The 72089-nt window shown below is 31.9% G+C and overlaps 1 long non-coding RNA gene across 2 annotated transcripts; it reads right to left on the bottom strand.

The window, feature by feature from the left end:
* Positions 1–36533: 36533 nt before the first annotated feature.
* On the bottom strand, positions 36534–51088 carry LOC133186639 (uncharacterized). Of its 2 annotated transcripts, none has more exons than XR_009721079.1 (4): positions 50959–51088; positions 49492–49591; positions 42523–42607; positions 36534–37630 (listed from the first exon to the last, which is right to left on the bottom strand). It is a non-coding gene; the product is annotated as an uncharacterized LOC133186639 (long non-coding RNA). The 2 variants fall into 2 exon arrangements; XR_009721080.1 differs by lacking the exon at positions 36534–37630 and adding an exon at positions 41549–41663.
* Positions 51089–72089: the final 21001 nt, after the last annotated feature.

Here is a 72089-nt window from a genome sequence, read left to right as displayed (position 1 = left end):
GTCATATGATGTCATTTGATGTTTAAATCACATCAGAGTCGTATGGAAACCAATTTACCCAAATAATTGTCAGTATATGTATAACATCTGATTCTCATAAGCACGAATATTTATTTGAGATAATTGTGATATTCACGTAATCTTTGATAGTTGAGCAATATATTGAATCCTCAAAATTGATTTTAGAAATCTGTACAACAACAAGATATCCTCAATTCCGAACAATGTATTTATTGCATTGCACAATTTGAAGACACTGTAAGTATATGTTTTGAGTTCCCTTCATATTTCCATCGCATTTCTGAAAGATGATCTCTGTTTTGTTTAATACGTCAATTACTTTTCCAAAAATTCCTTAATGAGACCCTTATAATATTAATATAATATTTCCTTGTTAATAATCGTCCAATAAGTCAGGTAGAAAGTCTAGATGCTTACTGTCTTTTCTAATTGTTACTACATACTGTTTATTTCACCCTTCTCCAGTTTTGTATAAACAATGTATCGAGTCAACTCAACAACTCGTTCGTTTTGCTGAAAACTAATTTTGAAAAATATAGTTCTTTGTGACATATCTTATTTAAAGTAAATGTAGTATATGTTTCACAGCTGGATGTTTAACTGACTATAGACCATAATAACCAGCTACTGAAAAATAAATTGATGTTACAGTGATTTCAACAATGTCGTTTATTGTCAGCATTTCGTAAATTCTATGATCGTTATAATGACCTTGTTAGCAAATACAACCTATCACTGGATCGTATTTTGAATGACGTTTCATAACAATTCTTAGGCCTTCCTTTTTATGCTAAATTTGACTACGGAGCACTCCGTCTAGCTAGATCAATACTTACGACGGGCGTGAATGGTCAACAGGGGATGCTTACTCCTCCTAGGCACTTGATCCCATCTCTGGTATTTCAAGGGGTCCGTGTTTTTGGCTTATCCACGGTTCGTTCTGCTTACTTAATTTATGAGATAAGCTTAATATTTCCGAAATGCAATTCGAATGATATAAAATTCGGAAATAAAATATAAAATGTAAATATGCAAGCAATATTTCCTTTCGATATCAAAAATTTCCGTGTATGAATTGTAAAACCTGAATTATAACAATGTGAAATTCATAGTCGTTCTTTGTCAAAATACTTTGTTTTACTATATAGTAAACACTTCTGATTCACTAGTAAAAACTTTACTTTAGTTAATTATAGTATTTTCTGTTAGGGATATTTGAGATATCTGAGGTATTGAGTCACTAATTCACCGTCAGACCTTAAAATCAATTAGCAATGATTTTTGTAGGGAAAAATCCGCATTTCTTCATTATTTAAATACCTGAGTATGCATTTGCATCAGATTTGAGTATTTTTCAAATGCAATATTGGGCATCGTTCAGGTTCCATCTTGTTCCGTTAAGATTTGTAATTTTTGGAGATAGGTGTTTATACTGAAAACCGTACTGGTTTTGGATACATACTGTACGTACTTTGCTTTAATTGACGAATTGAGTGTCTCATTGCAAAATTTTCATTCACATAGAATCGCCACCTGCTTTTGGTGAAGTGTGGCAAATATTATTCTATGCATGACGCTTACGGCAGTAGCAATGATGGTTCTTTTAATTCCTGAAGCCTATCGTGAGACAGTTTTTCGGGCCTAATCTGAAAGAACTTTTCATTTCAAATGCTGAGCGCTTAGCGAAAGAGCAGTCACTATATTTGTATATTAAACACGGGGAAACACAATACTATCTTTCACTCTTTAGATACAATTTAATTTATACATTATCTGAATTATCATACTTTTTTAATAGAAATTAAGGTAATTTGCTTTATATTTTGCACAACATGTCAAGCAGTGTAATGATTTCGTTTTATTGATATATTTTTATTTTTTTTAATTCGATGTACAATATTCTCTGAAGTGTAATTTATTCCTGATATTTCCTCTTTTTAGCACACGAGTCAACTATCTCTTGGTCAAAAATTGTAATTATCATGATCGTGGTACATAATATTTAAATCTAGACTGTCTCCCAAATGGCATAGTTAATATGAAATATACAAAGTATCTATAAAGTGTTACATTTCCTTGGAAAATCAACAGTAATAGGAACTATAGTGCCCATCTCTATCACTTACACTCACTGATATATTATTTTTTTTCATTAAACAATATGTAATGGTTATACTGCAAAAGTTTGAAATAGTCAAACCTTAAGAAGATAAATGCACACTTTTTGACAAAAATATTTTTTCATGCAGGTGTAAAAAAAGGTTTCAAATGTAAAAAAAAAATACTAGTGGAAAAAAATGTACAAGTATAGTGTAAAAGGACAAAATTGAAGGATCACAAAAATATGCCTCCCATCAAGCAGGAGATATTAAAGTTTTGTAGCATTTTTATGGACGGCATACTTATGCCCAAAATATTTTACTAATGTATATACATTATATCCTTTGCACATCTGTTGCTTAAAATGGATAATGGCAAAAATAGAAATTGTTTCCCCTGCGAAAGGCTTCGATGGGGAATAAATACCATATTACATTTCTAAAAAGGGTCGTTTTTTTTATTATTTGTTAAAATTACAAAGCTCTGTATTTTCTTATGTCCAAGTTAGTTGGCAATGAAAGCATTTTTTCCAGATTTTAAACCTTTCAAATTTGGTTGATGTAGATTTCGGTTCTTAGGTATGCACACATTCTAACCGTCATAATTGAAATGTCAAGAAAAATTTCAAGGAAGGATGAAAGAGAAAATACCCCGAAACGAGTATACTTTTACGGCAGGTTAACCCCTGCGCCATGACCTGGAAGCACTGGAGGACAAGGTCCAATACTCTTTCTATAGATATTAACGATATTCTTCCTGCTACAGAAAGTTTATCGATGAGGTTTGTCATTTTAAAGAATTATTTTAAAATTGCCCCCCTTCCTTTACTTTAATTTTAGGAACATTAAAAATTTCCTTCAAACGGATATCTTGTATACTTTATTTTTAGGGCAATTTGAGGGCGAAAAATGACATTAAGTGAAGTAACTTAATTCAGATTTCAAAGTCAACTCCTTTTTAGGATGGGGTGTGCCATAATAAAAAAGAATAAATTATTTCAGCATTTTTTTTTCTTTTGAATTTTATTATATTCATACAACATTGAAAAATGTATGTTAGTGCTTATATATTTAAAGTCTGCATTTATAACATTTTGGATGGGAATTTTTGTAAGACTAGTCAAAACACTGGATTTTCAGTCTTCGAATTCTTTTTATATAGGGATCTATCCTACAACAAAATTACCGGAATGCAAGACAATACGTTTCACAATTTACAAAGTTTACGTACCTTGTAAGTATATGTTAACATCACTATGATACTCTATGGATGTACGATATCTTGGAGGATTATATATTCTCCTTGTGTGTGCACTAATTCATATATGCCACCTTCATACAAGTATCTTTTTACAATATGCTAAGAAATTTGTATACAGTGAGTTTCATGATTGCACGATTGCATGATTACTACATGACTTTTAATAACTGCATTTAATAACTTCTAAATACAGATCTTTAGGTACATGTACATGTACTTAATAGATTCTGTCAGGGAGTCTGAATGTGAAGAACTATATCCTGCAGCATAAAATTTTGGTGATATTCATTTATTTTTCCATATACTCCCTTTAAAAGATGAATATTTTTCAATCCATCAAAATAGCGTTTGTCCGTTATCTGAAAATATGAATATTTATAATGATTTTTTTTTTCTTTTCAAATCTGAGTAATAGCTGAGTCTGTTGTTCTCTTGGAATCTGATAATTCAAGAGCGAATACAAAGAAACAGTTAAGATATCGTTGATTTTTTCCATTTTTGCAGTCTTTTACATTCATTACAGTTATTTTTCAGTATTCATTTCATTTATGGTATTCGTGTAATGAGATAAATATTCTTTTCATTCGTAAATGTTATAAAAAAAATGAAATGCATATAAAATATAATGTAATCCATGTTAACATTACATGGATTACATGGGATATAAAGGATTACATGGAATGTGATGGATTACAAATAATGCAATCCATATAAACATATAGAAGTTGACATCCTTTAGAAGTGATTACAAAATTAACATAATAATTTATTACTATATATTATACTGAATATCACTATATACCGGTAATATCTTCTGCTTTGAATATCATAAACATTGTATCTAACTGAATTTTTGAAAACCTTAACTAATTAGAAGTCGTGTTTAACGACGAAAATGTCTCTTAACAATCCGAATTTTTAACTCAGAATATCTTAATTTTCTTGTCGCTTTTAGATACGAAGTCGAAGACTTATTAAATTCAGTCTCGTTTAAAGTCATCATTTCGCAAGTTCTATGGTCGATACAATGACCTTGCCAGCAAATACAATCTATCATTAAGTCAAATGACTGACTTTTTTCAAACTGAATCGTCTACGGTCTACGGATTTTCCCGTTTTCCCGATCATGACAAAGAGCACACAGCGGATGTGACCGGGGATGCTTACTTCTAAAATAAAAATGAAAATACAATTAATAGGCTTAATAGGAAAAATAAGAAAACTACTTTTTTGAACGATTTTTTTAAGTTGAAAGAAATATTTTTAGGTCACCTGAGTCACTCAGGTGACCTATTGCTATCCGTTCTTGGCCGTCGGCGTGCGTCGTGCGTCGTGTGCTAACATTTGAACATTTTTAGCTTCTTCTCTGAAACCGCTTAACCAATTTCAATCATATTTGGCATATAGCATCTATGGGTGAAGGGAAACAAAAATTATGAATTACATGATCCCTGCCACCCTGGGGCCTGAAGGGTGGGGCTTAAACCACCAAATATAATTCAATCTTTAAAAATTTTCTTCTTTACTCCTGGACATCAAGCAGTCAAACTATTGGCATCATTGTGATAAGCATTGGGACCTCTACCAAAATTGTGAAATTCATGGCCCAAGGGTCAGGAGTTCTGGCCCCAGGGTGGGACTTTATAGATTATATAGTGAAAGTGAATTATTTCTTTGAAAATCTTCTCTGCTCCTGGGTATTAAATAAAGTAACTAAGTACATAGTTATAAAGAGCAAGAGTGCCTCTTCCAAAATTGTGAAATTCATGGCCCCAGGGTCAGGGGTTCTGCTGTTAGGGCGGGGCTCTATTGATTATATTGTGAAAATGCATTAATTCTTGGAAAATCTTCTCTGCTCCTGGATATTTAATAAAGTAACTAAGTACATAGTTATGATGAGCAAGAGTATCTCTTCCAAAAGAGTGAATTTCATGGCCCCAGGGTCAGGGGTTCTGGTGTTAGGGCGGGGCTCTATCGACTATATAGTGAAAATGCATTAATTCTTTGAAAATCTTCTCCTCTGCTCCTAGGCATTAAGGTGCTAAACTAAGTACATAGTTATGATGAGGAGGTGGGCCTCTTCCAGAATTGTGAAAGCCACGGCCCCTGGGTCAGGGGTTCTGGTGTTAGGGCGGAGCTCTATTGATTATATAGTGAAAATGCATTAATTCTTTGAAAATCTTCTTCTCTGCTCCTGGGTATTATTTAAACAAAGTAAGTGCATGGTTATGATGCATTAGGATGCTTTTTCAAAAATTGTGAATTTCATGGCCCCAGGGTCAGGGGTTCTGGTGATAGGGCGGGGCTCTATTGATTATATAGTGAAAATGCATTGATTCTTTGAAAATCTTCTTCTCTGCTACTGGAGATTATTTAAACAAACTAAGTGCATGGTTATGATCCATAAGGATGTCTTTTCAAAAATTGTGAATTTCATGGCCCCTGGGTCAGGGGATCTGGTGTTAGGGCCGGGCTCTATTGATTATATAGTAAAAATGCATTGATTATTTGAAAATCTTCTTCTCTGCTACTGGAGATTTTTTTTAAACAAACTAAGTGCATGATTATGATAGGCAAGGATGTCTCTTTCAAAAATTTTAAATATATGGCCTCAGTTTTGGGGGTTCTTGAGGAGGGGGGGGGCTCTATTGATTTTATTGTGAAAAAGCATTAAATCTATTAATTAATCATTAAGTAATCCTGTCTGCTCCTTAGTGTTGAGCTGATAAATAAATTGCTTAGCTATGATGAAAATGGGAGCTTTGAACAGAATTTTTAAATCTTCTGGTCCTAGAGTCAGGGGTTCTGGCATAACGGGGGGGGGGGGGGGGCTTTTGATAATACAGTGGAAAAGTGTTAATTCTTTGAAGTCCATAGTTATGATGGTGAGGGTAACTCTTCCACATTTATAAATTTCTTGACCCTTGGTCTTGGGTTCTGGTGTTAGGGTAAGGCTTTCTTGAATCTGTAGTGAAAATGCATTGTACCTGTGAAATTCTTCTCTACTTCTGGGCATATCGGAAGCAAACTGAGTAAAAGTGTAAGTGATATAAGTAAGCGTATTTCTATCAGATTTTTGAACATCTGGACCATTTGTCTAAGCATTCTGGTCCTGGGCAGGGCTCTATTAATTTGTATTCTACTGAGAGAAGTTATTCCCCTTTTCCATTCACCTTTGATAATTAATCACTGTAAATAATGTATTTGAAAGGTTAATAGAAAAAGATAATTACGCAAGAATGTTTATCGTATAATTCAAAAATTACTTTCTTAGTTTTAATAATCAGGTAGACCTGTAAGTAATAGATAAATAAAAATGAGACAAAAATAACTTATCTTATTAAAAGTTCTTCAAAGAGACCATATGAGAGGTCAATGCTAGAGGTCTTAATATGGGTTTAAAAATAGTACAGAAGAACTAATAGTTTGTTAATAGTCTGCATGGTGATAGTGTTAAGTGGGGGACAGATTAGAACTTAATTTATGAGTTGATACTGATAGACTAATTATTTTGTTGATCCTGATCTTCCTACTTCTCTTGCTTTAGGGCATCAACACTTTATCAGTCAGTGTATTTAACTTCTAAATTGTTGTATTATACTCAGGTGACCGTTAAGGCCCTTGGGCCTCTTGTTTATAGATGAACATTAATGATATCAGTTGTCTTAACACTCAAATTGCAAACTGTTTTTTTTTTTTTCTTATTTTTGCAAAACTTTTTTTGGTTGCGCAATGTTCCGCTATTGTACATTTTGACTTTCTATGACTCTGTTTTGAGAAAATGTCAGCATTCCTTTGAAATATGAATGGTCTTCGATTCATCAGATGAAAAGAATGTGAACTTATTACAAATGAACATGTTTATTTCTGCATCTCAAAATATAAATCTGTGTTTATAAAACCACAGTATTTATGTGTATAATAATTAGAATAAACTGATTAATTACTGAAGTATCTACATCTTTCCTCAAAAGGCTAAAGTTTAGTGTCGTCAAATCGGACTATTTCATGTAACCGGTTACTCGCTTACTTTTCCGATCGAGTACCCGATTACTCGAATGGTTTTACACTTCGCCTTTTAGCATCCTTACTTGAGGTACATATTGAATATTAACAGTAAAATATGTAAATTCTACACAATTTCTTTATACATTTACATATCTTATCACTAAAATGCAGGTATGATTAAATAATTGATGAGCAAATGTACCGCATACACATTTTATTTGCAATTTCTTCTATATGAATTTGTTCTTGAATATCGCTGGAAAAAAGGCAGCTTTTTTTCAACAAAATACACCATAAAATGGCTGAATTGTTTGCATATTTGTTATTTCTATTTCACATTTTTTAGACTTCGCGGATTTAAAATTGGCCTTTCCTTAAAAATATTTCCATGATGTTGATGTCTTGGGCGGCTTCTTGTTATCCTGTACTGCTGACTAGTACGGGTTAAAAAAAATAAGGTAATTACATTGTAACAACTCAGGTCTCCACCCTTGGAAGTCCTGGTTAAATTATTAAATAAACTGTGAAAAACCAAGCAAAACATATCGATCTTGTTCGTGAAATTATGACATCTGTAAGGTTACATTAGTAAAAAAAATAAGTAAACATATTTTTTGTACTTAATTACTTTGTAAAATGTCTAGATATCTGAGTAACAGAGTAGCAGTTTTACTAACCGATACTCACATTGCTTTCTTTGGCTGTTCTTTGGTTGTTAGTATGGGGATTAATGTCGCTGCTGTTGCAGAAAAAATATATAACCCGTTATGTTACGCAGGTTATGTAAATTTATTTTTTGCGATAGCTGCGACGTTAATTCCCGTACTTACAAAGAAAGAAAGATAAGTTATTGTTTATATTTATATCAGTATAAAAAAAACACTGAAAATAAATTTAATATGTTAAATATTGTACTATAGACGTGTATGCCATTGTATGCATAATTGATGGAAGAAATCTCTGCAGGTGGCTTGCTTAGTAGCGTTTACTGACGGATGAACGGCAATGGTTTTCATAAGAAATAAAGGAAATAATATTTAGTTGATGTAGATATCAAATAATGAACTGTTAATAGATGAGCCCTGGGATCAAATGTTTAACTGATTAACAGACAGTTGATGACAATATGTTAATGATTCACAAGCTGAAAGTTTCTGTAAACTGATTATGTTCACTCATAAAATGATACCCCAGTTCCTCTGATGATACTGGTGCGAGAAAACTGCGCCACCTGGCGATATGCACATAATTATAGCCTTCTATTTCAGACTACCATCAGTCGGCTGCTGTGAGATGTCTTAATCACGTGACATGATCAAAGGAGATACTGTAAACCAACTTTTATTCGCGTGCGAAAAATATCCGCGAGTTTCACGACCTACTTTTACTCGCGAATATTATTCACAGCGAACCATTTATTTTGCTTAATATTTGCAGAGAATACAGTACCGACCGGACACAACCTAACACCAGAGCGAACCCAAAGCGCACCCCGGGTTCGCTTCCTGGGTTCGCTCGGGGTCCGCTGCGGGTCCGCTTTCAGAAAATTTGGGACCGCTCTGGGTGCGCTTCGGGTTCGCTCTGCGTTCGCTCGGGGTCAGCTCTGGGCCCGCTAGAGCGAACCCGGCGTTCGCTTTCCGGGTTCGCTTTACGCACTCATGCGTGAAGCGAACCCCGCTTTAATCTTGCCGCCAGTAAGCCCCGCCCCTTGTATATTCCAAATACAGTAGTGAAATCGATCATTACTGTTTTTATGGCGATCGAAACATGTTCAAGTAAATGACAATATGGAGAACGTTGATAAATTTTCAAGAATTTCACAGTACATTCGACGTAGAATTATCACTTTTATTTTTTCTTAACTTACAAGCTAAGTATATCTCGAAAGAAAAAGAAGAAAAGGTGTTAAATTTATTTTCGATATATCGGATGGAGTGAAATTGATAAGAGTATCTTAATAAAAAAAAAAAGCTTTCAAATTCATTTGTTTACATTATTCATGCGTTTTAAAATAAGTTGGAACTTCCAATTGTAATTGCAATTGTTAAATCGTAATTTAAATGTTTGAAAGACAACTGAATTACGATGTTATCTATGAAATAGCTGAGACATACTGTGCACGTAAAATGCTAAGTTTTCATATTTAGCAGTTTATATTTAAGCTAGCTTGTCGTCCATTACATGTATATGTAGGTCGTGATAATCACTAAAAATTCTCATACAGTGTAACTTGAGTTTCGTTTTACAGATCATTTATAATTTACTTCCATGCTATAAATCATTGTTTTATAAGGCGAGTTTAACGGAAGACTTATAAAAAAAACAACAACAAAAAAAACAAAACAAACAAACAAACAAAAACTAATAACTGGTCCACTGATAAGTATATATTATTTTTTTAAGTTGTTTTAAATACATGTAAATGATCACTTGAATAGTTTGTGTTCCTTACTGATTCATGACCCCCCCCCCCCCCCCGCCCCATTAAAAAAAAATCTCTGTATTGCTCTTAGCACCCGCAAGATCTTCGAAACAGGTGGATGGTTACCGACACGTGATGACCTTGGCTTCACTTTGAAACTATAATTATTAAAGTGTTAAAATTAAATAATTATAACAATTACAAAGTTCAAATACAGGTACCTATGCAATGAAAAAAATATGTGTACGTTTTCGTATTACGGTATCTTTGCAAGCTCAATTTACTAATGTTGGAATTACGTGTACTTTTCATGCACAAGTACAAAACGTGCCCATCTAGCATTTTTTATAACCATATAAAGTATTTCGAAAATTACATGTAGTACATGTAAGAAGTTTGTGAACATGCATGTAAACCTGTATAATTATATATATCGACGCGAAGGAAAGAGATAAGCTTTTTTGCGTGTTTTTTTTTTTTTTTTTTTTTTTTTTTTTTTTTTTTTGACTGACTTGCAAGTAGTTACAAAAATTCAAAAACATACAATGTAAGGTCTACATGTAGGATAATTAAAATTGACAAAATAATCTTTCCCTATAGACATGTATTTAAATCAAGCTATTTATTAAATTTTGGTAAAAGAATATCATAGTAGTTAAAAAATGAGATTTTTTCTCCAATTTACGTATTGACATAATGCACATTTATACTGTACAATGTACATTTGATTTTCTTTCATGATCAATTATTAAGATCGATAATTTCGATGTTGATCTGGATAAATTATTTAACGTGCACGTAAATTGAAATAATTAATAAAAATCAATTATCAAAGACCTTAATATATTTAAAACAAATGCCTTATTTATTTTATATGTTTTATTCGAGTTGGCAGGTATTGTCCACAGTGGTCTACACAACAGTGGGGCAGCCGGCAAACTGGCACATCCCCCAACATCAACAATTAAGTTGTGCCCTCCCTGACGGGAAAAGTAGCACGCTGGGTTGACCTCAATCGTGCTACGGACACATTTCAACACAAATTATCTTTAATTATATTAATTATAATTAATTATATCAATTATATTACATAATTTTGCTTTAGATTTACTCTATATGAGATATAATTTTCAAAGTCAACATCACATATATCAACATCAACCATCACATATATCAACATCAACATCAAGCACAACAAGTCAAGAATATAAATAGTTCAATGGAAACATAGTAACTAAGTACCGACACTGTATGGGTGGATAACAAAATTCCGACTTTACTCAATCATCAGTTTCTCGCAAAATAAGAGGCGAATGATGACATTAATAACAGGGTAGAGCTTTGATAACGACGCACTAGCGGACCCCAAGCGAACCCGAAGCGAACCCAGAGAGCGAACCCGGGGTGCGCTCTGGGTTCGCTTTCTGTTTGTTTGTGTCTGGTCGGTACTGTATGTCCTCAGTCGTGAAAATTAATCGTCGCGGATTTATTTGAAACTTCCGAATCCCGAATAAAAGATGACGTGAAAAATAATTAGTTAACAGTAATAAGTACGAAAAAAACATGCTGTGTTTGACTCTCAGAAAAACCGATTTAATAAATAACATTAAATCCTATTAAAAAGCTCACAGGTATTACTTACCAAACGTTAATAAACAGGGTTATAAATCTGATTGTCAGTAAAACACTGACAGCGATATATTGTATTTTAATTCAACTTTGGTTTAAGCTGATGAAATTTTAAATTTTTGAAAAATAGTGAAAAAAAGAATGTAAAAAAACTTCAGGGCCCTCTGTGTTGAAAATCTTAAAATAATAACAAACCAGTTTCAACAAAAACTAAACTATATAATAAACTGGATGACGTCAGCTTTTCAACCTCAACCCCCACTTTTTATGCTGTAATATTCCACTATCCCTCGTATATGATCGGATTTTGACTGGTATGATTTATATCAATTGTAAGGCAATTGTGTTTATACTGATTTTTTAATATAAACCACTTTGATTGTCTGATCTTAACAGAAGGCTTACGGCTGTTGTTACTGGTTGACAAGGGATGCTTTCTCCTCCAGGGCATCTAATTCAACCTTTCGTTTTTCCCAAGGTCCATGGTTTTGCCTTGTTCACGATTCGTATAGTTAATAGGGAGTGACTGGTTGACAAGGGAGGCTTTCTCCTCAAGGGCATATAATACCACCTCTCATTTTTCAGAGGTCCGAGTTTTTTCCCCTCTTCACGATTCCTATTGTTAATAGGATATATGAGACTGGTCACTGTTCTTTGTCTTCACCATTTTTATTAAAATATGTATCCATGTACTTGTAAAAGGTAGAGATGTCTGAAAATCTTAAATGTACAACAAAGTTTTGTTAGAGTACAAATTCGAAGGTAATTAATGTAAGTGGACGCAATTCAGTGGTTGTTCTTATAGGTATGAATTTTTTGGGCAATGTTTACTGTACTAATGACAAATTTGTTGAAAATCAGTTCTGAAAAGAATTTAAATCTGAGAGAACTTATAATGATTAGCAATCTTGTTAATACCATACCCTTCAGGTTAAAAGGGAAGGACATAGTTTTGAAGTTTACTTGTCTATTCTTCAAAATCGAAGTTAGAATTTAGATATTTACATGTTTCTAGATCGTTTCAGACCGATATATTATGATACTATAATATATTATTAGTGTTTACAAACAACTTTCATTTGAAAAATAACATTTCAGCGAAATTTGGGTGTATTTGATTGTCATCAGTGTTGTTTGTTGGCGTTTTAGTGATGTGCAGTGTTAGCACATCCAATACACCCCATTAAACATAAACAATAGCAAAGCTTGAAGCCATGTTAACAAACACAGAATTATCCTGTTAGTTCCAATAATTGAACTGAAGCTAATTTTAAAATAGATAGAAAAGTTCAAAATTGCAAGCAAAGAAGGCAATGGAAGTAAGTTTATGTCCCTTACAGTTAGTTGCCCCTTTATAATTATGAAAATTAAAAGTAATTACTGTATAGGGGGAAAATAACTCGCGGTGTTAATATTCGCTATATTCACGGTGTTAATAAATCCGTGAATTCAAGAAACAGTGAATAAGTTTTTAATAACCTTCATGTTATATTTGGAAATTTAAGAATAGACTACGATAGGTATATTTACGTGTAGTACATGGTCTTTCAGTAATTACGAGTCGCACTTGTCATTCAATTATTTTAATTATCACGCTTTACTTTAATTTAGATCAGCAGATAATAACCTGTATTTGTTAAAAAGCTGTTTTAATAGCTAACGCTACATGTTTCATCAATCAAAGCACGTGGGTCATGGGTTTTGATTACCCGTGCATAACTATGTTTCCACGTGTATTTGTTACCTGCACTATCATACGTATTAGTTTTTATCGACATTTAAGTTTTAAAAAATCATTCAAATAATATCGAACTTGCTGAAGATGTGGAAGGATATTAACATTAACACATTTCTTACCGTCCAGCAGATGTCCAGTGGTTTTTCGCCGCGATGTATTATCCCTTCGGAAAGAAGATCATGGGGTGTCGTAATAGCATATAGGAAAGTGACTCGACGTTTATAGTCAAGGACTTTTAAAAACTAATTAATTATTAAATCTAACTATTTTATATAAACATTACCCTGTGAAGTGAATACATAACGCTGATTAAAGTAGTTCTAGCTATGCTATGGATTAAACGGATATAGACAAGGGAGGTAACTTTATTATATACATGTATCGATTCCGCGAATTCAACAAACCGCGATCGTGTCAGAGGAGAGAAAAACGTGAAAATTACAACCCGTGAAATTAATCCCCTATACAGTATATTCGCAGTTTAGCAATTCATGTATATTTCAGTATATATAGTTAAATTTTCCTGGAAATGACTTGTATTATTGTAAGCACAAAATTTTATCTGCCCAACTCTCTTGTGGTGCCTCATTCATTTCCTACAAGTTCTTTCCCCTCTAACTTTGGAGTGAAAACAATAAAAGTGCTGTTAATGCTGATCACCGATTTTCCCTCAAGTGTGATTCGAGACAATTGATGACAAAATCTTCGATAGGTGAATCTAAAATAAAAATCAACCTATCACAAAGATTTTCTTTGAACATAATTTCCTTCAATATGAACCAAGATCATGCATTCTTTTTCTTTTATGCAAGCGGAGTTTATTTTAATTTCATTTAAAAATAATTAACATTCGAAAAAGCGATTTTTGATTCAAGCCAAACATATATCTGAATCTAAGAAGAACCCATAGTCTGTAAAATATTGCTAGGACACTGCAAATAACATCTGCCCTGCATATTTCATTTTTCCCCTGCGTACTGTAAACCAACTTTTATTCGCGACGACTTTATTTCGCAATTTACCGGGGGTAAATTTTCGCGATCAAGCCTTTTTTGGATCTGTTGTTAATAGAAAGAGAGACTTTAAGGACCGGTTCGCGGCGAGAAATATTCGCGATGAGGAGGCTCTCGCGAACCTCGCGAACATTTCTCGCATGCGAATAAAAGCTGGTTTACAGTAATAGGAATGGTGTAAAAGGCCATCCTAAATATCATCATGTGTTATTGAAAAGTAAGAAACTTATGGTCATTTGAACTTTCAGCCATTGGAATTGCTATGCACGTAAATGTATGCATTTTCAAGAAACTTCGTATATGTCATTTATAGAACCTTTTAATATGTACTTATATTTTAATTTTCATAGTATTTTGTCGAAAAACAAGAAAGAGATTGAGATTTTTGTCCCAGCCAATCACAACGAAGCACACGTGTATGTGCGTGCGTTCATGCTTATTGTCTCGAGTATATATATTTGTTTACGCATCAATTTCTTCAGTAGTTCCACGTATCACACATTCAAAAACATGCATGCATTTTAACGAAAAATGATCTTCATTCCACACATATACATATGTCCGCTAACTCTAACAGTGTTTTATCTCAAATGGATGAGTAGCTTCCGAGAACACCCGCAGGCGAAAAAGAACCGGAAAAGAAATAAGAATCAAAGTAAAAACATGTTCCCACATAGGGGAAAATAGCTAAGCATTACTTAGCATGACTTTCTGTTTGTGTGCATATTTTACCTACACCATAGGCATATCTTCGCATTACTCAGTATGATATTCTGTATGATGTACTTTTTTACGTACACTTTAAGTAAATGTAAGCATTGCTCAGTATGACATTTTATATGTATATATTTTACATTCACCATTAGTATATCTAAACATATCTTAGTTTGACATTCTGTGTGTATACTTAACGTACGCACAGTATATCTAAAAATAACTCAAAATGAGATTCTTTATTTGCATATATTTCATATATACGGTTAATACATCTAAGCATAACCCGGTATGACATTCTGTATGCGTCATAAATTACCTTTACTCTAAGTATATCTATAACGTACTTAGTAGAACATTCTGTATGTGCACTTATTTACGTATACTCTAAGTAGAAATCAACGACACGTTCGAAAAAAAGCTTTTAAATTCTAGACATTTTTGAACTTGATTTTTTGACCTTTTTCTTAAAGGAAAGTTAGACACGTTAAAGATTATATATTAAAATTCCTAAGTCTTTAATTCATGGAGCTTTTACAAAACAATTATCACACTTAATATTTTGTATGTCAATCGAATGGTTTTGCTACATTGCTCAAATGTCAGTCATTGTTAAAACTAATATGATCTAGTTGGTTCCACAAAAAATATTTTTTTGATAAGCGTTCTATCTATTTTTGAAATACATGTATACATGTATTACTTCAAGCTTGGATGCAATTTAATGATAACAAGCTAATTTAGAGAATCTGTGCCCCCACTTAGGGAAAAAGAAGAGCATGCACAATTCGGGGGGGGGGGGGGACTCCCCCCCCCCTCTGGATTTCTAGAATTATTAAATGTATACATGTATATTGAAGCAAATAAAAAATGCCAATATGGATATAAAGATTTGATTGCTTATTCTTTAGTATGTGTATAGAAGATTCTGTTTAAATATAATATTTATCACACTGCAATAATGATTTTAGAAGTTTGTACAAGCCAGAGTTTATAACTTTTTCGTTTCACATGCTGAATACTATCATTTATTAAATCCAAAAAAAATCAAAAAAGAAAATCGTGCGGGATTTGAACCCGGGACCTCTCATATGCTAAGCGGAGTCATACCACTAGACCGCGGAGGCACTTGATTATACAGCAAATTAAATGCAAACATTAGGTCACATATAACGTTTATATTCACGTTCGATATTCTCAAAATTTTACACAATACATGGTGTCTAATTTAGCCTTTACTCTATTCTAATAGATGTAATTAGAATATAAAGTCCGCCGACAACTGTATTATACGTAATAACTCTTCCCAAGCCCCTGTGCTAAAAAAAGTGCCTAGCTACTTTAACTGCAATAAATAAAAAAAAAAAAAACGGGGTGGGACACTTTGAGAGGAGCGAGAGAGGCCATAAGGAGTTATGGTATAATATTTCATTGCAAATGCTCAAAAGCTTCTTGAGATATCGCCCGGAAACGAAAGTGTTACACACAGACGGAATGTTTGAATTTACGACCTTGAACTTGAACCTTGAAATTTTGACCTCAAAATCAATAGGGGTCTTCCCTAGGCCACAGGGATTTGCTATGTAAAATTTCATTGCAAAAGCTCAAAGTATTCTCGAGATATCGCGGGTAAACGAAAGTGTTACAGACAGACAGAAATACAGACGGACGGACGGACAGACAGACCCAAATTAATATCCGCCGACAACGGGGGACAAAAAATCAAACTGAAACTTTTATGGAAATTCAATAACAATATTTTTGCTTCTTTTTATCTCACAAAGCCCAATATAATGATTGGAAACTGAATTACATTTTTATGACAATCAAAAATAGAATACTTATTATACAATATGAAAAGGAAAACATAATTATAAAAAAAAGACATATGCATAAAATTATCAAGTAATCTTTTGTAAAGCAATCTGACATTTGTGGAGCAAAAATAAAACAAAACAAAACAAAACAAAAAAAACATTGCTCATGCATTTGTTAAATCACTTTTATTGTTTTATAGTTCCCATTTACATGTAGTTTAGCTAACATGAAGAATAATTACCATTCTACATGTGACAATCAAATTCTTAGATACGTCATGAAAAGATTGTTGAAAGGGTTTTGGGTTGGCAATTGACACATTCAAGAACTTGCCTGTCAAATGTATATTGACGAAACAATGCAATTTGGAAGAATGAGGGCTTGCACTCAAATATCAACGTCTGGTCGACTGATGAAAAGAAAATATCGAGTAACAGGTTTCAGTATTGACCCACAAAAGAACTCAGAGTTGTCCTTTTTGCTTTGTCAAATGTCACATGTATAATAAAGTGATTTTATGCAGATACACTGCCTATAGTTTCGATTTGATCGATTCCCAATTGAAAACTGAAAGAAAATATGAATTAAAAACTGCCATTTATTGCATCTTATCAATGACTAGATAAAATTGATGCATAAACCATACAGAAAAATAACTATATATAAAAGCATATACAGAAAATTAACATTAAATTTGTGTTAAGCAATGTTCCTTAGGTGGGAATATAATTTCATAACAAAGATAAATTACTCTTAGGATGTCAAAAGCCTATGTCCCTGTGATCCAGTATTTTGTTTCCAATGATTATCAAATAAAATCTCAAAAGCAATGGAAATATAACTACAAGAAATAAGTTTCCTGAGCAATTCAATGCTTAAGTGACCTCAGTCTCCTGGCCATTCTTAGATTGATTGATTAAGTATTGCTTTATAACGCCAAGTCGTCTATTCTTACTATCAAACCAAAGAACACTTTTATCTCTAATAAAGGGTTTCAGGAGTTCCCCACCTATCATGCAATATCAATGATCTACCATTAAAACGATTTATGGAAATATACCATGTTTCCAGGTCAGCTCTTGATTCTTTTTTCAATCGTTGCACTTAATTGAAATGGTGTAATTTTCAACCTTTTGTAATGAAATATATGGCGATAACGAACAGTATTCAAGCTCAAAAGTCCATTATACAATACAAAATAGGAGCAGAGCAAACACGGGCCTCTTAAACATCAGAGGTGGGATCAGATGCCATGGAGGAGTGAGAAAGTTAATCCTTGAAAAATTACAGCACAAGCAAACTTCAGCAACCTAATCAAAGATTATAATTCTCTTAGTGATATTCTTCTTTTGCTTAAAAAGAATGTAAATTGTCTCTTAACATATCTAATTTATCATTGGACTGCCAATGAGTCAATATCTAGGCATGAAAAGCTAAGGTTATTGCTATATTAAGAGTCTGTAAAATCAGTAATTTTGTGATGTTCGTATTTCCTTTTTTTTTTTTTTTGTTATGACGGTAGCCACAAGTTCTGTCCATAGTATCATGTTTATCAACCATAACTTTTTCAACCACAAAATCAAATTCAAAAAACTCTATACTTTATTCCTCAAACCTAGAAAATTTGATCCAACGAAAATGTGAAAATGACACCTTTCAGTATTTACAATGGACTGTTTTTAATCCTTGATGGGTACCTCTTTGTCATTGCATACTTTAAGAAGTATTCTAACTTTTTTTTTCAATTGATAGAACTAAATTGTCAAAAACGAAATCTCATAAAAATCATTCACACAGTGTGCCTTGTAAAAGTGTTTAATTACACAATGCTATAAGGAATCACAAGATTATCTTAGAAAGATTAGTAATGTCCTTTCAAAATAAAGCAAGAATCCTAAAGTGGAATATATTAATTTCTGACCAGCGGGTTAGATATTTTAAAAGCAAACAAAGCTTCCCTGTCAATTTGCTTTAATTTTCTACTGGCATCATCTGAACTGAACAAACTTCTGTGGGATTACATCATGATGGAACCTCAAGGTACGAAAAATGATGAATTAACATTCCTGTTTTCTGGATGCGAAACCTACTGCCGAGCACTGGATACTTAAAAATGCGGATTTTTTTTTAACAGTTTCGAAAGCATAATTCAACTCTTTACTTAATTTTCTTGAAGAATGGACAAAATTTTGTTTGTTGATTTTAACATGGATAATTCTGTGAGTACGAACTCCTTCAAAATATGCCCTCTGTACAGCTTACAACTCAAATATGACTGTCACTACGAATGGATTTGATCCCCAATGGTGCAATCCTTGCTATTAAACTGAAAGTAAATGGTGTACATGTAATACTTTTTATAAAACCTGGGTTAGTATGATAGAAATTTGCTTTTTTATTTTGTAAGTAAGACTAATTCCTGTTGTTCCTGGCTTGAGGTTGCTTTTTTGGGTTTTTGTTTGTTGCATTAGAAAGTTTATAATTTCTAGAGAAGGTTTTAGTACTGTATTATTATCCAGAACGTTGACATATCTTGAAAAAGATACAATCTCTCCTTGTACAATTTTTTTGCTCAGAATTGTTGAAAGTGTAGCAGAGATGTTAATTGTCACCACCTTACCTTTGGTACTCTGAAAAGTACATCAGTAAGGCTTTCGTGTTACCCACCTTAAATTTTGCTAGGGAGCCAGAATCTATTGCCACTTGAAAATTTAACTAATAATAGTTATACTGTTTCTGAAGAAATTTTTCTCCTTTGCCTAAATGATTTATCGCACTGAATAGCTAATGTGGAGATATCAGCAAGCTTTTGGACATACATGTCTTTAAATGATGAGAAACATTTATTTGATCAGTGGACAGTTAAGATAGATTCCCATTCTATGTCTTAAATGTACCGCATCATTTTCAAGTGATACTTCGTTGGACTCAGATCATACTACAAGTAGTTTATATGGATTAAGGTGATTTTTAACGATGATGAAGATTATAAATCATTTCATTATACTGAATTAATGTTTCACTTGAAGACTTAAAGTGTAACTGCATAGGCTGAGAATAATATCGAGGAGTGCACCTTTAATGCCTTTCTTATATATTGATTCAAGAACGGTCAGAACTTCAAGCAAAAGACAGATAATTAACCTTGCATGAAAAATAAATTAATTTTGCATACGATATTTTATAACATACTGTAAAATCACATTTTTTCATGGGGTCAAATTTTCGTGGTTTGAGGAAAAAATGTTTGTTCAAGAGGAATTGATTTCGTGGTTGCAGAAATACTGCGTTGTTATTGATTCAAAAAATTAAATTTCGTACATTTTTTTTACTATAGTGAATAAAAGTATTTTTACCATGGATTTCAGATTGTTATTTTTTATGCTTTCAAATTCATACATGCGCATTTTTGATATTAAATGGAAATATTACTTGTATATTCACAATTTATTTCCAAATCTTTTCTCATTTTTGTGAAACCGTTCACGGTAGCTCTGTCGGTAGAGCGCTCGCTTCGTGATCGGGAGGTCGTGAGTTAGAATCTTGGCCGCGACTGACCTAAGTCGATAAAAAGTGAGTAGCAACTGTTCCTTCGCCATGCGCTCAGCAATTTGGAGTGAAAGTTGCGGGTCCTTCGGATGAGACCTTAAAAACCGAGGCCCCGTGTCACGGGCAGGCGTTGGCACGATAAAGATCCCTCACTGCTCAATGGCCCTGAGTGCCGAGTAGAGGTCAAAATTTGAATCCCTTCACCGGTATATGGCGACGTCTCTATATGAGTGAAAAATTCTCGAATGGGACGTAAACAACATATATTCAATCATTTGTATTAAATCATTTGTCCGTGTTTGCTCAGCTCCTATTTTGTATTGTTTAATGGACTTTTGAGCTTGAATACTGTTCGTTATCTCCATATATTTCATTTAAGAGATTTTAAGCATCGAAATCTCAAAAAAAATGTTCTAAAGTAAAGTTTGATAGTAAATCAAAGTTTCAAAGTATTTACTATAGTTAACTATAGTTTTTTAGGGTCTATTCATATCACGAAAACAAGGAAAATTAAACATCCACGAAAATTATTGATTTCACAGTACTCAGAAACATAGGATATCGTCCATGACATTAATAAAAGAATAGTAGTACACAAATGAAAAACATATGCATTTCCAACAAAGTCTACTTCCCTCTAACTTACGCTTTCGATACAAATTTAGGTATTCCATACAAAATATATTCCACTGAAATATGTTGAACGGTTTTTAATGCTTAAAAAGGTACTTATACGTGTGTAAACTTTTTTAAAGTCTGGAGACTAAGTTTATTAGTATTCAACGATTAGACCCATCAAATTTACTTTGAGTGAAATAAACTTATTGCTTGTAGCAGAGATAGCTTGATGGATTTTTTTTTCAAAATTATTGTAGATGGTTATATTCCAACAAGATAACCACAATTCAGAACAAGACGTTTAATGGTTTACCGAATTTACAGAAACTGTAAGTAACTTGTATCCGTACAAAACTTTAATGTGCCAGATTCAAATAAATAAATAAAGAAAGACAAAAAAGAAAAATAAAAAAATAAAATAAATAAAGAAATAAATAAAAAGATAAAATTGGTATGTTTTACATCAGTAAATTTGATGTGAAAGGTAACATGCGTACTTTTTCAAGTGCGAAAGCTTTAGAAATTAGCACAAATTTAAGTACCTAAAGTCATTGATTGGCGTAAAGGGCAATAACTATAATTTAACCGACTCGAGGCATTTCCTTGACAAAATATCATCCGAACCAGTAGATATATTTCACAGAACATTCTGCAATATTTTTCAACCTGGTTTGATTTCATTGTAATAAATGACAACTTCCGATGTCTGAGAAAAGGCCGACTTGGGCTAGAAATTTTCGTTACTAGTCAGAAGTGTCCCTTGAAAGCTGAATCCAACATGGAAGAGAGTTTCATGCTTTGTTATGATAATAGTCTAATAGATATATTTTTTAACATTTAAACTCGGGGGTGCCTTTAGTTGTTTTTCTATTCGTTCAATTTACATGCGTTGGGCGATTTTCATATCACGATTCTGATGTTTAAATCTATTTATCGGCATATAATAGTAAAATATCAGCATTTAATGTCAAAGTATCAACATATAATGATGAAATATCATCACAACAGGAATGTTATCCAATCATTAGGCAGTTGATGCGTTCCATACTGGGCACAGTCATTTTTTCTTTGGTATATAATATTTGAGAAGGGAGTGGTGGGAGTGGTTAGGTTCCTAATTAGACTTTCAAGAATTTATTCGAACCCTAACTTAAATAACTTTTATAAATTAGTGCACTGCTGTTTTGTTTATACCTAAAATATTTGGGATTTATTGAAGAATGCTCTTGAAACAAAGCCGGAGAAGGAATCTCTCTTCAAGCTTATCTGCTGAAATATTTTATTATTTATTTATTTATTTATTTATTTATTCTTTTGTTTATTTATTTATTTATGTATTTCATGTATATTTAAGAATAACATAATAGAATTACTTCTTCATATGTCAGGAATTCCGATGTTTCTCATCATGGATTAAAATCTTTTATAGTAGAATAAACGAATTGATGGATGGGTATATCTGGAATTTAAGTGTTGAAAGGGGACGGGGTGAACAAAAAAAAATTACAGCATTCTTTTGATGTCATTAATAGATTTATTAAAAATGGTACATGTATAGGTTTTAGCTGTCTCATCAGATACTAAATTACGATTTTGCAATGAAATGTATGGAGATAACGAACAGTATTCAAGCTCAAAAGTCCATTAAACAATACAAGGTTTGAAGCAGAAACATCAGAGGTGGGATCAGGTGCCATGGAGGAGTGAGCATCCCCTGCCGACCGGTCACACCCGCCGTGTCTCTTTGTCATGATTGGGTAATAACGGAAAAATCCGTCAACAATTCAGTGTGTAAATAATGGCCAAACAATTAGTATGAAAAACGTCAGTCAGCATTTGACTTAATGATAAATTGGATTTGCTGACAAGGTCATTGTATCGACCATAGAACTTACGAAATGGGAAGTGCAGTGATGAAGCTACTGGGTAAGATTTAGAGATAGCTAGTATTATCTCTGTGATGACACCTGTCAGCTTAATTGTATTTTTTTTTTAGAAATTGTAAATAAATAAATATTCGTCAATCATTTTATGACCATTCAGTCATCTTGCAATAGTCATTCAACAATATTTCATTGATTATAAAATTGCCTTTCAGCGATCTTCCACTGTCCGTTCAGTCACCTTTCAGCAATCTTTCATTGACCATTCAATCACCTTGTAACAATTTATAGTGGTCATTCAGAACCTTTTACTGACTATTCAGCAATCTTTTTGATGGTGATAACTCTAAATTGTAGTGAATTTACACCTTTTATTTTACAAAAAAATCCTGATCAGTCATTAATCAAGTTGCTACTTTACAGCGACCATCAATTTAATTAGTAAAATAGAAAATTGAATTATATATCCAATTTTATCCTTAACAGTGAGAGAATCTGATCCATCACTCTTTTTTTTATCGAATCATCCTTTAAGATATATTTCAAACACGATTTCAATAATCTAATTTTGAATATGTTCATTTATTTAAAAGACATTTAAATTTTATGGAAAAAAGTAATGTGCTTCTATGTTGATGTCATTTGTTCACTTTAATCTGAGAATCATTTTCACAGATACAAAGAAAATTCGCATTATAAATTGTAAGTTTTTAAACCTATTGTATATAAATTAACGCCAATCAGTTCAAAGATTATTTGATATATTCCACTCTCAATAAAGAGATATTTCCATGATCGAAATTTAAGTTTGATTTTAAATTTGTTCTATTTATGTGAAAATGAATTCCATATCGTATTCTATTTGCACTAATTGTGACCTGTTTGTATTTTCCAATGAAGAGAATTTGTTGAAAAACTTCTATATGAGAAGAAAACTTTTGCTGTGGCCTTCAACTCGACATTTTGATATACTGACGACGTTTTATCAATTAACAATAATTACTTTTATATGTCGACTTGATATATCCCAGAGCACTCAAAAGTAAAGACGCTACAGAGTCTGCCACATGTTTACTAATTGGTTGTTTTACTGTTTATGGACGATATGGGCCAACTATTAGCTTAACTGGATGACCTACTGGATGAATTCAGCTTTACCATGGTCAACTTCTCTTATTTATGTAGTATGTTTCCAACATCACCTGCTTATGGTGTTTATGTCTTCCAACTAATTCGATATGCAAGAGCATGAAAGGGCTCAATTCTTATGTCGATTCGATATATCCCGGTGAGCTTGAGATAAAAGATTACACAGAATCTGACACATCTGTTTCATATTTGGATATTTTACTTGAAAAAGACGATAATGGTAATCTAACAACAAAGCTTTATGATAAACGTAATAATTTTAACTTTTTCAATCGTCAACTTCCCTTACTTATGCAGCAATATGCCTTGATCACCTGCATACGGAGTTTATATCTCTCAGTTGATTCGATACGCAAGAGTATGCTCTACGTATGTACAGTTTCTAAAACGAGGTAAATTAATGACAAACAAGTTGATGAAACAAGAATATCAGCAGTCTCGTTTAAAGTCATCATATTGTAAGTTCTATGGTCGATACAATGACCTTGTCAGCAAATACAATTTATCATTGAGTCAAATGCTACCTACGTTTTTCATACTAATTGTTAGGCCATTATTTACACACTGAATTGTCGACGAATTTTTCCGTTATTTCCCGATCATGACAAGGAGCACACGGCGGGTGTGACCGGTCGGCAGGGCTGATATGACATATGATATGGATTTCAGTATGTAGTATTCTCTTTATCATATATTTAAAATACTTAATATTTGAGTTCACATAAAATCATTGAACAATGTTTCGTGCATGTTTATGACCTTTTTCTTTAAAATCTAATAAAGCAAATTTTAGGTCCTTGACAACAAATTAAGTCCACAGATGTTAGTAAAGAATTATTTTACATGTATATTTAATTAAAATCAAGTTAATTAACTTTTAAACTTTAAACAAATGTTACTTTCGGTTTGATATGGATTTTTGCCCCCGGTCCGATACGCGATATGGATTTTCGGACCGGTCCTTGATATTGGGTACTGTGACGTCACCAGTATCGCACAGTGCAGAATCGATATATTTACTACGAAGTATTTGATAATATTTAATATCACACTCATATGTAGTTTTCACCTTGAGATCAATTCTTTTTTTTTTTTTTTTTTTTTTTTTTTTTTTTTTTTTTTTTTTTGCATTTCAAAGCTCTTTAATCGATCTAAGAGCCCTTATCTTGACCCTTATTTTTTATAATTGGTCGGGTTAACGTGAACTGAGCTGCAAAATAGATTTGAAGAAGGAATTACTATGGAAGAGGGTCTTTAAAAATAAACGATGGATACCTTTCCTAATTATCCTTACTTTTATAATTTTTTAGGTCAGGCCGCCATCTATCCTACTTTAGTTAAAGAGCTAGGTTCACTTTATGCATAAAATGACCCTGTCCGTATACAAATCCATTGACTAAAACTCTATGTCCCATTTAACATCAATATAAAGAAGAGAAATGGTGCTTTCATTTTTCTATAAGTTTCCTCTTAGAGTCCAGGTACTGGATAACAGCCTTTGTAAAATTGCAATGTTCTTGAATTTTGCAGAAAACAGGTGCAATTTAGGACCTTCAGCAAAGAATAAAAAGATGAGTCCATAAACATGTATTCATCTAAAAACTAAAAACAATATTACAACCTTCAGAAATAGCCCTCTCATTACTCAGTTGTACATTTATGATCAGATATTGAGCTCTATATGAACTTTGAAAAAAGAACAGCTAAAACTTTTGGCCATCCTTGAAAAATTGACAGGATTTGGTAAAATTATACAATTCTTAACGTCATGATGCATTGAGTCGTGAGCAAATTGTATTATTATTATTATTATTATTATTATTATTATTATTATTATATATATATATATATATATATATATATATATATATATATATATATATATATATATATATATATATATATATATATATATATATATATGCAGTCACGAAGGGTCCAAGCGATATTTAATGCATTGTCAACTTAAACTGATCCATTTTGTCATTTCAGAAATTATCAGAGTCGAAAAAGCCCTAATTTAACTTTGCTCTTTTAAATTTAATAATCGAATTGAATTTATTACAAAAAAGAAAAAAAAATTGTTTATTGTTTAACGTACCTCTCGAGAATTTTTCACTCATATGGAGGTGACACCACTTGCCATTGGAGAGCTGCAAATTTTGATCTATGCTCGACACTCAGGGCCATTGATCAGTGAGGGATCTTTATCGTGCCAGCAATTTCTGCGAAAAGGGACCTCGATTCATACGGTCTCATCCGAAGGACCGGTCTCCACGTCCCACAGTGGGATTCGAACCCGCGACATAAGGATCAACTCCTTACTCCGCGACTGACAATTTTGTAACTCATCGTAAAATTCTGATTTTAAAATGATAGATATAGAACAATCTTTTGCACAAGTGAATTGTTTTATAAAGTTGAGTTTTTGTTAATAATACACTTCATCTCTCTCTCTCTCTCTCTCTCTCTCTCTCTCTCTCTCTCTCTCTCTCTCTCTCTCTCTCGTAGAAAATGATTTTAGGCTAATTATTATAAAGTATCAGCTAGAAGCTAAAGAATACCTACATACATGTAAATTGTATAAAATTTACTAACGCAATTGTTAAATATCCAATGTGCCAAGTTCCTCTATATTTATCTCGTATAGATCATCTCAACACATTTATGTGATGAACATTTTTCGCTAAAAGAAAACTTAAATCTGAATAAAATATTTCTATTTCACTTCTCAAGAGATTCAGAAAATAAAAAAAAATGAAATATGAAGAGAAATAACGAACCGTAATCAAGCTCAAGAGTCCATTGAAACAATACAGATTTGGGGCAGAGCAAACACGGGACTCTTAAATCATCAGATGTGTGATCAGGTGCCAAGGAGGAATAAGCATCAACTATCTAACGGTCACATCCATTGTGTGCTCCTTTTTATGATCGGGTAAACGGAAAAAATCCATTGACATTTCAGTGTGAAAAAAATGGCCTAACAATTTTTTTCAACATTCGACTTAATGATAAATTAATGATAATCCATGGCACCGGATCCTACCTCTAAATTTTGAGGTCCGTGTTTGCCCTGCTTCAAATTTGTATCGTTTCATTGGACATTCGAGATTGAATACTGTTCTTTATCTTCATATTTCATCGCTAACAAGGTCAATGTTTCCAACATAAGATTTTTGCAAAAATGTTGACTTTGAATGACACTGTTGATATTCTTGTTTCATCAACTTATTTTGTCAAAAACATACCTTGTTTTAGAAGTTGTTTGTACGTAGAGCATTTTATTGCTTATCGAATCAACTGGGAGAGAAAAACTCCATATGCAGGTGATAATGATATATTGCTACATAAATAAGGGAAGTTGACGTTAGAAATGTTGACGTCATCACGTTTATAATATAGTTTTGTTGTAAGATTACCATAAAGTCTTTTTTAAATATCCTGATATGAAGCAGATGTGTCAGACTCTGTGTTATCTTTTTATTTCGGGATATATCTAGTCAGCATAAGAATGGAAATGAATATTGTTAATTGACAAAATGTCGTCAATATATCTAAATGTATGTTGAATTGAAGGCCACAGCAATAAACCTTTTTATTCATGTGTATTTTTTTTTTCTTAATAAATTCTGCTTCATATGAATAAAAAATATGTCTGCTAATAACGGGGCGCAATAATGTCGATGGAAATTCCGATTGATTGTTGGAAGACCTGATCTCCAAAAACTGTATAGATATTGTCAATCAGATACTCAAGCATCTTTTTAATATCTACTTCAGAGTACTTAATTGTTCTATCAGAATGTTTTAACAAAACAATTTCGCAGATGATCAAAGATAAGGTACATGTAAGTGAATTTACGGGATCATTTTTTTTTTATTGAAAAAGAAGTTGTCTTTGATATCAATAACCCTGGACTTTAATTTATCCTGAGGAGTGGATGTATAAAGTGATTTTGGTAAAATTTGTGATTTCAGATTTTATTGTAGTTTTTAATTATCAACATCTAAATTGCACCACTTTTCGAATATATTGTTGTGCAGTACTCCTGAAGTTTCTCCTTCACTACTGTTCATATTTTTAGTGAAGAGTAAGGAAAGAGACTTGGTAGGGCATTTACTTGAACCCGCTATGCATCTTTGTTTGTAAGGATTTTTACGTATTTAGGAATCCAGTATAGGAATGGTAATGCAAATTCAATTTGATTGTTGGGAATATTAAAAATATTCAAAACTGACATATGATTTTGAAGAATTTCTTCCATAGAAAGGGATCGGAGCTACGAGTACAAATTCGATTGCCACTTTCAGAATTAAATTCACGTTCCTCTAAAATAAAATTGAAATAGTGAGTCTTACAAAGACAACGTTGTTCCATGCTTTGTCAACTGGGACCAGTACTTATTGTTCGTGTAATCTTATTCTTTTTTCATCTCTGAATTATTGAAGATAGAAGGATACATGGTTTTCATATTGTCCCTCAGCTTCTGAATGCTTGATTTCAACATCAATCTGATACTTTTAATCCGTTCTGACAAAATGTGAAGGTCTTCTTTTTCAAGTTTGGCCCATCGCATGGCGTAATCTTTCACAGACTTCATAATGTCTATGAAACTATGACACAAGTTAAAAGATCGGGGATCCCTGAACTTAAGGCCTTTAAAAAAGTGATATAAGATCCTCATTATTAACTTTTTACGTCACGACTAATGTTTTGTCCAGCAGAACTATAGTTGAAGGATGAAGAAGAACATGAACACGTAGGAGGATTATGTTTCAGATGTTTGATATCTAGGAACTGTAGAGTTCTTTGTAGTTAAAAAGTTTGGATGCAATTGTCGATGTAAATTTGAAATAAATACAAGGTGTGGACTTCAACTTGAAATATGGTGGAATACAAGACTGGACCCTTTTGTTATTAAGAATATTACTAATATTTCCTTAGTCAATTCCCTTTATGGCAAATCGGGTTGCTTGAGCAGTATTCTAACGTAGAAAGTGTGACTCTTCCTAAACAGACTAATAGATGTCGGACGGACAGGTCTGGAAATCATTCAGGTGAATTATCTCTGTTTTTTAAACTAATAATTTTACGTCTTCATTGTTACTTTTATTACCCTTGTTAGTAATTAGTAATGTCCAGAGATGCTAAATTTGTAGGAAGAAGAAATGGCGTAGGAGGATTTCATTCAGATGATTTGTAATCTAGACACCGTTGCGTTTTCATATACTTAAAAAGTTTGGAAACAATATTCGATGAACAAATGAATGGTGTGGACTTTAGCTTTAAATGTTGTGGAATACAAAACAGGACCTGATTGTGATTAAAAATATTGAATGTTTACGGCGTCGATTCTTTTGTTGGCAGATTTAAGACACCCTAAATCTTGAGTAGCATACATTGACAAGATTTGATGATCCCAGGTTTCAACGGTGTCCACAAATGCATTTTCATTTTGCATTATTAGAAAAAAAGTCAATAAATAGCTGCAAAGTTAGAAAAGTTGTCCCTGTAACCTTCTTTGGAATAAATATATTCAAAGATCCCGAAATGCATTTCAATTGTCAAAATTAGATGATCCTAGTCCCTTCTGTATCCAAGGTATAAAGATGAAAAAGAAAATAATTGTAGAATTAAAATAACCAGTCACTTTAACTCACGTTAAAATAAACAAAAAAAAAAAAAAAAAAAATAGGACTTAGGATGCACTATTAAGGTTTCAAGTACCTGCTCGACCCTCGACAGAAACAAACTTGCATGCCTTGCTAGATTTATTTACAGTGTGTTTCTTGTAAAATGTATAAAAAGAATTGCTTTACAATATCTGAAAAGGAGTTCTGTCAAAACGGTGATTTGAAGTAAAACTGCCTACATAAGTTGTACATTTTCAGTGAGAATATTATACCAAAATTTAATACTGTAATTGAAGTTAATGTCTGCACCAAATAATAGCTATATTTGAAAAGAGAAGAAACCTTATTTATTTGATGTATAAAGATCGAAATCAAACCAAGCGTGAGTTTGTATCAGTCATAGCATGTATAATACTATTTAAACCTCTACTCTAAAACTTGCTATAGAGGTGGTAAATGAAACTTAAATTAAGTAAAAGTCAACGAAGATTGAATAGATGATCTATTAAGTCAATGATGGGACAAAATAAAAAAGTAATTTAGTTTAATTTTCTGTAACCTATCTCTGTATATATTATAATTTCCTGAGTAAAATACAAAGTTTCACCATTGAATGATTGAGCTCGATTATGTCCAGCCTGACTTATTAACCGAGTCTGATCTTGCTGCATTAACAGATCCTGTATGACGTCACCAACTTGTTGGACGTTGGGAAGAAAATAAATACTTAAATTCTAAAATATATATCTTGATATTTTTCACCTAAAGATAAGAAAATGCAACATGAATAAAATATTTTTCTAAAATTTGATGAAGGAGTAATGCCATTTTGATTATATATATATATATATATATATATATATATATATATATATATATATATATATATATATATATATATATATATATATATATATATATATATATATATATATAAGGTGGACTTTGGCATAAAGTAGACCGCACTTATTTTGAGGCATTAAGTAGACATTTTTCATTTCTTTTATTTGAGACATTCTGATTCACACTTTCACCCAAATTAATTCTAATAGGCTTCAATAATGAAAATTTAACCCCCTCAGCCCTAAATGTTGCTTCCTGAAAAATATACGACATTTCTGGTCTCCTTAATATTTTGTAAATACATTGGAGGTTTAAGGTAGACATGTATATTTTATGAGGATCCCGAAGGGTTAAAGTAGACCAAGTATATATAATGCATAAAGGAGACCAGAATATATATATACGTGATTATGTAGACCATTTTTCAATTATTTAAATATAAAACTACACATGCATAAATGTACTTCTCATACCAGTATTTATTGGTCAATTTGCATTTATCTTAAGTAAAATATTAGGCACTTTAAAACCCAGTATGATGATTCCTTATTTTAACTAGAAGGAACTAATAGGGTGATGTCTATTCGTAGACAAATTTTCATGTCCTGAATCTTATGGAAATATAGTAAATGACCAATAGTAATTGTTAAGAAAATATTTCATCCACCACCAAAGAAACACATTGATTTAAAACGTCGTAGTCACATGATGACTTATGGTATAGAATCATCATCTAAGCAACAATCACCTGTACATACTAGATATGACCTCTTGAAACTATAACCTTGTACTTTTCTAAAAAAAAAAATTGTATTTTAGAATTTTATATATCCAATTTATGTCATATACTCTGAGCATAATGAACCCTAGGATAATATAATCTTTGGAAGTTATTTTATAGTGGTCAAAAATTGAACTTGATGCAGGGTTGTTATACATTCCCAAGTCACAATTATCCCTTTGCCTTGATTTACATCTAGTATAACAATAATGTGATTGCCCGCTTGGCGCAGTGGTCAGAGCATTTGCTCTAGAGTAGTGGAGTAAGGACTTGTTCCTTAAGTCATAGGTACAAATCCCACTGAAGGACATGGAAACCGGTTCTTCCAATGAAACCAAATTCCCTTGTTGCAGTATATGCTGGGACAAGAAAAGACCTCTCACTGCTCAAAAGTACAGGTCTATATTTGCAGCCCTCAACCAGCAAGTTGTGGTGTCTCAATACTAGTGAAAAATTCTTAAAGGATGTATAACAAACAAATAAACAAACAGAATTATGTGTTTATCTGAATATTTATTACATTTCTAAACCCTATGGCCTTGACCTGTATTAACCTGTGTTAGGATCATACTCTGAGGTTACAAACAATTATTGGTAAGTATTTAATACTTTGATATACAGTGACTATGACCTTGTGCAAAAGACCATTACTACTGGGTCTAGAATATTTCTGGCCCCAAGCTACCTTTGTTTCAAAAGATGTCTACTCACAGAAGACACGCAGACTTCACAATTCCAGTAACTTCATTTGTTGTTGTATAAAAATGTCCATATTTCCCCATGCAAAAAAAAGTTTATAAAACAACCCCTTTTCTTCTCATGTCTAAGATCTCTATCCTAAATACACATTTGTCACAGTCACTGTCTACTGAATTCATAAATCTAAAGGTAGTTCATACAGTCCTATTTTAATTCATATTCTTGTGTCTTTAACATCATTACACATATAATTTTTCCATATTTGAATAGACAATAAAAATTGGAAACAATAAATACAAAATTTGTTATAACTGTAACAAATAATGCAAATATGTGCAAGTCATGTAAAATTTCATTTTATTTGTAAATGTGTATTACATTGGTGACATTTGTATACTGTTCAATATATGCATAAGCAAGGGGTCCAGCCTAAATTCCTTTGCAAAGGCGTATTTTTCTTTGCAACAGAGAAAATGGCGGAGTCGAAGCGGAGACTGGAAAGAAGGCCAGTAAACATCACGAAATTTTTAATGATTCGCGCATTTAATTCGGTACCAAAATATGTCGTTTCGGTGAAGCATTTATTTGTCTTTTGGAGGGATACTTTTAGATACCCACGACTTACATACCAAAAAATCTATTGAAATAAAACGACATGCCTTGCAGACACGGATTGAATACGTGTGTCATCATATGAGGGTAAATACTGTCTTTTACAACAGAGTACATGTTGAATGGAAAATAAGAGAAACTTATCTCATATATTACATCAAGACTCCTTATTCAAACATGACTTTCTGTGACAAAATGACAAAATTTTGTCTAAATTCCAAAATAAAGGTAGTATAGGAAATATTTCATTTGCAAATTGCGGTTCAGGGCTTGTTTTTCCTGTGCAAATCACTTTGCTGTATAAACAATACAGAAATTCACTATCACAACGATTGCAAAAACGAAAAATACAATCTGATAAATTTTGATTTAATCTGTACGTAAGTTTCAAGGTATTGCTTCCTTTAAAACTGTTTTCATAACCGGTCAGATTTATCTATTTCAGAGAAGAGCACTGCATCAAATGCAGGAAGATTATTACCAGCAAATATTTTCTTCGACGCAGCAGGACTGTATTCATGTAATCATTATGGGAAGTCTTTTCGAACCAATGAAAAGTGTGATTTGTGTAAAAAAAAAAAATGATTTCTATAATAAAGGTCTTATTAAGTACCGCGAAAACAGAATGTATGCCACAAAACTCTTCCCACCTCCTTCTAATGTGAAATCTAAATACAACAGCATCGCCAGGAACTTGTAAAAATCCCAAGAATAAAAAAAACTATCGTGAACTGATTGAAATCATCAAGATTGTGTAAGATAATCAAGTACATTAAATCCAAAATGTGAAATATTCTTTAATTAATCGTCGTATGAAGGGTTTAATGCAATATATTTCTTGAAATATTTTTTCCAATGATATCATCGTATAGCATTTTTTAATCTCTTATGAAATATTGCTTTCGGGTCCGTACTGCGATGGGGGGGGGGGGGGAGGGGGGTCTAAGGATTTTTTGGATGTAGTTTAACAAGGTAAATTTTCATTTGGAATCCCCCCTTTTTTTGAAAACATTGCTATGGGATTGTGGGATTGACTTTTGAATATCATTGTTATTTTTTAGAAAACATTGTCTTTATTTACGAAATAAAAATTGGAGAAATTTAAATTTGTTGTTTTTTACCATGAGCAAATAATATTTGATGCAAAGCCTATCTGTTCGTTGGGGGGGGGGGGGGGGGATTCCAAAAGAATTCTACCAAAAATTTTAAAAAACATTTTTAAAAAAAAACCATTTCCAGAAAGTTAATACAGAGTGATCTTTTTTTCAGTCACCAAATGTTTAAATTCTGTCTTGATACACAAGATACATGTTTAAATTTCGCCGAACAAATCCTATGCTAAAATACTAAGTTCATTCTAGTTACCTAATATGTATATAAGTATAAATGACGTGTCTAAGACCCATTTTATATTACGAACGTATGACAAATTTAAATGATTTTATTTTTAAAACAAATGTCCATATTCAAATACATGTATGCAAATTGTACAGATTCAACTGTCAAAACTTTTATTCGGGTTCACAATATATATCGACAAGAAACATTTAATACATGCAATACTTGTGTACGAATACTTTAAGATGATGAAAGAGAATGACAGTTATAAAATTGTCATCATCTTACAATGTATATCACTATATGACAATTTTCATCGTAAAAATAATTATTATAAAAATTGAATTTCAGTAAGTCATGAGTTACAGTACAAGAAATATAGTTGATTTTCTACACCCTATACAGTTCCCTTTCCAATATCCCCACTTTCAACGATGATAGAATTTTAGGTCCGTCGACCATAATCCACCCGATCGCAAACAGTCTAAATACTCTTTGGAACTTGCATATGCCCTTGTCCAGAATTTTTTTCCTTATTTACCAACCTCAGGTTTGAGCGTATCAAGGGATCAGTCTCTAGAGAGAAAAAATAAAATAAAAAAGTGTATCAGAGGTAGGGAGAAACTAACAAAAAATACACCCTCCCCAATTAGAATCATAGGATTTACTGTGTACACACCACTTAAATTATGCTGGGTGACAGGGGATTTTCATCGTGAAAAGTATGTATACAATTTGATTGCAAACACTATATTGCTGCCTGTAATTTTGGCGAAGAGGCCTTTTCAATATAACGATCAATGTTCTGAATCACAGAGTTGCAAAGTAAACATGTCCTAATATCGACTTTGCAAAGTAATTTTAATCTTAAAGTCGTAAATTGTGGATTAAATTTCTAAAACTGGCTTTGTGTGAATGGAAATTGTGTTTTTCTAATATTTGACCGGAAAATTTACAAATATATGTAATTTTTACAGCTTTGGACTGTGCAGTATGTTACAAATAACCGATGATTGGTTATGAATGCGACAAACAATAGAGACATGTCTATGGTTTTTCTTCAATAATTTTTTCATCTTAAAGTAAATCTCTTTAGCTTAGTTTTCCCATTGGAAAGGATGGATAGGCGCACCGAAACGTAACATCCATTTATCAAAATTAATGATTATAGTTCCTAAAATTACACGAAAGTCACTGACCTCCTTTTCTTCTCCGCTTCGTATCCGCCATTTTTTCGGTTGCAAAGAAAAATACGCCTTTGCAAAGGAATTTAGGCTGGACCCCTTGATAAGGACTTCTATTATTATCAATCTTCACAACATTAGTTTTGTATAAAGTAATAAATAACTAGTATTTTGTACACAAAAATAACATCAATAAAAATAACAATCTTTTACATATCTATAAATATACATAAGAGGAATAAAACACTATTTTGAAATAATCATTACATTTTCATTTCTTGTCAATTAAAAAAAATGAATAGCATTATTAAACTATTACAACATGTTTTAAACCACAAATTTGTGTTCTAAAAATGCATTAGATACAAAGTGAGATGCATTGATTAACTGTTCATTGTAAGTTGAAATGAAGTTATTACTTTTAAAAATACTTCGCATTAAAAAGCAAATCTTTACATAGTTTATTTGATGAGAATATTCCCTCCAACAATAAACTGGCAAGCTGTAATACAGACTCTGAAATACCTATACCACCTATTTCAAATAGTACAGTTTGCATTTCATCCATGAGATTATTGACCTTGAAAAATTATAAATGTTTTTCTTCTCTTTGAAACGAACATGTGTGCTATGAAAGGGATACATTAAATAATGTTATTACAAGACATACAAGTAATTTTTATTTTGATAAAAAATAGTGACCTTCTCATGTCAATTAAGAGAACCATTTCACACAATATGTGCTAGAATCTCATCTACAAGGTGTTGGCAGACGTACAGGCTACCATACTAATACATCCCTATAAATGAGTTGCAAATATAAAAGAAGTACCTGAAAGTCATTCAGAACAATTTTTAAAAAGCTGGCTTAAAGATGCTACATTTGTAAGCTGAAATGCATCTTTCACAATACATTCCTAGCATATAATTTTGTGCATATTATATGGTATAATGTTTTTGTTGTTGTTGTTTACAGAGCAAAAATAAAAAAGTATATATCCATGTACAAATGTAGAAGAGGGCAAAACTACAAATATGTCCATAGGACACGAATGCCCCGCTGAGGGTATATTAATTTTTATTTGCTTGTTTATTGTTTAACATCCCTCTCGAGAATTTTTCACTCATATGGAGACGCCACCACTTGCCGGTGGAGAGCTGCAAATTTTGACCTATACTCGGCACTAAGGGCCATTAAGCAGTGAGGGATCTTTTTATGCCAGCACCTACTGTGACATGGGACCTCGGTTTATACGGTCTCCATGTCCCACAGTGGGATTCGAACCAGCGACATAAGGATCAACTCCTTACTCCGCAACTCTAGAGCTTTAACCACTGCACCATGTGGGCATATTAGTAATGCAACATAAAAATATTTTTAGTGTATGAAATTTGATGAGAATATCTTAAAATAGTTTCTTTAACATTGAAATCGAAAAAGTTGGATATAGATGATAAATTCCCACCAAATTCTGTTAAGTGCATAAGCTCACATTAAATTATATTTAATGGTTTCTTTAAAACTAAGCAAAATGCAAATTTAAGAAAAGTGAGGTCCAGGTCACAGGAAAGTTCAAGGTCATACATTTTTGATGCAGTTGAACAGTTCTCACTAATACGCATAAGCAAAATAAGTTTGATAAAAATATTTTGAATGGAAACTGTTTATTTAACACTGAGCTAATCACCATTTCAAGAAAAATGAAGTCAAGGTCAAATGAAATGTCAAGGTCAAAAATGTTGATACAGTCAAATACCTTACATCAGTCTGTATCAGAATATGAAGTTTGACACTAATTTAGAAAAAGTGAGGTGAAGGTCAAAGGAAAAATCAAGATCAAAAAATGTTGATGCAGTTGAATAGCTCTCATCAGTATGTATCAGCAAGTGAAGTTTGATTACGCTATCCTGAATGGTTTCTTTAAAACTGAGCTAAACACTTATTTAAGATAAGTACGGTCAAGGTCAAAGGAAAGGTCAAGGTAAAAAAATGTTGATTCAGTATGTATCAGCATATGAAGTTTGATTACACTATCTTGAATGGTTTCTTTAAAACTGAGCTAAACACTAATTTAAGAAAAGTGAGGTCAAAGTTAAAGGAAAGGTCAAGGTACGTTGATGAAACTGAATACCTCTTATCAATATGTATCAGCATATGAAGATTGATAAAAATATCTTGAATAGTTTCTTTGAAACTTAGTTTTGAACTGAGCTAAAAGCAAAGCGGAATGGAAGGACAGACAGAAAGTTGAAAGGATGGAAGACGGACATGACAAACTCTATATGCCCCAGCCATATTCATGGCAGGGCAGAAAAATTTCTAGTGTACTGAAATTCAAAACTGCAGTAATTGATAATTTTTTTTTTAATATAAATTCTATATCAAAAAACAAATACAAACTTTTTTGATAATTTATTCTATTCAAAGCAATAAGAAATGCATCTGTCTGCACTGCTTAAAATTGATAAGAAGGTTATGACATAACTAAAATAATGACCATGTCCACATTAAATTTAAAATATAATGAGTGACAATTCACTTCACCTTTTCTTTGGCTTTCATTCCATTGACTTTTCTTTCTTTAACAAATTGTGCTTGTGTACTACTCCATCTCTAAAAAATAACATACAATTGAAAGTTTATGGCACTCAATGAACTCTCTCATCCCTTCCTTTACTGTTCAAGAAAAAAAAATGCATACATGTACCACAAGCATACTTTAAACATGTAACTAGACTTTATATTTTCATACATAATGTCACCAACTTTATAAAGAATTGTGAATGCATTTTAAAGGTGAGCACATGTGAATTGAATTAAAAGTACCAGTATTTTGCAATACGTAGTATTGCGAGTATCTCGCAATTATCTAACTTACAACCGCTCTTTAATTAGCATGGGAGTCGAGGAAGCTCTAAATCTCACAAGATTTCTGGGGCATAACATTACAGTGATGACAATGGAATGATTCGAACAATCATTATGCCGAAACTACAATGTATTGCCAAGAGTTGAACTCCAAATAGTAGATTTGTCAAGTAAGGAAAGTTTAGAGTATTTTATCAACTTTCAAAAGTAACAATTTTCATTTAGAATTTAATAAGAAAAGTCCGCTTAGTAAAAAGTATCATAAAAAATGCAACATACAGGATTAGCTCCTCTCAAAAATTTATTAGGCTGGTTCAGCGCATGTTTAGCAAGATATTTCTCTAGGATTTCTTTCTTATCAGTCCTTATAAATTCCACAATGATCGATCATGCATTGCATTCAATAGTACACTGCCCCCATCCAACAGACGTTTCCTACCTCCGTGAAAGAGTTCTGCTAATTTAAGTAATCGCGATATCAAGTATTGTTGTTTATCCTTAAACGTATGTCAATAAAAAAAAATTATTTCGAACAGATCAATGCTTAAGTTTTGAGATTATCACCCTTGGTATGCTTTTTTGTTTTTTGTATGGACGAGAGATTTGTTTATTGACAGCTGCTTTTTCATTAAAAGTGGAACTCAAAAACTAACTTATTTTGTCATTGGTCATTTGCAAAATTATTTGTAAAAAACACTGATTGTACACACAAGTACTCTGAAGTTGATATCAAAAAGATTCTTGAGTTTCTGATTGACAATATCTATGTGGTTTTTAGAGACAAGGTCTTCCAAAAATCTCTTGGAATTTCCATAGGTACCAATTGTGCTCCGTTATTATCAAACCTACAAAGCAAAATTTATTTAAAATCTTATACATGAGAAGAAGAAAATACATGCTGTCGCCTTTAACATTTAGATATATTGACGAAGTACCATATTGTCAGGTGTAAAGGCCGTAGTCTTGTAAAAGACACACCCCCAAATTTGGGGGGAAAATCCTGAGAAAAGTGCAGTTCCTATGGATAAAACGCTACCCCAAAAATGCGGATGTATCTCTTATTTTCACAGCACAACTATTCCAAAGAAAAAGTTTAAAAAGTTAAAATATTCATATTATTTCAAAAACGAAAGTAGGATACAACTTCTAATTTTCTTGGAAAATTTAGTTTACATATAAGCTTTATTTATAAGTATTTAAGTATAGTCTGTATTTTAATTGTTATTTGATTGGTATAAATTAAAAATTAAGTCCTGTATTTTTTTCCCTATAACCCTAAGCATTTTACAATATTGTGCTGAAAATGCATTCCAAGCAGGTGTCTGTGTTTACGTAAACAAATCATCCCAAGCGTAATTAATGTCACACTTATGTATACAAGTGATACCAGGTAACTAAAAAGGTGTGTAAAATATTTCTCATTAAATAAACTTTACTGATTACAAGTGTATTGTTTAAAATGGCAGTTGTTTCAAAACCAAATGGCCGGAAATTGTTATATAAACAAATATGACCTACATTAGGGTCGAGAAGACTTAAATTTGGCAGTGATGATATCCAAGTTAGAAAAAGATAATTTATTTTAAATATACATATATATATATTTAATTTTGAATAATATTTTAATGGAAATATCTTTTTATATTTCTGTTTGTTGATTTATTTATCAGCGATCTGTCATACGTGACTATCATTCAAGAATTGGGGAATAATATGTAATAAACTTACAATGTGGTAACAGTGAAAATCACTCATAAGAGTTAAGAAAAAATGTCCAGAAAAAGGGGTTGAATTTAGTTCCTATGTAATGCACGCATCCACACTTTTGAACAATTTTTCTGAAAAAAAAAAGTGTGTCCGATACACGTGACTTTACAGTATTAATCATTTCCATTCATATTTCAACACAATTATCCCAATGAGCTTGATAATTTAAAGATACCACAGAGTCCAGGGATCGACATTAACCGTTGTCCGATTGCCCGGGGCAAGTTAATTCCCAGTTAAGGCAAGTGAAAATGCCAATGTACTTGTCCGATTGGGCAAGTGAATATTTCAGATAAAAACTTTTTTTTTTTTTTCATATCTTGCATTAGTTTTAGACAAAACAATAACACTTTCTGCCAAGAACATATCAAAAATAGTTTCTTAAACAAGAATAGTTTGTTTTTTCACTCAGAGAACACCAGTTATTCTCGGCAAGCAATGTATTCTGATCAGGATATATATGTTTCAAAACATAACAACTGTTTTCCTTTAGTGTGGCCTCAGTTTTCCAGAGAAAAAAATCAAAATAATATATATATATATATATATTTAAAATATGAATTTTATTTTAAAGAAAATATATACTGCTGCATGGCAGTGCAAGTTTTCAGGATAAATGAAAGGACAGTGGTATACATGTACAGAATTTACAACTGTAGGATAACTGACACATCAACATTTTTTCTTGGCAGTTAACTTGCCAATAGAAAGTACTTTATTGCACATAAATTAAATTACCCGTATTTTCTTCTTTCTAAGGTTTGGGCAACCAAGTTTTGCATTTGGACAAGTCAAAATTTGTTGTCCCAAAGGACAAGTGAATATGAAAGTTAAAGTCTATCCCTGGAGTCTGACACATCTGTTTCATATTTTGATAATTTTCTATAAAAAGAGGTTAATGGTAACCTAACAACAAACCTTTATGACTAACTTTTCAATCATTAACTTCCCTTACTTATGCAGCAATATACCCTCATCACCTGCATACAGGGTTCATATCTCTCTGTTGATTCGATACGCAAGAGCATGCTTTACCTATGAACAATTTCTAAAACAAAGTAAGTTATTGACAAACAAGTTGATGAAACAAGAATATCATCAGTCTTGTTTAAAGTCATCATTACAATAGTTATATGGTCGATACAATGACCATGTTGCTTGTCAGAAAATACAATCTATCATTAAGTCAAGTGCTGATTGACGTTTTAAATCTAATTTCCAGGCCATTATTTACACACTGAATTGCATACAGATTTTTCTAATTTTTCACGGATCATGACAGGAAGCACACTGCGCGTGTGACTGGTCAGCAGGGGATGGTCACTCCTCCATGGCACCTGATCCCACCTCTGATGTTTTAGAGGTCCGTATTGTTCTGCTCCTGAATTGTATTGTTTGAACGAACTTTTGAGCTTTAATACTGTTTGTTATCTCCATATATTTCATAAACCTGCTAGTAGGACATGTTCAATATACTGGTCTATAACTGTTTATTTGGATGCACTAATCAGCTCAAAATTTAAATAATAAATACCAAAAATACCTGGGAAAAAAACACACTGAAAAAATCTTATAATAATACAAAGAAAGAAAAATGGATCTCTAATATATAGGCATCTGATCACTGCACGTCAGGATTCTAAATGAAACACTGACTCTTTCCCCTCGTAATAATTTTAAAGATTCCACTATTTTTTTTTAGAATAAATTTGTACAATCTAGGAAGTGTCTTCTCTCAAAGGGATTGATGATTCATTTGTTTTCAATCATCCTAATTAAAACTAGATTTTATAAAACGAAATATGGAGACAACGAATAGTATTTAAGCTCAAAAGTCCATTCAAATTATGATTTGAGCAGTGCAACCTCTACCTCAAAAACATCCGAGGTGGGATCAGGTGCCTTAGAGGAGTGAGTATCCACTGCTGACTGTCACTCTCACTGCCAGACTCCAGATGATTCTTCATTAAACCTTGGCTGTAACTGTAGGTAACTTGATATGTGTCTCCACCTATCATTAGTGATACAACTGCCTGTTTACTGCTTAGAGAAAAGTAACACTTAGAAAAGGATAATAAACAAGAATCTGATATACCATGAAAATCCTTAATAGTAGTAAGGAAACACTTAAAACATTACTTTCCAAGAAACATGCATTTAATATTACATGTACATAATCAATTTATAAAATTTTAATTAGGGATGGAAATAAATAATATCCAAACATGAAACAGATGTGTCAGACTCTGTGGTATCTTTTATTTCAAGCTCACTGGGGTATAATATATATAGTTGACATATGAATGGAAATAACTATTGTTAATTGATAATATATCATCGATATATCTCACTGTCGAGTTCAAGACCACAGCAAGTGTTTTCTTCTTCTCATGTGTAAGATTTTGAATAAATTCTGCTTCATATGAATATAAAAAGAGGTCTGCTAGCCTAACAACAGGTTGCAATTGGTACCCATGGGAATTCTGACAGATTATTGGAAGACCTGGTCTCCAAAAAACTACATATATATTGTCAATCAGAGACTCAAGCATCCAAAAACCTGTATTACTAAAGTATAGCTCAATATGATCACCAAAATCATCACTGCTTGACATAATAGGCATGTATAATCTTTCTTTAATATTAATTACATTTTAAAAGGCCCTAATTAAGCCATCATTTTGACATTTATTTAATCATGATTGTGTATACTTTATCAACAATCTCTGCCACTTTCATGCGGATATGGCTTCTTTTTGTGTTTCTCTTGTAGAAGAGCTACAATCTCCAAACTTGTGTATTGAGTATAATAACTTTCATCCTTCTCATATTGGCCTAGGTGAAAACAGATAATACTACAGGTCACTTACTCAGAAGGATTACTTGATTTTGTTGATCATGTTGATTGATGGTAGTCTGCACAGAAGCGCTAGCAGTTTCTTTTTTACCATTTCACTGTGAAAAAAAAAATGTGGAACTTATTAAATATTAAAAATATTTACCACTACATTAGCATTGGTGATATGGTCATTGCTCTTTTTTGTAACAAATCAATTAAACACTGCATCTTTATATAGTATGAATTATATTGCATGTACTTTCGATGAATCTATTTAAAAAACATCAGATTAATTACCAATAGGTTCTTGAATTTTTAGTTTCTGTTGCATTGGGCTGAAATTACGAGAAAAACTTTATTTTGAACAAGCATTTATATGTACAGTATTGTACTTGCATACTTAAATACCTACTATAATTAAGATTAAACAAGCATTTTGAGAGTATTGCATAAGCAATACTAGTCCCCTACCGGCAAGTGTAATCTGGTTCCCACTAAAAATTGAATTGCCACAATTCCATTAAAAATCATTGATTAAGAAGCATAACAAAATGCAAACTTGAACTGTAACTCATCAAGATACACTTACATACCAAAACTCAGCTCAATATCTGCAAGCATTTAGAAAAAAGTGCGGAAAACAAATGGGACAGACTGAAAGAGGGACAGACAGACAGATGGACAGACTCAGAGGAAACCTATAATTCCCTCTGGTTTCACTGGTAGGGGACTAATAAAAAAGTGGGAAAAAGCCACCCTGTTAAGCCCTACTTTCATCTCCCATGGTCAGCAGTGGAAAAAGGTCTTATGCTTGGATATGTTGTACATGTACTTTGTATCAATCTGTACATGCATAATCCATTGGCTAATGAAAGTGGTAATGTGTACATTTTTTGCAGCGGTAATGAGTATGTAGCAGTAAATAATTACCATTTTGAAAATGTAGCGGTAATGATATTCACCTGGATAAAGAAATGGTCTATCTATTCCAATCACATTTTTGACAAGATAGGGCACTTCTTATTTGCTGTACATATAATTGTTTTCATTTTCACACTGCTTTTTGGGAAGATGGGGAAAATAAAGACCTTTTAGGAAATTTTGGAATAACCATTATACGTACTTTAAAATCATATATATTGGGTTTCCGGTCTTCGTTATCAACTAAATTTGTTTTATAAAACAGAGGAATATGAATAGCAAGTTAAGTTATTACCGGTATATATCCAGCTATATTTTCTTTAATTTTTGGGAGAAATTACTATTGGGAAAATTAACACATTTATTGGGAAAAAAGGCACCTTTTTTTGAATTGGGAGTGGGGCCCTTGAACGGCCCCAATTATAGACAATTGAGAGCCCTGTTTCATATTTGAGAGGTTGATTTATAACCTTCATTCTTCATTTTTTTAAGCTTTGGGTGTGTGTTGATTACAACAAATATGTCAAGTGACTTATCTTTAAGTTATTGTCAAAGAAATCTTTAAGTTATTGTCAAAGAAATTTCAAGTCTGTTAAAATCTTAATGTTTAAATAACTTGTGCCCTGTACGAAATAAGATTTTGTAGCAAATAATCTTTACGACCGAGCTGCAATTTTCCCCAAGTTATCAGGCTGAAAAAGGGGGTGCATATTTAAACCAATGCATATTATATTCGGCAAGATATGGTAACTGCTTGATTGTCACATTTCAGTTTGAAACATGTTACAAGTTTTATTTCAAAAAATGAAAATATTATTGAAAAAGTAAATACAAATACTCATTGACAAAAAGTATTTACTAGGGATGGCAATTTCTAACCGGTTAACTGATTACTCGGTTGGAACGATGGCAATCGATTAAAAAATCTGCAATCGATTAGTCGTAAAAAAATTATAATATATGTAAAACTGAAGGCAATGTACTAAAATTCATTTTCAAAATAGAAATTCCTACCTAAACATTTAATTTAGCATTTTCATTTATTTATTTAGGCTGATTGGGAGGTCATTATGGCTCTCCAGATTAAAATTGCGGAGTAATTGGTCAGTCTGAGATATGTTAATTACTGTTAAAACATCATGTCGTTACCCCGACTGTCCTCTAATTCTTTAATGATAATAATCACCGTTGAGCACCATGAATTGGTGTGTGTGTATCTTTTGCAGTTATCTATCACATTAGATTATAATACAAACATTGTAAATTAAGGGGATGAAGGACACATGGTCACATGACTCTTTTTATCTACGTCATAATCTCCGTTTATATAAGTCCAAAACGTGTAAAGCATCAGTTCTTGTATAATTTTTTGACATTTTTTTTTTTAACTTAAATTGCCATCTTATATAAAAAAGTAAAAAGTTTTAACATTCATGTAAACATTAACAAATTATGAAAAAGATTGATCCACTCCTCTGTTTCCCTAAACTGCGCGTCCAACAAGTCGGTGACGTCATACATGATCTATTAGTACAGCAAGATCATACTCCGTGAATACAGGGGCGGTATTATTATGTAAAATCAGGTCATAATCAGTATGTGATGAAATATTTTGAGAAACAGGGAACATAAAAATTATGATTGCATGGCTGATGACAGAAATCTTACGTAGGCATATCTTATTTCGCTTATTTTGCTTACGTGTGACGTCATAGTTGGTTTATCCCGTACTCAAGAAATGTAAATATGACACGTTTTTGTCATGCTTATGTCCTCTGTAATGATGTCCTGTGCAATATTGAGGTCAGCTTCACCATTCAAAATTTTTACAGTTAACCAATAATTTGAAGGACTTGCATTTCAACATAAATTTAAAAATATTGAATGATAGAATTTTTTGTAAATTACGTTTTTTTGTTGCTTAAGTTGTCTCAAAAAGTACGTAATTTTCCCTATCCAGATGCAGTGTGACAGGATAAAATTGCTTTTTCGAATTTTAAACCTATTCATACTCTGAAATATTTTAAGAGATACATGTCCACTTGCATATTTTTTATATATGCTTAAAAAATCCCATTATGGACAGAGTATTGGGCCCGGAAACAAGAAGAATTAAAACTCCACTTAGATACTGCAGGGCATAGTATTTGTCAATCAATATCTCTAAAATAAGGTCAGAAACCTACTGATATAACTGCTTTAAGATATGTGGGACATACTAAATTAGAAATATACAAAATATGAAAAAAAAATTGAATGACAAGTATTTTTTCAGCTCAAGGTCCTTCTTCCCCTTAAGTGATACAATTTAGACTTAGTTTTGATTATGGTGATACTGAAGAATGAACTTGTGTGACATCCGCTCATGAAAATTATCCACAATATCTCAAGCTTGGTTCATGGTTTTCTGAATTTTTTCTTGTCTATTGAAAAAAAATATGCGCATAGTTTTATGATCAAGAAAGACAAATAGAATGATTTTGACCTCTAACAACTTTTTTAAAGACTTCTTGTGCATAGGAATAGAGGTACTTGAAAAAAGTCAAGAAAATGACATTGTGTAGTTTGATACGATTAACTGGTTAATTGGTCGGAACATTTTGCGGTTTACCATTAACCGATTAGCAATTCTGTATTCGATTGCCATCCCTACTACAGTGGCTGCAACGTTATTGTTGACAAAAGAATCGTGTAGAATCGTTCGTGTAACATGCGTGATCGTTCGTGTAACATGCGAGATCGTGCGTATATCAGACTCAATCATTTGTGGTTTTAATCGTGCGTGATCATGCGTTAAGAAACGTGTAAATTTTGTTTTGTAAGTTTTTATTGGAATGTTTTTGTTATACAAGCATTTCACTTGTCTGTTTTTTTTTTCAATCCAAATTAAAAAGAAATGAAGCGTGATTTACATAACTGAAAACAGAATGAACTAATTATCGCTTGGAAATAAACAATATAGTAAGTCGTACAATATTGTGTTCTCGTCAAATAGCATGATTTTTTTTCTGATAAACCGTACTTAGATGTTTGATTTTTTTCTCTGATGTTAATTATATTTATTGCTAATTATGGTCAAGATATTTTTAAAATCAATAGATCAAAAATAAACATTTTTACAAATAAATAATTCTCAATGCTTACATAAGTATTTAGTCGGTGAATGTACATTTACACGACATGATTCTCGGGGTTTCGTTTATCAGTGTTATCTCTGGAGGTTACTTTTGATTATTTTTTTTAATTTCTGCAAATAAATGATTTGTAAAATAATTGTTGATTTTAGAGATTCACAAATTGAAATGTGGATATAACTTATAATTTAATTCATTTTCATGCCATTTTTTTCAAACTTGTCCCTTTCCTGCATATTATGAAATCCAATTCTATCAAAATCACGGTCCACCAACATGTACATCTTCTGATAGAACGAAAAAAAAAAATCAGTTTTCTAAAGTCAGAGAATTACATAAATAATTTTTTGTAATCTAAAATAATTCATAAATCTTACATGTATTTAGTTCCAGAAATATCCATTTCTATTTTTTTTTTTCATTTTTCAAAGTCGATGAAATAAAATCAATCATTATTTGAAATCTAAAATAAGTATTAATTAAGCCTTATTTCTTTTTGAAAATATCCATTCCTAAAGAATTTGAACTATTTTGCGTGAAGAATCGTGCATTTCCGTTTGCAATCGTGTAAGATCGTGTAACGTGTAGAATAGTGTGTGTGAAGGATCGTTTGTGTAACAGATTTTATCGTGTGTGAATCGTGCGGAATCGTTCATCTAACGTGATCGTTCGTGTAAGTTGTCAACAATAACGTTGCAGCTACTGTATCTACTAAGTGGTTAGTATGTAAATTGTAACTGGTTACAAAACTGATTATGAAAATTTTAACTGGTTATGATCTTTCTTAATAGTTAATAAACCAGTTAATCATTGCCATCCTTATTCTAAAGATACTTTGTGACAAGTTTGGTTTAAACTTGTCCAGTAGTTCTTGAGAAGAAGTTGAAAAATGTGAAAAGTTTATGCATGACCCAAGCCCTTGCTTATGCAAAAACATCCAAAAACAGATAGAAATATGTTACCATGGTTACCTAGGTAATTCAGTTAACTTATATCAAACCACACATTGTCATATAAATAAGACTAAGACTAAGTGCTTTTCAAGGGTCCAGATCAGCATTCAGTCAGTATCAAAGTATCATGGTCTTTAGAGTTTTGTATATGCCTTTTGTCTTCAATGGTAACCTGTACTTATACATGTACTTAAATATGGCCATTGAGGAGACCACTTATAATTAGGCATAAAGTAGACCAGTGAGAAAAATTGAGTAAATTGAATTAACCCTAGTCGATATCAAGTATATACAGTATATAAATATACCATTCTAATTATCTTATTCACTATATGCATCAATATCCTGTATTATATTATACTGCATATCAAATTAAAACTTATTTATTGTGTTACAACTGAAGTGTTGCTGGACTGAAAGACATAAAGATGGACAATATGTGAATCCTATAGAGCTTTATCATTTCATGCAGGCCCTAATTAACATTCAATCAGTGATAAAGTACCTTGCACTTAGATTTTTATATTTACCTTTGTCTGCTATAGCAACCTGTACTTATACATATGTTATACTTAAATATGGCCATTGAGGAGACCACTTATAATTGGGCATAAAGTAGACCACTGAGAAAAATTGTTGATATCAAGTATATACAGTATATAAATACACCATTCTAATGATCTCATTTACTGTATGCATCAATACCCTGTATAGTATTACACTGCATAAACTAAAACTTGTTTATTTTGTCACAACTGAAGTGTTAATTGCTGGCTGAAAGACATAAAGATGGACAATGTGAATCCTATATAGCTTTAACATTTCATGCAGGCCCTAATTAACATTCAATCAGTGATAAAGTACCTTGTACTTTAGATTTTTTATATTTACCTTTTGTCTGCTATAGCAACCTAGTTCTTATACTTAAATATGGCAATTATGGAAACTGCTGATAATTGGGCATAAAGTAAACCACATAGAAAAAATTAATATACTTAATGGGAAAATTTTACTGTACTCACTGTTAATAGCAAGTACATTTATATGCATGTATTATAGATATATACAGTGGTGCCTTGTTTATCCGGACGCCTCTTTGGCTTAAGTTTGTTAAAAATAATATTGATTAATTTTGAACTGTTTCTTATTTGGGCTAGTAATTTTTTCCTAATCAGTAGCCCCTGGGCTAGTGGGATTTCCAGGAAAATTTCAACCCCTGAAGATAAGTATGAAAAAGTCATTTCTTGAAAAATTACCATTTGGATAAATGAGTCATTTTTCAATGAACTATTACGTTTTGTAGTAGAAATCGACCGTTCGGATGTGGAACACGAATTTCTGGATTAATGAGACAGAATGACATGGAAAAAATCTATTCCCGAAAAATAGCATCTGGAAGGTGAAGTGTTCGGATAAACATGGCGCCACTGTATATACCATAAATGACTATGACCTATGGTACATATAGTCAGAGAAAAACAATCAATTAAAGCTGAACACATCTCATAAATAGGCATACACCAAATTCGATTATATATCATCTACTATATCAGCACCAGGGTATACTCTTCGCATTTGTTACACCTGACTGCTTTATTGTCACAGGTATCGGAGTGGAATGGTGACACATGCTCATGCTGGCTATCTTGCATTGCCTTTGTTTATTTATTTTATTGCAGTTACGTGTACTTGTGTATGTTTGTATACTGCACTGACCTGTGCGACTGTTGTAAGTTTCATTGGCATCTTTCTCTCCTGCCATGAAAGAAGTACACAGTAATTTTTTGTCGCTACCCAGAGCTATGTAGCATACGTCAGTCTGTCTATACAGACAGGTGACAACAGATTACACTGAACAGTGACTAAGTGAGTGGCTTATATAGGGACCCTACAATATAGCATGAATAAAGGAATATGGCGAAAAAATTCCTTTTACACAGTGTGTTCAGATTTAAAATCACTAACTTTAAAGCAATCTAATGGATTACATACCTTTTCCCATAATTCACTTCAAATTCCTACTCATCATGTACGGCTACTTCAGAATCTCACATGTATACATTCTTTGACTTTTCTATAGGAACATTATTTCCTACAATGTACAATCACATTTTAAAACATTCAAATATTACTTCCAATTGGACATAATTGGTAGTTCACAAGCTAGAAAGCTCACTCAGTAGTTGGATTGATTGTTTAATTGTATGTCATTTTACATCCTGTTTAAGAATTTTTCACTAAAATAGAGACGTCACCATATAATGGTCAATAATCTTTTCAACAGTTTTTTTCTAAAGAGATTTCAGGCTGTCTTTACTGCAATTGTCAGTCTACATTACCACCCATTGTGGTATACTGATCCCGATTTGTTTTCATAGGATTTAAGTTTTAGTTTGTGTGATAACTGGATATCAAAAAGTTTCAAAGTAGAGTGTCATGAGCTCATCAATGCTAATTATCAAAACACTACTTCTAGAAAATCAAAACATTTAAGGTAAATTAACCATTCAAAATATTTTTTGAAAAGTAAAACAAAGGTCAAAGTCAAGTGAACTATAATGCTGGTATTTTTCACTATAATTTATGATAAATTGTGCACATGCTATTAATAGCATAGACTTACCTCTTTTAAATTATCAAAAATATGCTGAATATTGGCACTTTAAACTTTTTTATAAGTAGGTCAAAGGTAAGTTCAAGGGTCACAAGATTGGCAACCATGGTATTTAAAAAAAGTCAGAATGCCAAGCAAAATATTAACCAAATATCAAAAACAATTAAACCTCTTACAATTCTTGAGATATAAGGTGTGACAGATGGACAGACAGACAGATGCCAGGTAAATTGATCCCTAGGTGTTGCACTGCTGTGCAGTCGACTCACAAAAAATGTTCTTCAGACTTATTTATCATTGGAAAGACTAGTAAACACCAAACTGAACTTAACCTGCTTAAGTGAGCCAGTAGTGCCCAGTACAGAGCAACAAGTGCTGTGAACAGCGAGTGAAGTGTGACCGATTGATTGAGTGTTGTTTTATGTCCCATTCGAGAATTATTTCACTCATAAAGAGTGAAGGGTTAAATAATTACAATAAAATGTAAGGAGGCAAGTCTGCCTCACCATAACCTGGTTCTTTGTGGCCCTATTTTTAACCTTCATACCCATCTCCACTGGGAATTCATTTCCTCCTCCCCCAACAATCACGTCATGACTCCATAAGCAGCCAAAGGCTGTAATGGGCAACTAGTTCATTAACAGCTAGGGCTATCAGGAATTCAAAGTCACTGAAGTTCTTTTGGTTTTTATGATACTATCAAACTATCAGTCTATCATTGAGTATCTGCATGCTTTAAAAGTTAGTATTTACCCCTGATTTGCTTTAATTAAAGCTTTTGTGTCTATTTTCTGCTAACAATTTATTTACAGTTTATAACTAATAAAGCAGCAAATATACCTTACCCCATGTTGCAGATTCTCTTCATCCAAGTAATTGATGTACATTGTACTTAATCTCTTCATCTGTTCATCTGGATCCTTTCACTGCATTCATACAGTACCAGTAACTGTTATATATGGATATATTTCCTTGTCAAAGCTGTCGCTTTTTAGGCACAATTGCTAAGTTTGCATCTTTATCAGCATTATTTATTAATGAAATGACGAATTCCATCAGACACACCTGCAAAAATGAAAACAAAATCTATTAATTTACATATAATCATGTCCATATTCTCTTGACTTCATTATTATATAATTGAACTGTTTTATACTGCACTGCAAATATAAAGGGCTGGGATAATACACTTTCGTCTACTATTCTATATCTAATATATACTATATTAGGTATCACAATATTTATGCTACAATACAGATCACAATATCTTTAATCGGTTATAATTTTTTCATTTTATATTAAAATGAGACAAAGTTTGACACCATGCATATCCAAAGTCTCTAAAAATTTACAATTTTAGTCATGTATATGTGTTATGCAAGGGTGTATCTGTCAGTATTTCCAAAATTTATCAAGCATGACATTTAAATTGATACAAATATTTTGATTTCAGCTTTTCTTTTTCATGAAGTTCGACTTAAATATTCTTTGATAATTTTTAAATCAAAATAAAATCAAAAACTTTTAATTTCTTCATTTTATTTGCTTGGAAAATAATTATTTTTTTCTTTTGTATTTGTACGAGTATTTAGTTGAAACTAGTTCTACATGTATATTAGCTAATCAGTGAAAATCTGTATGTTTGATTTACATGCCTGTGTGTGCATTATATTACAAATCATGGGATCTGTGCTTGTAGGTGCACTCAATGTTTTAAAGTTATTCATAATTTGAGAATTATTGTCTCTTTTTTTATTGTCAGTATATTTAAACCAATATTTTTTGGTTTTACAAAATAATATGAATTTATATTTTCTTTTTTAAAAGAGATGATGCTAATTATAATTTCAATTTTAATTTTGTTTATATATTGTTGCTGTGATCTCAATAACCTAGATTAGAATGTTCTAATCATTAAAATGATATTGTCCTACGGACCTGGTTTAAAGATAGAATTCGTTCCGTGTATTGGCAATTTATCAAAATAAGCAAGTTCGATAACTCGAACTGACTGCATTTTCTATGAACAATCCAGAGAGTTCCGAATTCAACATGGCGTGTAAAGGACAAGATAGGCTAAGACCTCTTTTTGGCCCCTGGTTTGGGGTGTTGTTTAGAATATGATACAACAGTTTATCAATAGAAACCTGTTGTCACCCCTGCCAGAAAATGAGTATTGGTTCTAAGTTATGTGATACATACAGGTCACAGGAAGATCAGAAAATATGTCAATTTCCGAATTTTCTCATTTTATGCAAACTTTCATCGATTTTACAGCACATTTTGTTTCAGAAAACATAGAGCACAAGCTTGCCTATCTGCCATATTTATATATTTCATACACTAGTATCAGATGCATCTTATGTATAAAAATCTCAGATAGGCAAGCTTGTGCTCTATGTTTCCCGAAGTGAAAAGTATCTCAAATTTGAGGATATTCCAATAGAATTGAGAAAATTCAGGAAATTGTCCTACTTCTGCACCCTCTTCTGGTCTCCGTGTAAGCTTTGAATCAAAATTAGTGCTGGTTTTAAAACAAGCATCATTTTTAGTTCTTAACTACAAACTATCACTATTTTAACTATGTTCTGATTTTTACATCAAATAAGGGGCCAGATTCAGCCATCACCATACCTTGTCCTTTGAAGCGAGGAAAAAAGGTTGAGAAAATGAGTTGAATTTTCTTATTTCTATGGATTATTTTTTAGGTTAAAAGGCATATAAAATCTCAAAAAGGTTTGTTATGATTAATTTGATAGTTATTTTCAGTGCAATTTTTTTTGTATTCTTCAAAATCATTTCTGAGCGGATCCTTTCCAATATGCTACACTGCTAGTATATGGGACATATTCTAACTGTGGTGATCGAGGGCTTGTTCCGAGACAAAGTTAGATTGTTCTAACTAGAAATAACCCAACACATATATCTTGTAAGTCGAACACATGGATTTCGCAAATTCAATAAATAATTCCAAAAAAAAGAAGAAATCTTGTAAAAAGGTATTCCATAGAGAAAATTACCCAGAAAACGTTGTAGCATAACAAACACTGACATATACTCGAACAAAACTTAAGTTAAGTATGAAAAATAATCAGATAATGGGTCAAAATCACACCAGTGACCACCTACCCTAATCAACTGTTATCCACAAAAAAAAATTATATACTTATATGTCAATGTATTTCCAAAATTACATGTTTTCCAAGATCTTACAAAATTATTTTTACAGTATGTCTCTTCAAATATTTGTTTTCCTGCTTAATAGTACTGATCATGCTGATCAGATGATAATGGGTGGGTGATATTAAGATAGTATGTCCTCATAAACTTTTAGTCCCAGACCTATGAACCAGTGATTCATTTTGAAAATGGTTATCATGGGTCCAAAGGACCCCCCTTAATGACAACAATGAGTCCCATGACAAAATCAGAGCATCCAAATCCAAGGGTCATATATTAGATATTACAGAGGAAATTCTGGTGAAATATAAAAAGTTATTTCACGAAAGAGCAAATGCTTTATTGTTGCTGTGAGTAGTTTTATAATTTTAATTTACTATCAATTGTCCAAGTAAGAGTACATGATTTTGTGTCATAAATATAATATATTGTCAACTGTGCACTTTGGTTCTATTTTTAGATCGTACATACGATCTCACACATTGTAATGTATCAGTCATAAAATGCACAGAAGCAGAATGAAGCAAAGAAATTTTAAGAAGAAATGAAAAAACAGTCGGAAATAAAAATGATTAAATTTTAAACTTCTTAGCTTGTAAGGAAAAAAAAAAAAAAAATGATACAGGTTACATGTATAGCTTTTACAAAGGTATAGTATTCGCTTCAGAAATGTTCCACAGTATAGACATAATCAGTGATAATCGAACTATGTTATCTAACTTTCAAATATTTTCTGATAATTGCTGGTTAATTGGCTGCAATTGTGAAATCTGACCTGTTGTTGGCAACCTTATATATACCTGTTAAAATTGTTCATGCATATCGCTTAGCACATGAATATGATGCAATCGGTCAAGTTTAAAATCGGATTATACCAAATAATACACGTTCTTCTATAAATTTATTGCGTCCATTGGGATGCACATTTATTAAAATAATGCGTCCTGAGCAAAATTTGTGCATAATTTACGCAGGATGCACACCAAAATGAATCATTGATGAACACCATATTTTTTTAGCGCAACATACAAAGCACTATGTAGCAACCTATGATCTACAGCACATGTAATTTTCATAATGCTAGCTCACATCATAAGGAATACAAGTATGACTAGCTGCTTGCATGACGCAGTGGTTTAAGTGTTTGCTTTAGAGTCACAGATAAAGGAGTTGATCCTAACATCACAGGTTCGAATTCCACTGCAGGATGTGGAGACCGGTGTTCAAATGAAACTGAGGTCCCATGTTGTAGTAGGTGCTGGCATGAACAAAATTACTCATTGCTCAAGGGTCCTGAGTACAGAGGTTCTCAAGTGCTGGCTTTTCAATATGAGTGAAAAGTTATCGAAAGAAACATTATAGAAACAAATAAATATGACTATAAATAATTATCTTTTCTTACCATTATGGATGTTGTACATGTCCCTTTCGATAATGAAAAAAATCTTTTTCTGTCAACTTCTCATTTTCTCACGCGATTTTTTCTTGCTCATCTTCTCTCCAACATACCGGAGAAGGTATTCTCGCATGTTATGTGGTACCGAACACACTATAATAAAAATAAATGCATAAATGCAAACAAGTCAACAAAATCTAATTTATTCAGAGACTTGGTTTAAAATGTCTCAGACTGTCATAAATCTCACCCTAGGCAGTTAAAAATTTCCTCAGAAATCTTGTCAGAATTTTAAAAATATAATTTCAAAAAAAAAATTCATGGGAAAATATACGGCATATGTATAGCCATTGTACAAAATGAAGGAATTAAACTTTCCTGGAAAGTTTAGAAATTGAAACTGTAAAAATATTATCATACCATCAAACCATGTCCATGCTGATCAAAAGACTCAACAATGTATTAACTAACCCGATCAAAATTAAACTGAACCCGACCGAAAGTTTCTAATCTACATATGTAGATATACAAGTAATATATGTAGACTCTGCATAACAATTTTATTAAAATAAAAAAATTATTGCTTGTTCTATGGTTTTATAACTAAATTGAGAGTATAAGCAAGTTAATTTCTCCATGGCAACTGCATAAGATAAACAGTATTTTTTTTTCATTATATGTTAAAAAAAATGCTTAAATTGATCAGGATCTGTTTCATATGAATCAGGACTTGTTCAAGCTTGACAATGACAACAAGCAATTTTTCTTAGGGTCTCTTTTATTATTTAATTTCAACTTCTTTCTGAAATTATGATTATCTTCTAATATTTCTTTTCAAAATGAAACACTTAATAGGTTTATAAATAAATGATACATTAAAAAAAATCAATAAATACAGGCCCGTAAGAAGCAATTTCAGTTTGGGGGAGGGGGGACAGCCATGCATTTTCTTTGGGGGGCACTAACAACCAAAAATTCCTTGACAAGCTTTAAAAAAAAAAGGTCATCAGGCGTTTTTATTGAGGGGGCACAAGCATATAGTAGCTATGTTTTCTTTATTCTATATTTCGGCAAAATTATTGGGGGCACCCCCCCCCCCCGTTCCTACGGCCATGAAATAAAGTTTTACATGATTGTTAAGTAATAAAGACAATGCAATAAATTCTGCAAAGTAATTCAAATAGTTGAGGTAATTCTTACTTATGTGTAGACTGATTTACTAGTACTTTCATAATTATAAATATATTCTCCCATAAAATTAGAATAAATTCATGATAAAGGAAATAATTTACCCTGAACATGTTGAACATGTAATACATTTTTGAGTCATTTAAGTTGTTAAAGACAAAATTCTCATTTGCCCAATTAAATTTGAGATACATGTACTAATTAAGTGACCTGTAAAGGTACTTGTAGATCTCTAATAAAATCTGAGAAATTAAATCAGCAGTGCTGTAGATTGAAACTCTTTAACGGTGGTGATGTTAACTGAGTCTACTATTATAGAAAAAATATTGCAAGAATTATACAGTATATCTTTTGTTACTCAATCATGGAAAGTGTAATTCATATAACTATTAACTGATATGCTCATCTCTGATATAACCTGTTAATTAATCCTCCATTCATGCCAAAAGGTACAGTGTAATAGATTGTTTAGAATATCATTGGCGTATAATAATATTATTACTTTCTACTACATGTAATGTGTCGGCTAGTGTGATGTCACAGATTTAACTTGAGGAGCAAATAATGGGTAAGCAAGGAGGCTGATGCAGACCTAATATAATACTTGAATTTTGGCTTAATTTTTATTTCCAGTTATAGGAATATTTTTGTCATTTAAACAGAAAGTTAGACTGTAAGTATGGGTACAAAAATGCGCATTGTCAAAAATGCTTCTTTTTTGGCATTTGCAACAAAATGAAATTAATAGATAACATTTATCATCAACTTTTCTCCCCCCTTTTCAACCAAATTTCTATCCTTAAAAAAAAATGATGTGTAGCCTACAGCCTTTTTGCCTATATGGAATATACACAAAATATTTCCACACATCCTGCACCCGAACCCCACTTCTAACCCGATCAAAAATATTAATCTGGTCCCTTTGAATTTTTTAGCAGTTTGTAGCCCTTAATTCCTCTTTATTTTTGAAGAAATCTAAGGGGGATGCTGTCAGATACATAAATTTGTATGTACATATATGCATGTATGTATCCGCTGCCATAGACATCAGAGATGTGGTATCGTGGTTGGAGGGGGGGGGGGCTCCTCCCCTCCCCCAATTAATCTTTTACTATTAAAATTGTTCAGGAAAGGCTGGTTGGATTAGGCTGTGAAAAAAGTTTGAACCTAGAAACACCTTACTCCCATTTCCAACCCAACCCTACCCCACATATAATAGGAAATTAGAGTTAGTATTTCAGGTAAATTATCGAATATTTAATTTATCTCCGCAAGAACGATACCACCAACCTAATATTATGCTATTCAGTATATATTTATGAATAAGCAGAGATTACAATTATTTTGTTCAAGTACATGTAATCAATTGTTAGGAACAAGTAAGTTGTAAGAACTTGTTTCCGATCCATTTGCTTATGTCAATAAAATATGTTCAAAACAAACAAACGATCTGTTGAAACCACGCTGTTGGTAAACTACAATTCGAATTTCCTCCATGCTAATAAGTATACGTAAGTCTTTATCAATGAATAAATACCAGACGTCAACCGCAAGATATTGGGTGCATAATATATAGTCAATATATCATGAATAAGTATTTTTAAAAAATCATAATTTGTTATTACTTACCAAAATTTTGTCTGACTCCTATTTCTCCGAAGGTCGTAAAGGATACCGAGGATTTCCGAAAATTTTCGGAAGGCATTGCGCACGAAAACCTTGAAGTTGATGAACACGAAACTCTAAAGCTCATTTTCTCGTAAAAAGTTTTATTCTATTTAGCAAATTGTACATACCCAAAATTAGTGGGAGAACAATATCTAAAACTAAATACTAGGAGAAATAAGACATATATAGCAGATCTTATTTAATTTTGCAAGTTTTAGCTGGTCTACATAATGACGATATATAATAATACCAATACATGTATATACGTTGCTTGAAATTTAAATTTAAAAATTTCTATAATCATAAAATTTTGGCATATTTTTTGTATTTAAGGGACAAAAATATACTAAACTAAAATTAACTATTGTCAATTTAATATTAAAAAGTCATTAATTTTCTGTTCAGAGAGGGTCAAAATGTTAAGGCGACCGGTTTTGGTCCACTTATTCTACGAGGCTACTTAATGCCAATATATAAATATGAGCGGTCTCCTAAATGGCACAACCATATATATATATATATATATATATATATATATATATATATATATATATATATATATATATATATACAGTGTATATATATATATATATATATATATATATATATATATATATATATATATATATATATATATATATATATATATATATATATATATATATATATATATATAATATTTTATTAATAAGGATAAATATTAAACACATTTTCAAAGATATAAATCCTTTCAATTTGGAATCCAAATGCTTAAGAGCTTACTTCAATAATGGCAGATGTATTTCAGTGGCCGTAGGTTATGTTATTTTAACTCATAATTTGATTATTCTTTATATAGGACAACTTGTATTCTTTACTGGATTCCTAAACTACAAAACAATCCTTTAAGACAACGATGTATAGTAACAGTAAATGTTCTATCAATCCTCTTTCTTTTCTCCTCGCAAAAAATATTCACAATAGTGAAGGAGTACTGTACAATAATATACATGACTGTATTCGAGAAGTTGTGTAAATCAGATATGGATACTTAAATACTCCAAGGAACTTTCAGAGTATTTGAAATATCCAAATTTTACCAAATCAATAATTATAACATGAAAACGTACCACCTTTTTAAACTTTATACAACCATTCCCCAGGTCTGGCATTTTGATATCATAGTCAACTGCTTTTTCAATAAAAATGGAACTCGTAATTTTACTTCTTGTCATCTGCAAAATTATTTTGTTAAATAAATTTTGATTGTACACACAAGTACTCCAAAGTTGAAATTAAAAATATGCTTCAGTTTCGCGCATTTGTTCAGCAAACTCGTGCCAATATTAACCAACATATAAGTTATATAACCCAATAATTACATTTACAATATTTATAAAGGGTGTTGAGAAATTCGTTCTATAATGAAATAGTTTTGAAAATTTCAAAGTAGTGTTTAACTGAAGAGTTTAATTTTCCAGTCTGACAAAATCACAGGATTGTACTTTAGTTTTATAGCAATGAATTTCTCGCTCGGAGGTATTGGACATTTTTCGCATATGAAAATATATATAAACATATTTAAAACACCCAAATAACAGATATGCTGGTCATTTTGTGTGGAAATGAAGGATTATTTCATTTTGATTCTTCACAGGTTATCTTGCACCATACAAAACTGATGAACTTAGGTAAAAGAAAAATTAGTCATTTTTTTTCAAAACAATAGGTTTGTCATATTAGAATTTTATACTGACTTGTTAAATGTTGTATAGGTATTTGAATGGATATTTTGATCTGTGTGCTTAATTAAGATATTTCACAAATACGCTGCATCCCTGATTGATTGATTTTTACTGCAGAGACATCATCTGGTTCAATACCTGCCCTCTCCTTTTCGTTTTAACAAAACACAGTTAAAACCTTATCGGTTGCAAAAATGGACTCTGTGAACATGAAATAGCACAAATTTTAAATATCTTCTCATGTATTTCCTTTCAAAAATGAAAGAAAAATGGAGAATGAACTGTTTGTCTTTACATCCTTTACAATATAGAGTTTGCATCATTGTGTGTAAAATCTATATTATCCATTTTTTTTTAATCTGATGTGTATAGTTCTCTATTTTGAATAGTGTTTCTATTCTTTCCGAAAGATGCCTGATAGGAAATCTGCTTGTGGATTTTAGTGTTTTGTCACTTATCTAGTTCTTAAGTTATATTTAGCAGATCTTTGTGAAAAAATCTTTGAAAGTACATATCACAGGGAAAAAAATATTACTATTAAATTGTGAAATTTAAATGCTGCCCAATGTAAAATTGTATTCAAAATACAAAATTATCAAAATGTATCAAAAGAGTGTATAAATTCTCGGATATTGACAAATAGTTTTATTTCGGTAATACACTGGCATTATATTTCTCCACGACATATCTGATAAATTACACAGAAATGCTTTATTTTTTGTGTCATATTCTTCTATTTATTCAACTTATAATCTGTTTATCATAATTCATTTCGTTCCCTTGATATTGAAGTTTTACAAATTTTGGGTAAAGGATTCCAGAAATGTCATTGAGGCCATCGCAGAAACTTGTTTTAAGAACCATAAATATAGAAAGAATATAGATTTTTTGATAGGAATTGTATAACGAAAGTTGCTTAAAAAAGGAACAAAAGCAGAACATAAAACAGAAGGGAACGAAAAATAGAGCTAAAATCTGAAAATATTAATATTGGCTAAAATATACAGATAAATATGAATTATTATTTCAACCAATTCTGAGCTTAATAATGGTCAGAAAAATCAAAATTTAAATACTGCAATTTAGCTTAAGTGTGCTTCACCCAGGATTTGAAGGGCTAATGGAGGCATGTACTGACATAAATGTCTGTCTTTTATATATACAGTGCCTGCAACGTTATTGTTGACAAACCAATCGTGTAGAATCGTTCGTGTAACGTGCGTGATCGTTCGTGTAGCGTGCGAGATCGTGCGTGTATCAGACTCAATCGTTTGAGGTTTTAATCGTGCGTGATCGTGCGTTAAGAAACGTGTAAATTTCGTTTTGTAAGTTTTTATCGGAATGATATTTTTTATACAAGCATTTCGCTTGTCAGATTTTTTTTCCCAATCCAAATAAAATGAATGAAACGCGATTTACATAATTGAAAGCAGAACGAACTAATTATCGTTTGGAAATAAGCAATATAGTAAGTCGTACAATATTGTGTTTTCGTCAAATCGCGTGATTTTTTGTGATATACCGTACTTAGATGTTTAAGGATTTTTTCTCTGATGTTAATTATGTTTACTGCTAATTATGGTCAGGATATTTTTGAAATCAATAGATCAAAAATAGATATTTTTACAAATAAATAAATAAACAATTTTCTACGCTTACATAAATATTTAGTCTTCGAATGTGCATGTACACGACATGATTGTCGGGGTTTCGTTTATCAGTGTTTATCTCTGGAGCTTACTTTTAACTACTATTTTTATAATTTCTGCAAATAAATGATTTGTAAAATAATTGTTGAGTTTAGAGATTCACAAATGAAAACATGGATTAAACTAATAATTTAATTCATTTTCATGCCATTTTTTTCAGACTTATATCTTTCTGCATATTATGAAATCCAATTCAATCAAAACTCACGGTCCACCTACATGTACATCTATTGATAGAACGAAAAAAAAAACAACAATTTTCTTAAGTCGGAGAATTATGTAAATAATTATTTGTTATCTAAAATAATTAATAAGTCTTACATGTATTTAGTTTCAGAAATATCCATTTCTATTTTTTCTATTATTTTTCAAAGTCGATGAAATAATATCAATAATTATTTGAAATCTAAAATAAGTATTAAGGCTTATTTCGTTTTGAAAATATCCATTCCTAAAGAATTTGAACTATTTTGCGTGAAGAATCGTGCGTTTCCGTTAGCAATCGTGTAAGATCGTGTAACGTGTAGAATCGTGTGCGTGAGGGATCGTTCGTGTAACAGGTTTTATCGTGCGTTAATCGTGCGGAATCGTTCGTGTAACGTGATCGTTCGTGTAAGTTGTCAACAATAACGTTGCAGCCACTGTAACCGGTAAAAAAATTATGGGTGACATTTCCATCGGAAAATAAGTGATTGGGAATTTTTTTTTCCACAAATACTTTTAATCATTGATTCCTGATAAGTTTAACATCATTAATCAAACACTATTGAAAGTTCTGAAGACGGCGGCGTGGGTGGAGTGTAGTAAATGGGGTTATATTTATGAAGAACTGTGAAAATAAATTTTGATTTTGATTCTGCTAGATGTACTAGTATTATGGTGAAGAAATGCACGAATAAACTAATGCCATGAAAAAAAAATAATGTCATAGGCAGATTCAAATCATTTACAACCAAACCTTCTTTAAGGAGTCACCTTAAGAAAGTTTTGAGTTGGCCATTAAGAACAGATGACGTCTTATTCCAGTTATATGAAAAAAAATTATCATTTTGTTATTTCTATGAAAAAAATATGATACAATGAGATGAATTTACTTTATAGTCCTGTTTGAATCCCAAATAAAGTAGGAATTCTACTTACTGGTTGAAGTTATTGAAGTAAATTTTATTTTACAATGCTGTCAGAAATTGTTCCATTTATACTTACAATTGAATAAAGTTTGTCAATAAACCCGGAAGGCTTGCACCAGAGTTACTGCTTGCACCTTTTAAAATATAACATCGCAAATAACTGAAATTGAATTTCATTTAAAGAAGAAGGTATGGTTTTAGCTTTATTGTGCCCTAAAAATTTAATGTTTTCAAAAAGTTTTGAAACTGGCTTAAATATTAGTTGAGTATATGACTGTAATAAATCAGGAAAGAATATAGCATGATGGAGTATCATTCTTGATATATGACGTCATTAATTTGATGCATTTCTCTATTTTAAACAGAAAAAGCCTCAAAATGACCCATTTCAAGGGTTATTTTCCTTAAGAAAATAGTGTCCACAGCCATCGCCCACGTTAATTTTTAGATATGTTGTGTAAAATTCTTTGAAAAATCACATATCTCAAAATCTTTGTGGGCGATGCCTCTGAAAGAAAATTCCATTGAAAATTGATGTCTTCTGCAACTTTTTAAGAAAATACGGGAAAATGCACAAGTTTATGACGTCACAATTAGCATTTGGAAGGTCATGTGAGAAAAAAGATTTGTATGATCTTTCTGCATGGAATTTCAATAATTCAAAAAGCATGAGTTTTAATTTTTTACATCACTTTTATTTTTAAGTAAAACACAGGGCAAGATTTGTATTGAAACCGTACCTTGTTCTTTGCAAGATCAACACTTTTCGTGACTAATATTTAAAAAAAAAACTAGTACATGAATTTTCATTTTCGCTAATCAACCTCAAAATAATAAAAATGAGAGAAAAATGGTGGACACGCTCCATCGGATCTATGTCACTGAAAGGACAAATAAATCTGTAAACAATGAAATGATTTAACATTTATTCATTAAATATATTCAAGCTTTCTAATATGTAGAATGCAATGCTAAACTAAAAATTATCAATTACTGTATTTAATCTTTTTTCTATGAATATTCATATGTTACAAAGTGTCTATAAGATTGTACAGTAAATCGAAAGTCTTCCCTCTGAATATGATTTGATTAATTGATTGTATGTTGTTTTAAGTCCCATTCGAGAATTTTCACTCATATACCGGTGAAGGGCTTCAAATTTTGACCTTTACTCGGCAAACAGGGCCATTTAGGAGTGAGGGATCTTTATCGTGCCAACGCCTGCCGTGACACGGGGCTCGGTTTTTAAGGTCTCATCCGAAGGACCCGCAACTTTCACTTCAAAGTGCCGAGCGCATGGCGAAGGAACAATTGCTACTCATTTTTATCGACTTAGGTCAGTCGCGGCTGTGATTCGAACGCACGACCTCCCGATCACGAAGCGAGCGCTCTGGACTGAGCTACCGTGAACGGTCTTAAATGATGTTAATGAATGAAATAAAAATATTGTTTTCCTTCTTAGATTATTGAAGATGATATTGTAGCCAAATTGATAAAAGGTAAATTTCAAGGCGGTTCTTATTTTCTTTCCTTTAAACATCAGCTGGTTTTGATGTAGCAGAAGAAAATGTTTTTACGTCAAGTTTGATAAAGTTAGTTTTTCTTGTTTTAAAAATTTTACAGTATATTAAGGAAAAAATCTTGAAATCTTACCCGGGTTATACGCACTTTATAGCAGGTCTACATTTTTACTCTACTGTCTCAGGAAGAAATTGTCAGGAAAAAGATAGAATTATCTAAATTTTGTCTATTTCCGCCTTTTGGATATTGCATCAAAGAAACAAGCACAAGGGAAGGGTTAAAATTAATTGGTAATCAAAAGATAATTTACAAGAAAAATAAGCGATTTCGTAAGGGATTTTAATAAATTTTGAGTTACATTGAGTGATTTAGAGGGAGTGTTTGACTGAACTGCAACAAAAAATATTGGGTTTTTTTTTAATACAATTCTTATTATGCTAAACTATGTAAAGCATAAAGAAAAACGTAATTTGTTCCAATACCGACATTGAACTTCTGTGATTGTTGGTCTTTAAACTATTGTGAAAAATACATTCATAAAATCGTCAATACAAACAACCTGTAAAACATATTGTATTGCTTAGTCAACATTGACAGCCAATTTTATTTCCAGTGCTTGCTCGGGTGTTCATCTACATGAAATTAAAAATTAAAAACAGTGCACATGTACTAGTTACTTGACCAAAGAGGTGTGTTGCGCAATTTGGTACCAATTTTACAGATGTCTTATGCATTGGAGTGTTAACTTAATAAGCTTCCTGTGTGTGAAGTTCAAGAAAATTTGTAAAATAGTTATTTTTGTTTCTAAAGAGAATATAAATTAAATAGCTGTTATAAAATCGGTAGCCAGAAGTTAGGTATGAACAAACCAAACCGTGAATATAATTTAATTGTAAATGAAAAACCTAAAATCATAAAGAAAAACTAGCTCTAAGATTTAATTCCTGATAACATTGAAAACATTGTTTAGTTTTCGTGATTTAATTATTTTTCTAATTATTACATTTCGATCGGCAGTGTTGAAAAACAATTGATCAACAAACTGAGAGGTAACAGTGAAGTGTCCATAAACTGGGAAACCCAATGATGTAATGAATGAATATTCATTTGGAGGTATATATTAACGGCCTGTTAGAGGCGTTAATCTTTCCGCCCATCAACAAGTTATCATTGAAATAGACACCTAACCAAAAACATTTTTATTCTTTGGTCCGAAAAAATAAATAAGTGTAGAAGTGAATGACTGGAAGGAGAAAATTAAATGATAGTAATTAACTACGCCAATTGCTTCATTATTGAAGGTTACTTAAAGTAACTCAATATGAGGTTTTGGTACTATAGCATTGACATTTTTAAGCATCTAACAAAATGTTTATGCTAGGAAAATCAAATCAATTATTTGTCCAAATGATAATGTATATACAATTAATATATAATGTGCCACGTGAGTAATTCATATACTTATAATATCCATCTGAATCTTGATAGTTGTATTTTCAATTTTCAACCTTGATTTTAGATATTTGTACAGAAACCAGATATCCGCAATACCAAACAATGTCTTTAAAGACCTGCCAAATTTAAAGACACTGTAAGTATACTTTTGGAGTTCCCTGATCATTTCTATGTATATTTCTATATATATATATATATATATATATATATATATATATATATATATATATATATATATATATATATATATATATATATATATATATATATATATATATATATATATATATATATATATATATATATACACCAGTGTATTAATTTAATAATGAAAAGGTAAAGATAACGAACATTGAGTGATCTCGACATAATCTACACACAACGCAAATTTGTAAACAGGGCATAAAGCACGGACCCCCCCCCCCCCCCGGGAAATTCCAGAGGCGGTATTATGTTCCTAGGAGGCGTAAGCATTCCTTGTTGAACGGTCATTCTCCCCTTGAGCCCTACGTATTGATCATTTAGACGGATTATTCCGTAGTCAATTAAGTATAAAAACGAAGGTCTAATTATTGGTATGAATCATGAAAGAGAAAATACGATTTAATGATAGGTTTTATTTGCTTACAAGGTCACTATATAGACCATAGAGTTTATAAAATACTGACTTTAATCGAGTTTGCTGAAATCCCTGTAACATCAATTTATCTGTTAGTAGCCTGCTTCTGTTTAAAAATTGATCGTATTAGAACATGCTCTTGAGTATAGAATAAGTTGGGAAATGTAAACACCTATCCATTTGAAAGTGGAATAATACAATATAAATAAGAACAGTACAAGATGACGATGGAGAAACTGAATAGCCCTATCTTCTATAGTCAGAAAAACATCCATAAATGAAACAGGGATAGCATACTATTTTGTGTCTTATTTCTAGTTCACATGGATATTCGAATAAAAATAATTTAATTGTCTTATTTCTGCAATTTCAGCAGTTTTGAACCTTAACTTCAAAATTTCATGGATATTCGAATAAAAATAATTTAATTGTCTTATTTCTGCAATTTCAGCAGTTTTGAACCTTAACTTCAAAATTTCGTTTAAAATTTTACATTTGCTTGTTCTAGGTTGTCGAAAACAAGATTTAAGTTTGTGTCAATCGAATGCTTATGTCTGTATTCTAGTTAGGTGTGACTTCCTTTGTAAAAAAAAAATCGAGATATCTTTACATAACTCACACTTTTCTACAGACTCTGCCCATCGAGTGAGGACGAAAAAGCATTTCAAAAAAGCAAGCCACATCATCGTCCGGACTGAATATACAAAATAATAAGGGAAAAAGAAAATGTAAATAAAAAGCATTAGACAATCATTATCACTTGAAAACTTACATTTCCTTCAACTTTCCTTTACAAAGAAGAAAAAGTGCAAAAATCACTTTATTTATTGTTTTCCCATTTTTTGTCTATAAAAATATTCTCATGACCAGTGAGATATTACCAGCTCAGAATATTGTTTTGTACTGACATTGCTGGTCTCTCTTCAATAATTCCAGTAACAATCTATTTAAAAACAAGAAAAAACTTGATACATAAAACCAAAAACGTATTCTTGAAAAAAAAAATGAATTTTAGATTGCATATGTTCTAAATGTACAAGTTCCTAAACATTTATTAAGAAAAAAATATAAAAATCAAATAATTAGTGAAATTAATTCATTTTAAAAAAGGTTTCCATTCTTATTTTTGTCATTTTAAATATATGGAAAAATCAAATCAACAACTCTGATTGAAAACAAGCACATTTTTGAAAAAAAACTACTTCATGTAAAAGACTTAGATATAAGCATTTTTTTTTTTTTTTTTTTTTTTTTTTTTTACAAAACTATGGTTTAAGTCACTTACCCGATATTATATTGTTGATTATGTGCAGATATCCAATGATCGTGATCATTATGTCCACGACCTTTGGGTATCTGCTTAAAGCCAACAATATTATATAGGGTAACTACCACATGTATGTACTATTTAAAGAATTCATATACTGTAGGTCAGGCCAAAGGGTAAACAAATTTTGTATACTATTTATTCCTCATTTGTATTTAAAATAACTTGCCTTTGGCTGTCTTAAAAACAGCTTGAACATGAAAAGCCTATCTTAAAACACTGTGTTCGAAAAGTACCATCCTAATTTTGCATTTAAAGTACGTATATGCATTAAATTTGTAATTATCAAAAGATAAATAATTCAAACAGATTCTTCTTATCAAAAATTTATTCTTATCTACTTTCAAGTTGAAAATAATTATTTTGGGGATAGCCAAGACAGTAAAAGAAGCATAAATACTTATAGCTTTGGATTACAAAATATGGATAAAAAATTTCGTTTAAAATATGCTTCCTGCGGATATGAAGAAATAAGTTTAGTTCCCCATTGATTTATTTTTAAAATTGTTAAATGATTTTAATTTTATACTACGATAATATAATTAAGGAGATGAAGCGCTTCCTTTACTTTTCTAATGTAGTTTACATGTAATTAAATGTTCATTGAGAGTTTCTTTTTAGTCACCTTTAAGTAGTTTTAAATTATCGTTAAGAAAAATTGTAGACTCTTAAATCTACCGTTGAGGTATCTCTGAGTCGCTATAAACGGTTTAGAAATAAAACGTAAGCATAACATAAAAGTAGATTAAAGGTGAGTAAAGGTAGGTTTTGTCAGTCTTTAAGTTTTTATTAAGTCAGATTTGTAGGTTCTTAATGACCAGTCTTCTTTTTATAGCAAAGTATTTTGTATAAAAATAGCGCGAGGTCGTGATTCGAACTTTCAACCATCCATTCTGTTGATGAGTATCTTAACTCTCACTTTCTCCTTTATCTTACTTCAAGGTAGCTCAGTCGGTAAAGCGCTCGCTCCGTGATAGGAAGGTCGTGTGTTTTTGTCACGGCCGCGACTGACCTATGTCGACAAAACATAGGTAGCAACTGTCCTTCGCCAAGCGCTCGGCACTTAGAATTGAAAGTTGCGGGTACTTCGGATGAGACCTTAAAAACCCAGGCCCCGTGTCACGATACGCGTTGGCACGATAGAAAACCCTCATTGCTCAATGGTCCTGAGTGCCGAGTAAAGGTCTTAACTTGAAGACCTTCACCGGTATATGGTGACGTCTCTATATGAGTGAAAAATTCTCGGATGGTTTATTTGAAAAGGTGAAGGAAAGTCCAAATCTGGATTCTTCGACACCAGAATACAGAGTTGGATCTGTGATTATGGATATTACAAATCATAGGCTTTTAAAACCGCCACGTTTTACGGAAGATAATACTGCTTAAGCAACCCGTATGTTCCTTAAACTTCAATTTGCAAACAGAGGAATCAGAGCAGTTAATATTAGTAATATTCTTAATCACAAAAGGGTCCGGTCTTATATTCCACCATATTTCAAGTTGAAGTCCACACCTTGTATTTCTTATTATATACATCGACTATTGCTTCCAAAATTTTAATTACAAAAAACTCTGCAATGCTTAGATATCGAACATCTGATACATATATAATCCTCCTACATGTTCATGTTCTTCTACACCCTATAACTATAGTCCTGCTGGACACGTCATTACTGGTGATGTAAACATAGTTAATAATGGGGACCTTAAATCCCTTATTTTAAAGGGGCCAAAATTAAGGGAACCCCGTTCTTTCAACTGGCGTCATATTTTTATAAATAGTATGAATTCTGTGGAAGATTACGCCAGGCGATGGGCCAAACACGAAAAAGAAGACCATGACACTTTGTCAGAATGGATTAAGAGCATCAGATGGATGTTGAAATCTCGCATCAAGCGATTGATTGGTTGTATGGAAACTATTTATCCTTCTGTCTTTAATAATTCAGATGTAAAAAGGAATTAAATAGATTACACAATCAGTATGTACTGGTTCCAGCTGACAAAGCTGGTAACAACATAGTCTTTGTTTGTAAGGCTCATTATTTGAATTGTATTTTAGAGGAACTAAGATTAAATTCTACGGTTGAAAATCCAACTTACACCCATACCTCCTTTTCTAAGGAGGAAATTCTTCAAAATCATATGACCGTTTCAGACACGTTCAATGTTTCCAACAATCAAAATGAATTTGAATTATCATACCTTTACTGGATTCCTAAACTTCATAAAAATCCTTACAAACAAAGAAACATATCGGGTTCCAGTAAATGCTCTACCGAGCCCCTTCCTTTACTCCTCACTAAAATATTTACTGTAATGAAGGAGAAACTTCAGGAGTAATGTTCAACAGTATATTTGAGAAGTGGTGTAAATCAGATGTGGATACTTGAAAACTCCAAAGATCTTTTGGAAAATTTGAAATTTTACTACAATCAATAGCATCAAAACGTACGACTTTTCAACACTTTATACAACCATTCCCCACGATAAATTGAAGTCCAGGCTTTTTGACATCATAGACAGCTGCTTTTTGAATAAAAATGGAACTCGTAAATGTACTAACGTTGTCATTGGTCATTTACAGAATTATTTTGTTAAAAAGCACTCTGATTGTACACACAAGTACACTGAAGTTGATATTAAAAAGATGCTTGAGCTTCTGATTGACACTATCTTTGTAGTTTTTGGAGATCAGATCTTCCAACAATCTGTTGGAATTCCTATGGGAACCAATTGTGCCCTCTTATAGGCAGACCTATTTTTGTATTCATATGAAGCAGAATTTATTCAAAAACTTCTACATGAGAAGAAGAAAACACTTGCTGTGGCTTTCAGCTCGACATTTCGATATATCAACGACGTATTATCAATTAACAATAGTTACTTTCATTCATATGTCGACTCGATATATCCCAGTGAGCTTGAAATAAAAGATACCACAAATTCTGACACATCTGTTTCATATTTAGATATTTTACTAGAAAAAGACGTTAATGGTAACCTAACAACAGAGCTTTATGGTAAACGTGATGACTTCAACTTTTCAATCGTCAACTTCCCTTACTTATGTAGCAATATACCCTTATCACCTGCATATGGGGTTTATGTCTCTCGAGTGATTCGATACGCAAGAGCATGCTCTACGTATGAAAAATTTCTAAAACGAGGCAAGCTATTGACAAACACGTTGATGATACAAGGATATCAACAGTCATCTTTTCCCAAGTTTTACGGTCGAAACAATGACCTTGTCAGCACAAACAACCTATCATTGAGTCAAATGCTGATTGACATTTTTTTACTAATTGTTAGGCCATTATTTGTACACTGAATTGTCTACAAATTTCTCCGTTATTACCTGATCATGACAAAAAGCACACAGTGGGTGTGACTGGTCGGCAGGTTATGCTCACTCCTCCATGGCACCTGATCCCTCCTCTAAATTTTGAGATCCGTGTTTGCTCTGCTTCAAATTTGTATCATTTCATTGGACTTTCGAGATTGAATACTGTTCGATATCTTTATATTTCACGTAAAACAACGTTTAATCAATCACTCAATCAATCTCCTATATCTACTTCATGTGATATTCCTTGTTTTTGTTGATGTACGTGGTTGTGAAATAGGGCGAGAAAACTAAAACTGGTATTTATCAATATGTACAGTGTATATTATCTTCAGTATAAACATATATTTCGATTCTTAGACGACAAAATATAATTTTATGATATGAAAACGAATCATCATTTTTTACAATGCATTTTTAATCAAGATCCTTTGAGACAAAAATCTCGGGTTTGCGATTCGCAGCACAGTTAATGCTACAATAAGGAGGCGTGGCCTAATTTATACGGGAAATGCTTATTATGACAAAAAATATATGTTTTTCAAATTACCACAAAATGAAATGATTTGCTTTTTAAACTGTAGGGTAGCTTCAAACTACATCAATACTTACTATTGCATGTATTTGTCGTTGGTTAAATCCCACACAGTAATATATAAACAATTCATTGATCGCAATGCACTTGTCAATGTGACGTCATATCGTAAAATTTGACGCAGTTTGTGTCCAGTGAGAGACGGATCAATTTATATTTTATACAATAAAAAATGAATTTTGTATTTAAATAAAATATTATTTGCAGATATATAGGAGGCAATTTACTTGGATACGATGTCTATATTGTGATAGTATTCATATACTTCCCATACATTCCCTAGACAAGCAATACCTTCGTATATTTGTATGCAGATTCATTGAAGGGTAATAGAAGGGTCGTAATAAATCGGTATATTGCAAGGGCATGCCCTCAATACCCTCAATGAATTATCACATGCTTTTACGCATAAACTCAAATTTATGAAGATATTTGAAAAGTGCTGGAAACCTGATGAAATCTTGCAAATGAATTAATGATATCTATATTTAATGTACCAGCAAATAATTCAACATACGATCTAACAAATGTAATTTTAGCAATTAGATGGTAGAATCTATATAGGTTCGCAGCACTTTTCACAAACTACAAAGAGTGTTGAAAATAATTATAAATCAAACTCAGATTTTAACTTGGTTATGCCCTTGCAATATTGGAATTTATAGATGACCTCAATACTGCAGGTATATTTGCTAAAATAACGTGACTGTCACATAACGTGACAAGTCTAAATAAGAAATCTAATCGTCCTCAACATGTAGTTTTCAACCACATTATAATAGTAAAGTCCCAAACAGAAACGCCCATTCTTCAAAAGAATGTATTTTCTATGTAAAAAAAAAATTCGCCGATATTTCCATTTGGCACCTTAACTGTACTGCGTAGGTGGTTGTGGAATTAGTTTGAGAAAATAAAACTTATATTTATGAATATGTATGCTATATTCAATATAAACATTCATTTCAAAGAGCTAGTTTCACTTTATGCATAAAATGGTCCTGTAGGCATACAAATTTATTGACTAACATTTTATGTTCCATTTTTAACATCAGGATAGAGTAGAGACTTAGTGCTCTCATTTCCTAATAAAAAATTTTCCTTATAGCCAAGGTCTT

Source organism: Saccostrea echinata, unplaced genomic scaffold, assembly GCF_033153115.1.
Source record: "Saccostrea echinata isolate AGI-Se365-2 ecotype Australia unplaced genomic scaffold, CSIRO_AGI_Sech_v1 ptg000014l, whole genome shotgun sequence".
Classification (NCBI taxonomy): domain Eukaryota; kingdom Metazoa; phylum Mollusca; class Bivalvia; order Ostreida; family Ostreidae; genus Saccostrea; species Saccostrea echinata.
Note: the sequence above shows the minus strand (reverse complement) of the source record. Positions and strands in the feature narration are given on the sequence as shown.